We start from the raw sequence: 72,089 nt of genomic DNA on the forward strand, positions 1-72,089 counted from the left end.
GGAGGAAAAAGTTAATGGAAAAGGTAAATTGCTTGTTTTTATGTGGGGAGAAAGTAAACACACACACACACACACACACACACACACACACACACACACACACACACACAAATAGGGTGTGTTTATGTGTCTTTGTATGTGTGTGTGTGTGTGTGTGTGTGTGTGTATGAGAGAGAGAGAGAGAGAGAGTATAATTTACAAAATAAATCTCTTGAATAAATCGCTTAGGAATACGTGTTACGAACTCCACAAAGCCCCTTGGAATAAATCCCTCAATTTCGAAACAGCTTAAAAGATTATCCTACTGACCTTCCAACCTGATTCAGTATTGACGAGAGAGAGAGGGAGTATAATTTACAGAATAAATCGCTGAGAAATGCGTGTTACGAACTCCACAAAGCCCCTTGACGGTTAGCTTAGCATTTAGCAAGGGATGCAATGGAGGGATATGTGAGAGAGGGGAGGGGGAGTTGGGGGGAGGGCGGCCAAATGGTAGATAAGGTGACATGGAGGCGATTTATGTGTGGCCACCCCTTACGGAATTTAGGAGTCTGGCAATAGATAGATAAGTAGATGGATATAGATAGATAGACAGCTAGATGGGTAGGTAGATGGATATAGATAGATAGACAGCTAGATGGGTAGGTAGATGGATAGATAGATAGATATAGGCAGAACGGTAGCTAGATATGCAGATAGATAAATATAGATGGGCAGATAGATAAGCAGGGGAGATAGATAAATAGATAGACAGACAGATGGATAGGTAAATAGATAGATAGATAAATAGATAGATTCATTAGGTTTTGATACAGTATGGAGGCAGAAAAGAGAAGTAATGAGATTCCGTGTACAGAACAGCTATCGTCCCAGTTTCCTGTGAAGAATATTGACAACAGACGAAACACAGTGAAAACCCTGTCTGTACCAATGCGTATTTCAGAGGGTTCGATGTTTCTCTTTTGTTTTCGTTCAGTTTTGGGAAGATGCCTGTGTCTCTGGCCCATACTCTCGTCGTTTTAAAGGAACTCCCAAACACCTCTTCCCTAATGATTTAATTTTTGATACGGTCAGGTGTTATTAGTTTGTATGGTATTATGGTGGGTATAGTGGTATTGGAATTATCTAAATGACACAGAAGAGGTGAGTAAGGAGTATTAAGCAAAATAAATGGTACTGGAATTATCTAATTGACACAGAAGAGGTGAGTAAGGAGTATTAAGCAAAATAAATCGCCTAGGAAGAGGTGTTAGGGAGCCTGCATAACCTGCCGTAGTGGAGCAGATGCCCGGGTGGGATGTGTTCCCTTCAGGAATTGGGGTCAGTGGGGGATGCAGAACCGGTCCAGGTGTACCAGGAGGCGTTACACTCATATACCCTGCAACCACCGTCGCCCTCACACACCCACCACACCACACGCCACGCACCTGCACTTCTCATAAAGGTTTAGGTGGGAGCAAACGCCATGAGGCGCTGAGCAGCAGTGCTCATCTCCGTAACACAGGCCTTTGAGCCTGTGGCGGGTTGTTCGCCCACTATCCAGGCATACAAGGCTACTGCATCATCCAGGTTACCACAGTTACCTCCCCAGCACACCAGAACTCGAACCCTGGCGCTGATGGGTCGGCAGGTTCACAGTCAGCAAGGTTGACCACTCAGCCACCGCTGCTGTAACAGAAGTCTTCCTATAAGACCTCTGTTACATTGCGTTCATTTACGTGCTTTGTATTTTGTTCTTATCACTGGATGATTTTATTTAACTTAGGATGTAGGACCGGTCCAGTGGTACCACCAGGCGAGACACATACGATACCGGTACATATCCTACCGTGCCCGCATCATCTCTCACCCACTATACTCATCGTCAGTTCTTATACTCAAGCTGCATTATACAAACACCTTCAGCTTGATGTCTTCCATTAAATTTAATTCTGTATCCCTTTGGATGATACACATGTCTGATTAGTTAAAAAATGAGATGCCAAACTCTAGTCATATGCCACCACAGAGACATGTCATCCGCTTGTTTCGATCTCTTGCTATTTTCTGTACTTTTACTACTCATAGCGTCTATGTATGAAGCATGTGAGGCCTACGTGTTGCGTAAAAACCCATCGCGCCAGTTTTTCCACCTTGGAACCACAATGAATCAGTCTGCAGTCACTGGAATATTTATACCGTCCCATTTGTATATCATCATCTCTTAACCAGATTCATGGAGTGTGTTATTTTATCCCTCCCACTGTAGGTATAGATTAGACAGTCCGTTCTCTGATGCCCGGTAGTCCTCCTGTATGTCGCAAACCTTACATGGCACCACTTCCTCACTAACCCCATACTTCCCACATGCTAAAGCTTTCTCATGGAGGTCTGATGTGATAATATTAGCTGGAGTGATTTTATGACACGACGGTGTGGTCATGTGGGAATATCAATGAAAACTTTAAGGCTCCGTAACACCTCATCGTTAACCATTTATTTTCCAGACTACCCAATAACTTTTTCTTTTATCTTTTTTATCTCGACCTAAATTCCATGAATAACGCACAAGAGTATAGTAAACGGAGCTGAATTAGGAATAAACCGGTAAGGAACAGGTGTTAGCAAGCTTCCTAACCGCACCCGAATACCGCCCTAAGGCAATGGCTCCCAGACTGATGGCCATGGTGCATATGTCAGTGGCCCGGGAGTAATCTTAAAGATGTGGATGAATTTGAGGCAGAATTTCGTTATTTTCCCATTTGCTGCCCGTCTCATATAGAACGTACTTGGAGGCGAAGAAAATTTGGCAAGACATTTTGAGAGAGGAACTTGACTGAATTTTGGGTGAGAATGGGGTCCTACTACTGTCTATCATCAGTACACTGGCTGTCTGGGTCCTCTGTCAGTTAGGTCTGTGTGTGCAAAGAGGAGATTTCAAAGCTGATGATGGCACTGAAGAGACAAGCGTAATTAAGCTATAACCTCTGTTGTAACTCACCCTCTCATACCCCAGTTGGTCCCAAACATGCGGTTCATCCATACCACTGAGTTCTTCACTAGTCACACCACTTACACTATCCTCACCATTCTTACAATCTGCATCATCAGTATTGTGGACTGACCTACGCAAGAGAAGTTTGATCTGCTGAAACAGACTTATTTTATTATTATTATCGGCCAAGAATTTCCAAGGCCCCCGTGAATGGGTGGAGGTATTTTTTTTTCCTGGCCACTCTGATTATAGTTTTTTCTTTTTCTAATTTTGTGTTTTCGCTTTTTCCGTTTTTCAGTTCTGGCCACCCCCGTTCATAAAGGTGGGGAACAGAATGATGATATTGATCGCACAACATCTTGTGTATGTTACTCTTTTAATATTTCTGAATCAGACCCGCCCTATTTATGTTACTGAGATATATGATAATCGTGATGGTGGTGTTGGAGGTTACTTTCTATTGGTCAGGACGTGCCTAGACCGATACCCTGACCGCGTTACTGAGGGTTTGCCTTTTTTTTTTTTTTTTTTAATGCCATTTCCCTGCCCTGCTCCACCGTCTCAACCCATTTAACCCTGCAACTCACACACTTCCTCCTCAACACCCTATCCATCTGTCCTACGTATGCAAATGCCTTCCCCCTAAAAGAGCAAAAACACAGTCCCACAAAGAGCAAAAAGCACGCTACCATACAGAAAAGCACACACTTGCCATACAACAAAAACACGCTGCTACGGCAAAAACACGTCAGAAAAACAGTAGAAATGGGTTAAAAAGAAAAAAAATCTGTCCTTGCTTTTACCTGTCGCCAACCACCTTAATCCTGGAAGGGGTGGCCACAGACAGATCGCCTCCGTGTCACCCTTTCCTCCAACTCACTCCACTCATTCATTTACCTCTTCACCCATTCCTTTCACTTCATCCTCTGTCTCCCCCTCCACCTCATTCACACTCTCCTAGTTAGTCTCCACTTCACTCAACGTTTCCAAACAATTCAGGATACTTCTAACAATCGAACTTATACACACCTCCACAACGCACCTTAACCTCTACATAGTCAAAAATATATCTCTTCTTTGATCATGGAGGAGAATAAAAGGCGACCCGTATTTCCTGTGGTTGATACGGGTTATTATTAATTATGGTAGCTCTCTTGATGACTCACTTTCCGGTGTGTTTGGTCCGTATGCCTGTTATATTATAGTCAGCGACAGCCATTTCTCCTCAGCTAAGGGAAGCCTCACATAGCAAGAGGGTTACGTTCATTTGTCGCACACACAAATAATAAATGAATAAAACACACACACACACACACACACACCTTTGGAAAGGATTGAAGTAGGGTCCCGAAACTATGGAAAGAAGTGGGAAAATCCGGTTCTTTCAAAGGTTAATGGAGACATTTCAAGTTTTCTGACTGCTGGATTTCCCCTCAGCTGAACCAGATTATTCCATGGTAGCCTGCTTTGTTGCAACCCCGGGCTAATCAGGACATAAACCTGGCGGCCTGTAGAAAACTGGCCATTTCAACTGATCACTCCCAGAGGTCTTATGTTGAGGCCATGTTGAAGGCTTGTCTGTGTTGTAATAGTGTGGTGGTTGTTGTTGTTGATCACCCCCAGTCTGACCAAGCAGACCCATCAACCAACAGGTAAGCAACCACCCCTGCAGGGCCATGTGCAGTGAACCGATGTTCCACTGTGGTTGGCAGTGCCTTACCACAGCAAGGTACAAGGGAAAATGTGGAGGCTTGGTTTCTGGGTGGATGCTACATTTGCATTTCCCTGCCCAGTTAACAGAGGCACCATAGTAGGCTCGGCTTTGCCTTGTGATCTAGTTTTATGGTTACCACCAAGCATTGTAAATGGTTTCCTAGGTTACAGGAAACCAGTAGACTTGTCACTCGAGAGTAGAGTGACCTGAAGTGGAAAGAAGAGTAATAAAAAGTGACAGGAAGGAAAGGGAGAAGTAGGACGAGAGGAGTGCAGAGACAAATAGAATGATAAAAGTGAGGGAAGAGGTAGGTGGTACTATATCAAGCGAAGTGATGATGGTCACCACCACCTACATAAGTGTGTTGTAGTGTGGGGACTGCATTGCAGTGCTGACATAGTGGATTGTATTTTGTGGTGGTGATGTAACAGTGAAGGATGGTGACTGCATTACAGTCTGGCTTGGCATACTTGTCTCTCTGGGTAGGGTAGTTTCTGAGGGGTGTATATATGGTGGTGGTTTATGAACAGTGCTATTTAGCTGGAGGTTTTGGATGGCTGAGTGTTTATGTGTGCTTGTGAAGTATGGTGTTCGATGAAAGATAATGTAGAGCAGTTGTGAAGTTCTTGTTTCTTTAAGGACAGGGGTGATGCAACATGAAGTTACTAGTGCGGGATGGGTTGTGAGCTAAAGAAAGAAACTGTGCGCCTCACATATTCATGTGGTCTTTGATTGGAAGTACAGTATTTTGTTTCTTGATGGAAGTGATCTATATTTGTGGTCTAAGTGCAGCCTGTTATTCTTAAGGCTTTTTTTTTTTTTAGGGTGTAGCCCAGCTTGGGGTTGCATAATTCACTGTTGTTCTAATTGACTGTTTCTAGATGGTTTCCAGGGTCAGTGTCTGGGATGAATGTCTGGAGTGAGTTCATGACAGATTCTTGGATGCTTTGTGACTGGAGGTTTTAGATGGCCATGGTGGTTGTGTGTGTATGTTCATATGTGTGAAATGTAGTGTTGGATGGAGATAGGTAAGGAATATTTTTGAGGCAATTTAATGTGTTGGGAAGTTCCTGTTGTGTGAATGGAGGGAGGGGGGGGATGCAGCACTCAGTTACAGTTATTACATAGATCTTTTGCTGAAGGAATGACATATACAGAAAAGGTTAATTTAATAATATTGTACAGAAGTATTATTCTAGGTCATCATTTTTTTTATACATAGACCCGTGTATAAATATACAACTTATAAATCATCCAGGCATCCCCTCCCCTGGCTGGATGGGGTAATTCATAATTATCTTTCTACAACCAGACACATGAATCCCCCCCGAGTCTCTGGCCACAAGCAGATTGCCTGTCACCCTGTCCTCCTCCATCAAGCCACACTTCCTCTAACTCACACCACCTCCACCCCATCCCGCCATCTCATCCTTTGTCTCCCCCTCCCTCTTCTCCCTCCACCTCACACATTCACTCTCCTAGTCCCCATTTTCTCCACATGACAGAACTATCTCAGATTGCTTCTAACACTCGAAATTACACATTCAGTTGTACGGATAATAAAATTCAAATTTGTCTTTTAAAATTATCTTATAATATCCTGGCAATGTACTGTACATGTACTGCTGTTTTTGGCAGTGGAGGTCAAGGTTCATCACTCTAAAATAAATATCTATGTACACTGGTCTTGGTCACAGTTCATTACTTCCCCTAAACTTGCTTGTTATTAAAAAAATGTATTAAAGTTGAGTAACAAGTACATAGACTGAAATATACAATGGAAACTGCTTTTGACAATACACAATAATCCTTGCTGTATCCCTTATCATACAGCAGTTGCATGCAATTATCTACATTCTTAAGTTCACATAAAAAACAATAACAGAAGACAAGATCAGAGGAAGAACAGAAACTGCACCAAAAAATAAAAAATAAATAAAAAATAATAATAATAATAAAATAATCCATAAACCAAGAGGAACTGTTTACATTGCAGTAGTTCAACCATGCATTTAGCACTCATATCTTTCAGTCTATCAGCACAGAAGGGATATTGCAATTATTAGTACAGTATGTTACCATGTATTTACACTGATTTTGTTGTTGCAAGAGGGCAAAAATGTTGTGAGCACTGCATACATAGTAATAATTCATGGCATATAAGCAAGGATCATGGAATATACTTAAGTCACTGCTGTACAATGAGCCCCAAAGGTTTTCTTTCTTAAATTACCAGTTTGATAATGTATTAATTACCTTATTCTTCCTCTTGCCAGACTGTTCTCTTCAGCTTTGTGAAGCTTTTGAACTGGAAAAGTTAGACAGCCTTAATTAACCCCTTCAGTACTAAACGTATATCCTGAGCAGAATGAAAATATCCGGTGGCAGCACGAATAAACTAAAAAACAAAAAATGTCGTCTTAGTGATGTAGGAAACCTGCCATTCTGAAGATCCACTACCAACCAACTGGGGAATTGTTGTTGTGGCCCCAGACTCAAAGGGACACAAACCCAGTGGACTGCAGGTTGAAGTGCTGGTGAATTACTGAGGAGGCTTGTAAGCAAACTTCCTGCTCTTAAGGACACTCCACTTGTGTCTCTTGATGTAATACGTAATAGCAAAGAGGAGTGAGAACATCATTAAGGACTTGAGTGCCATCCTCTTACGGTCGTCGTGCTCCGGCTCTGCGGCCCACTTGAGGAATACGGCCACATCCTTGGCCATCTGGGAAGCAGTGGCTGGGGTGCCATCACTGTACTCCATCACCTAAGCAAAGAAAAATACAGTCATATAAATCTATATACCATTCAATCCTCTTTTTGCCTATCACTAGCACAGGAGTACAGGGCTGGGCAATTCAGTCCCCACATTTAAGGCATGGGTGACCAGGCATACTTGCTCCTGAGTACTGTAGTATTATGTGAGCAATAAACTCCGATCAACCTTCAGATGGAAACCCTATGTGGGTACTATCCAGATGGAGTGCCTTAGCCCACCAGATGTCCATTTGGTTATACGGTCATCACCCAAAGTTGTAAATAGTTTCCCGGATTGAGCCCGTGAAGGTTTATATCCAAGGGGTGGTTGGGGTTTACTGCTCATGTAATGCCACTCATGGATGAGTGAGGCTGCTCACTTTCATCTTAAATGTCAAGACCAACTTGCCTGACCCCGGGTTCCTAAACTCCTCTATGGGGCAACATAGGATTGGATGATGGACGGATGGCAGCCAATTGGCTTGTCACTCAGTGTAGCCACCTGACGGCTGTACTGTTCTGAATGTGCCAATGGTGGGCACTCCCACCAATATACCATAACTAACACTTTGGCCAGCTGATGACATTACTTAAGTCATCCAAAAAACTCCCGTAAGCTGGCCGATGACATTATTTACGTCACTGAAGTAAAATATTCACCAAAAATCCACTTATTGTATGATATTCATGGGATTAGGTTTAAAATGCACACCAATGTCTTCCCATTCTTCCTGTGCTCTGCAAACATCATTGGGCAGTAAGTATATATATATATATATATTTCCTGTATAGGTTCTTTATTTTTCGCATGCATGCACATACAGTATACTTATCTATCTGCTGTATGTGCTGTTAGTAATGGTAAGGTTGTGTTCTGTTCACTCTTGAATGCATATGTTACTGAAGAACAGACTTGTATGAACAATTAGAGACTAAAATGAATGAAGTAGCACACAAAATATCATCAGAAATAAAATAATAGTACTGTATAAATATTTACGAGACGACACGCTGATGGAGCGTGCCTGGCCTTCCTTACGGTGTTAGTAATAATGATGTTAGTTGTTTGCTTGTTATTTTATACATATATTATTGCAGAACAAACACTTGCAAACACAGAGATACTAAAATGAATAAAATAGCACAAAAAATGGCATCAAAAATAAAGAAAGAGTATAAATAATCACTCACACTGCCTACATTTTTTCAAGTCCTTTTTACGGTGTTAGTAACAGTGATGTTGGTTGTTTGTTCAATACTTTATACATATACTATTGTACAACAAACACTTCCAAACAAAGAGAGACTAAACTGAATAAAATAGCACAACATCAAAAATAAAGAGTATAAACATTTACGCAATCTGCTTACGTTTTTTCACGTTACAGTACTGGTAATGCTGGTATTCCATTCAACCTTATATGCATATATCATTATATAAAAATCAATTGGAAACAATTTGACACTAAAATGAATAATGTAACACAAAAAATAAGGTCAGAAATAAGAAAACAGAAACATTTGTGAGTAACTACTCACTGCCTGGTAACCCCCGGCCAACACTGGGGTGTAGCGAGGCAGGCATGCGGAGCTGGCCAAAGTGTTAAATGAGATCATGCTTCCTCTTAAGGAATCCCCATATTGAGGATGGGCATGATATAACTGAGGGACTGGGAGCTAAACCTACTGCCAAACCAGCTAATTACTTCCCAACAGTTGCAAATTGGTCGGTAAAATGGAATCTCAGAAAATAATAAGATACGTTCGAAGCTGCAATGTGTGTCTCAGCATAAACTTGAGTCTACGGTATTTACTTGTGGCCAAGTTTTCAGCCTGTAAGATAACTGTGTGGCTAGTTACTAGCCATATTTCACTCTCATGGTAGTACCTCCCAGGGTCAATGGTGGCCAACAATCTACCTGTATTGCTTAAAACTTCTGTCTACAAGGGAAGGAAAGTTAATTACTTAACTCCACTGCTTAACAATGGGAATGAGGCTCAATCAACAATAAAATGCTGCAAACAGTAAAATATTTCACTGTCCTGAGGATCATGGACTTTGTTCTATCTTCACTGCAACTCTGGAATGGCTTTACCATATTAGTCAATATTCATTTTCACTATCACAAAATGCTGTTGTTGTGAGGAAGAGGTAGAGTATATCCACATCATAGTACTTATGGAAATACATAATTTTTGTCTCAGAATAATCCTTTCTCAGGAAGCTCAAGGTCTCCAGTATGCTAGATCTGTAAGGTTTCATAAAACATACAAGAACAGTAGAGTATATACAATAACATGACATATATACAGTGGTTTGCATACTGTGCTGTCCAAGCTTGTGTCTTGTGGCAAAAGCTCAATCAACTCGTGCGAGGAGTGAAGACATTTTGGCTGCCTCATGATGTAACTATAACCAACCATGAAAAAAATAATAATAAATGTCAAAAAAATAATAATAATAATAATGTCAACTTAAGTACAGCATGAAAAAGGATTACGGGAAGAAGAAAATGATTTAAGATTGATTCTGGTAACACTGACTGTGCCATCGCCGCAACAAGAGAATTGGGTTACGCTCTGTATGGTCCATCCTATATATAAATGGCAGTCCATATATACTGGACCAAACTGAAACCTAACAAATTAAACACTGGTCTGGCTGGGATTTGAACTCAGGCCCTCGCGCCTCATACGCGCACATGTTACCATTGAGCCAAGGAAAGGATCCCCGCCTTGCCTCTAAGCAACGCGGGCTTTTATACACCCCATTACACATACCTCATTATAGAGAGCCTGTGCCATTCCAATAGCTCCACCAACGAAGTATGGGTTGTAGTAGAGGCCTTCCCTTACAGTCACTCCTGCTGGTGGGTCACAGTACCCAGTCAGCAGCGAGAAAATGTAGTTCTAGAGAGGGAGAAAGAAAACAATCAGTACCATTACCATTTTCAACATTATCCTGGCCTTACCTCCAATTTATGAACAGGGTGATGCAGATTCAGAAACAAGGTAAGAGAAAGTATGTAGGACGAACTATCAACAGTATACCCAGTGAAGTGGGCTAGACAGTCATTCACACATACTTCTGATCCCTGGAATCCTGGCTTAACAATGAACACTGTTTTCTTCCCTAAACAGGATAGGCTTCAATGCAACTGCCAGACAGTCATTCCATACAAAATAAAAATCACCACCTCCAAAACCCAATTTCTCATTTTCAAACTGGCTGGGGACATCTAAAACATCCCTCCGATCCAGCTCACAACATGAATCAGAGGAGAAAGCAAAATATAACTCCAATCTCTTGGTTCTTCTGTCATGGGAGGAATGATACTGCCAACACAAGCAATAAGCAATGCATTCAACACATCCCTTTGCCAATGTACAAACTCAAGGCTTCCTCACCTGAACTCTCCCCACTTTTAATCACCTCAAACTCCACAATAGCAACTCACAAATCATAGAACATGCTCATCTCACCACAGTGCTGAGCAAATGTATTAACTGAGATGCCTAGGGATGTCTTCTTTCTGACAACATTATTATTCAGTCCTGGACAGACTTTTCAAACTGGAGGGGTTATAATTATATACCCCTCCAGTAGGAATAAATAAATCCCTTCGATACGAAAGGTCTCTTTTAAACGAATAAAATCATCTTGTAACAGCACAGTAGTGAACTGTAATTCATTCATCTCAACTTGGTTCACACCCTTGTCCTTCTGCAGCTTACTTCACCTATGGGTATGGCAGAATAAAACAATAATATTGCTCTACATCCTTTCCACAGCACTTCTTGGTGACCAGCATTATAGTCTTGTGAAAATCTTGTTACAACTACTGTAGATTCAAGATGGAGAGATGATAAATGTATGCCATGCAAGTATAAAACAGATGTCACTTGGATTCAAAGGGTTAATGTGCTCACCTCGCCGCCATGCCGAGCAGATGTGATGTACGAAAGATCTGGGGGAAGGGCTCCATTGTTGGCAGCACGAGCAGCCTCATCGTTGGCGTATGGGTTGGGGAAGTAGTCAGACAGCTTGCCAGGACGCTCAAACATCTGACCTTCCTCATTAGGTCCATCCAGCACCTGAAACACAGCATTAGCTGGAACAGAGTACTAAAGTCGTTCTGAACATGAGAGGGTTAAAAGGATTGGTAAAGCATGTATAAGTTACTCTTTCAGATGTTCTTTTATGTATTCAAGTGCATACACGTACAAAATCAATAAGACAATCAATCTGTACATATACTGTATATCACCTACTAAACCCTTCCACTTTGAAAATGTTACACACACAAAATCTACCAATCAATCTATCTATCTATATATCAACTATTAAACCCTTCAGCCTTGGGAATGTTTTGTTCATCATTTTCTTGTTCCTATTGTTACGGTATCAGTGGACTACAGGCTGAGACTGCCCTTATCTGGCAGACAGAGGGATCCGAGGGAAATTTCTATAGCTGGACAGCGAAACTGCCAGGTTACTGTATATTAGCACTGCTGCTGTAAAGAGGAGAGAAAGAGAATGGATGTTCTCCTATTACAGATCTAGTAAGTTCCTCTACCTTCACCAGTTAGGCACCACAATACCGTACCTGAATGGCTTGTGCTTCCTCCTTGGCCTCTGCCTCAGTGTGGGACACGCCAATCAGGTTACGGAATGCGATGTACTTCATCGAATGACATGCCGCACACACATTCTTGTACACCTGGGGATCAAGAGATTATGCTGACTCTTTTTTTTTTATTATTATTATTACCATCACATAATTATATATACTATATTTAACTGATACCCTTTCAGAATTTGAGGGGTTTAATATGGTCTCATCAGAGGTGTGGAGTCCTGGGACTAGGCTACTATGTCCAGGCATGTGAGTGACCAGTTACTTACCCAAGCGGTACTAGCAATGTGAACAATAACCTCCAAACACCCCTCAGACACACAGCTTTACAGTTCACATTTGACTGAAGAGCCTTAACTCACCAGACATCCTTCTCCTTATATACTGGTAATTACCACATGACATCATACATTTTGTCCTGGGCTACAACATACCAGTTTATTAACAGTGAAATAATTTAAGATGCCATTTGGTTCATGAGATTAAAACAATTACTTTATGGAGCTGTATAATACAAGCAATCCTTGTTATAACTATGGGATGAGTTTAAATATAACTTTTTACATACAGCTGCTAATGAAAAATGGGATACTTTACAATATACTGTACCGGTATATACAGTACAGTAGCTTATGTAGATAAATAGATAGATAAAGATGGATATACTAATGCCTGCCCACAAATATTTTTGGGACTAACTAATAGCCCTTCCATCACAAAATGTTTGCAAATACCATTATCCATGTTTCCACAATGTTACTGAGTCCACAATGTTCAATTCTGGGGGGGAGAGGAGGAATCTATAGCCAGATGCCTTAATCCCATATAGGGTGGCCATCTGCCTCCGAGTTATAGTTGTTTTATAGGGAGGGGCACTAATCCTACACCAACCCACTTGGTGACACTTAGGGAACACATATGGGTTGGTTTTAAGGATACCACCCAGTGCTGTACATGGTTTCCTTGCTTACATGAAACCACTAGGCTTGTCACCCACTGTAAAGCTACCTGAAGAGGAGAGAAGTCATAAAAAGTAACAGGTAAGATGGGAGAAATAGGAAGGGAGGAGGGTAGACATGAGAATAGTAAAGGATGAAGTAGGCAGCTCAACAAGTGAGTGGATGATGGTCACCACCATCTACTGATTTTCACATATCGCAATTTCCAACAATTTCACGATGTCGAGTTGTGCGCAATCACCAAAATTTTTGCTTGATATTTTTCTGATATTCCCTGGGCTTACCCTGACTTAATGCAAAAAGAATTAGGTCAATATTTATTATCGTTCTTGTAAAATAAACAAACATACAGACACACAGCTTGTTAGATAAATGACAGCCAATCCCTTACTACCCCTTTTGAAAATATGAGAGAGAGAGAGAGAGAGAGAGAGAGAGAGAGAGAGAGAGCCTGTATAGTTGGAGGCAAAAGCTTGCCTAATACTTTATTTTACTTCTCACTTTCCTCTGCCGGCTACTATCCCTAAGCTGAGAGAGGCTGGGTGTGAGTCTCTGCCTACATGCTGCTCTATGATGTAATGCTTTTGTGGAGAAAAGTGACACAGATGCCCTAAAAGTGAAAAAGATGAAGGGGAAAAGTAGGCAAACCTTGTCTGACTGTATCTTACCTCATAGCCACGTCGGATGGAAGCATGATCGAGGGAAGAGAAGATACCATCATGGGACCATGGGAAGTTGGTGGTGTGCAGCTCCAGTTCAGAGGCCTTGACGGACTGGTTCAGGGCGTATGCCAAACTCGCACCACCGGCACCAATGACTCCCAGGGCTGCCGCAACCTGCAGTGGATTGGATATGTTACTTTAACTCCTTCAACCAAAACAGACCTGGGATGTTACAGAGAGTAACCTCAGGGATAAGGGACTGAACAGAGAGGCTGCTTGAGATCGTGCTGTGTGGAGAACTGCCGTTGGGTAACCATGGCTGACATATGCAAACATGTTGGAGCTTTTATAAATGAATGAATAAGTCAATCTAGTTTTGTATTTTTCATCTCATTCTTGATACGGGCAAATCAGTTTCAAAAGTTGCTGCGGAAAATGTAACAGGCACATATTCTGCCATTGACTGTAAACTTACCAAAGCAGAACATAAGAAGATCATATATAATTTTTTTTTTTTAAGATAGTTTGTATTGTGAGTACTTACTGCTTTCCTGGCAGTCGTTGCATCTCTTAGGGTGGAGAACTTAGCCCGTCCCTGAAAAGCATTAAACATCAATAAATACACAGACAGCAACACTGGTATGCATTCCATATTCAGATCACTTCAGTACAATCTTCCTTACCCTTTAACCTCCTTACTACAGTTCTGTGTTTTCTGTTATTTCTAGCCCCAGAATTTTATTCAGACAAAGAATATCGGTACTGATGGGGCCTACCACAAATTCTCTCTCTAACTCAAAAAGTCTAATAAGAATATATGGTACCATAGATCTGTCTGGCAGTACCACAAACAAATGAAAAAGATATCATCATACAGAGGGTTTAAAGGTAGTTACCATAGTTTTAGTTAGAAATATATGATACAAAAGGCATATAAGGCAGAAAAAAAAAAAAAAAAGTGGAAGAGGAAGGAGGTAAAATGTTATGATAACTGTCAATCCTAGGTAATTTCATCCAGTGCAAGAGTGAATGTCTACTGCTGCGAGAAGTGTGAAATGAAAAAAGAAACTGAGTTATATGGTCAGGAGGAAGAGAATACAGAACTAATTATCTTTTGTTGGACTGTGTTGCACTGTCAGGGAAGAGGAAATACAGGTGTTACAAATACAGTATATATCATATATTATGGCGTCTGGCAATATAGATAGAAAATATACGGTAAAAGATAATAACAAATGTGGGGAACTTCCTTTGCAGCTCACAGGGAAAGGGAAAGGGGGGAATATAGTAAAACCTCGATATAATGGACTTCGCTTATATCGGAACTGAGGAGCTACCGTGACTAAATTCTTATACTGTACCGGGTATATCAGAAAAAGTCGGATAAAGCCAAAGGCAGTCCGGCCTGCCTGATCACTTCAGCTATTTTCACCACAGACATAATATACAGATAGTATGACAATTTTACATATATGGGCATCAACTATGACACATACTCTAACTTTCGGTGTGATATGAAACATGTCTGCCTAGTAGTTCCCGAGATAAAGGTCAGGACAGAAAGACGGAGATGGATAACACAAGATATACTTTTCCTTATATGGTCATAGCTCGTAAAGTACAGATAATATGGCAATTTTATATAAAGAGACATCAACTATGACACATACTCTTTCTGTGTGATATGAGGCTAATCCACTTGGTAGTTTCTGAGATACAGGCCTGGACGGAAAGAAAGACAGACAGGGGCAATTCCTATATCCCCACTAAATGGAATAATGGTGGGGATAACAAAGCTGAGGAAGCACCATTGCCAAGATAAATCATTCGTCTAATAACTGAACTGAATTGAACTGAATTACACCAGCTAACACCAAGGGTCTTATTCTGTTAAGTTTAGAAGGTTCCCAAGTACAGTATGCCCTTACTATTTTACTTCTACATTTGACATTAATTCCCTCAATCCAATGATGTATTACAGCATATGCCTTATTCGTGTTTACACCAGACAAGTAAATTAGCCTCATGTTACTGGGGAGATCCTTCAGAGGTTAGTTACAGTAATTACAGTACAGTAATCCCTCGATTATCCTACATAATAGAGCCAAAGACATGTCCGGAAAGCAGATCTGTCCGGATAATGGACTTTTCCCCTGGCCCGCCTTCATACATAACCTAACTTTGAAAGCCACTGTAAAAGGCCACAACAGTACATCATACAACACTTGTTTCTGTTAACACTACTCTATCTAGTCAAGCTGACCTATAAATCACAGCCAAGCAATTACCATGGTCAAACAGACCCATAAACCACAAACAAGCAATCACCACTGCAAGACCATACCCTGCAGTGTTATGAAACAAAACATGAAAACTTCCACCTGGACGCAAGCATGTTGCGCGGATAAAATGGAAATACTGTATGTGTGAATAATGGTTTTGAACAGCTAGATCACAGTGCCTGGTTAATGGACGTCCAGGTAATCAAGGGATTACGGGCATACCCCGGTTTATCAATGTAATTGGTTAAGTAATAAAACCCATTGCTATGCAGGGTATCATATCTCGGGGTAGATTTATCTCTTAAAGTACAGGAATGTGTTTCTGAGCCTTGGGTTTCCCCTCCAGCCAAGTCCTAAACCCACCCAAATGAGTCCAAAAACAAGTTTCAATCTAACCTGAACCCCCAGTAGCTTTAAAACAAGCTATACTAAGCCTAGAAGCAGCATATAACTCACCTAAACCCAAAAATAAAATCTGAAAATCATAAAAAGTAAGTCTGGAAAAATCAAACTTAGCAAACTGTACCCTAAAATGACAATGTTCACCCCACCTATGACTAAGACACATTAAGTCTAAAAAGTTTATAAATCAACCAAAACACAAAAGTTGTCTAAAATATCATCAAAATTGGTAAAAAAAAAAAAAATAATTATACCCGAGTTTGGCCGTCGTTCGGTGGGGGTCGGGTGGTATTTCTACCTCCACCACTATGCCGGGGTATTGCATATAGGGGTATCGTATCTTGGGGTCTGCCTTTAGCATTTCGTAGGCTACTTGTATTATGTAAAGTAGTAACAGGGATACTTTAAATATATGCATAATAATATATGGTAAAATTATAGTTTCAGCCAAGAACAGAATTACAAGATTTTGGTCCTTTATTTTCAGTATTTCTGACAATTTTAAGGCACTTTTCTTCTATGGCATTTATTTTGCTAATAATTTTTATTTTACTCCTGAAGACAGCCTAACCTTACATAACCTTTCAGTAAAATAAAAATAATTTGCCACAGAAGTGTCTTGAAATTTTCTAAAATACTTAAAAATGTATCAAAAGCTCATAATTCTATTTTCAGCTGTAACTATAAAACCTTTATAAAGTATGTATATATATATATAAAATAAATCTTCCAAGTGAAGGCACATACATATAGGCTAGAGCTTTGATGGATTACCCTATACAAACTTCACTTTCATCAACATACACACAAGTGCCCCAGACTGTTATTGTTGTTTCAGCTTACATTAGTACTTGGACAAGATTTTTGTCTTTATTAACATTCTTTCGTTACGTGTGTTTTCCTCCACCTAGCATAGCAGACTCCACCGCCCATTGCCACCATTTGGCAATGATAGGTTAAAATCTCACCCAAAATCAGGCCTTGTTAAACTTGTTATACTGTTACTGCGTACTCTCGATTTCAAACACACTGAATCTTGTACAGCACTGACATTTATAACCCTATAATGAGGGTGAAAGTACACAGGGTGATTAGGTAAACAAACATCGGCCGGTAGGAGGACATGAATCTTCACGAGTTATCAGGGCACCGTTTTCACCGAAACAAACTTTCTCCATCAGCGGTGTGGTATATGCAAGTGACAGAGGCAAATTTCTGTAATTACCGGCGCAATGAAGCCTGGGACAGAAGCCTTTAAAATCCCAGCTCGAACGGCTCGGCTCGCAGCTCCTGCCATTCTTGCGTAAATGTAGTGGTACGTGACCCGGCCAGAGTGGGTGACCCATCTACTTGCAGCTTACATTACGTAAATCTTCTCCATATTCTTATCAATGCAGAGTAGCATATCTGGAACTTAAAAAGAGTTTTTTAGGCATTGTTCCAATTTCTAATGAAAACATCGAGTTATTTTATTCTGAATCCGACGTACAATTTCTCAATTACTTTGGCCATCTCATGCCTAAATGAATGTCAGCTGTTGGTCCTTATCATTATCTTTGTAGGTAAATAACACCTCACCAATAAAGACTGAAGCTGTTGATAAACGTTTATTAAATTAATATGTTCATGAGTAGGCGATAGTGATCATAGAATGCCAATTTTTTGTTATAGCCTAACCCGATAGCAGTATTATAAATCCTTCGTGCTTTGTTAATTGATTCAGCTAATTAGAAAGTTAGAAATAAATTTCAATATATTGGTGCGTCGCAGTTTGTGTCCCACGAAGGTACTCTTTTACTTTCCCTACATTATTGGAACATGTTAGCAAGGTTTCTTTGAAGACTTTGCAAACAATGCAAGCAAGAATAATGTCCAATTTTGCCGTTTTAGATAGCCTTAGATTAACATATGGATATCACAAAAATATCGTTCAGTTCTTCACAATAATTGTAAAACCTCTGAGAAAGCCGAAGCTATAAATTCTTCCGGTTTTTGACCCATGACGTCACAGCCCGGTAGTCTTCCTCAAACACAATGACCGAGAAAACGTTCAAATCGTAGCGAATATCGAAAGACATCGGTGTAGTAGCGAGCCATATAGTGATTAGCAGCCATGAGTGGACCGATACCCTTCCTCGGCAGCAAGATCAGCCTAATATCCAAGTCAGAAATCCGATATGAAGGCATATTATACACCATCGACGCCCAGGAGTCGATCATCGCTCTGGCCAAGGGTCAGTTGGTTTGTTGACGTTTGTTTACCTATATGATTAAAACTTTTTCCTCACGTCGTAGCCGCCATTTCTTTCTTGATAGTATATATGGGCCGTAGTTATAATGGGAGGTTCGTTTTTAAAGCCCGGACGTCATTGTTTTAAGCTTGATTTTAAGTCGTAGATTCTTGACGCATAGCCCGGAGTATATTTGGATTCATTTTGATTTTGGTTTTATACTCCTCAAGCTGAATTTCTCTTGGTATTTGCTGTGCAGGAGTGACCTGTGGCATGTAGCTGAAATGTGTGTATCGAATTAATGTTTGACAATGTTGTTTGGGACGCCACTCCCCCTCCTCGTCCACCTCTCGCTTGAAAAAGCAGTTTGTTCGACTTAAAATTAACCTTGTAATTGCATGAATATTATTGATTTTTACATTGTAAAGTCTGTCGTATTGTTATCTTGAGTGTATGCAGTATTTACTTTATTAGTGGCTTGGCAATTTGAGAGTATCCAATGGCATTTCAAATTATATATTGTATTTAATATTGTAAATGTTTTGTAGGCCTAACGACATACTTCTGTAACTAGTGATTATGCTGTACTAAGGTCTGGTCATTTAAAAGACTTGTTTGATAAATTTTGCAGCTTAACATTTTGTGCCAGTTTTATGATTTTATTGCCTCATGTATGTACATTGCAAGAGAAAACTGCTGGGAATTTTTTTTAAGGGGGAGGTAATTGAAGATTTTTTTTTTTTTTTTTTTTTTCCGTGATATGTATATTTTCTTACCGTAGTTTCAAAAGATTACAAGTAACTTGATTAACTTTGCTTTCATTGAAAATACAGTACAATGAAATTTACACCACCCTTATTTTTAATGAATGACTTGCGTGTTGGATAAAATTAGTTAAATATTGGCCCTATCATAGTACAGTATTTTCCAGCTTTATCTTAATCTAATAAAAAATTTGTATTTTCCCCCTAATTCTATTGCTGGGTGGCCTCAAGCTTTTGTTTAGTGTCATGTAGACTATTTTAACAAATATTTTTGCATTTGTCATTTAAGTGATTCCAGGAAGTAAATCATGCCAACCTCTTTTTGCATTCAGGGATGGGCATAGTGTAATTCCACCTGTTTTGTGAAAGTAGTTAATGGATAAGTGGAGTTGCCAATACACCCCCTAGGTTGTGCAGTATATTTTTCTGGACCTAATCTAACCTTACCTGCTGCAGCAGAATGCTTACTGTAGAGTTAGGTATCATACTATGCGTCTGGTGGTAATATCCCTGAACCGCGTATTGGTAGCCTGCAAAATAATACCGGAATAAGTTTCGTGTGCCATAACATTAACCACGTCATTCCCACAACCACGTTGATATCCTTAACCTGACTAAAGGTGAATGTGCAGTATTTGATATCATAACTAGTTTGCTATCAATAATGGACTAAAATACAGTAGAGGAACGTAACTCAAAATTGCATTTTTTTTTTTTTTTTTTTTCCAAATTTAAAACCTTCTCGTTGTAGCATATGCCATCTTACTGTCATTATCTTTTTACCACTTTAGTTTGTGGGATAGCCCATCTTTCATTTTATTCTTCCTGTATAGAGTTCCAACTTGGAGACCTCTGTTAGTATTTTTTGGTAGCTTTTTACATCACCAATTTGTTTTTATCCTGTGTGGGATGATTTGATGCTGGAGATTGTCAGAAAAGTGGTTTTTATATATTAAACTACCCTCGTCTGTCCTCCTGCAGTTACTTTTTTTTTTTTTTTTTTTTTTTTTTTTTTTTTAAGGGATGGGTGCCATTTGTGGTTGCACATGGTGAAGTAAGGTCATCTACATTCTGTATAGTTTTCCCTTTTTTATTTGATTAGACAATGCTACCTTTAGTTTAATATGTAAAAACTTTCTAACAGCCTTCAGCATGGAACAAAAACAAGCTTGTGAAAGAAAACCATGAAAACTTAGGAGGCCATTAAGTAAATATTGACCAAGATCCCTTCTATAGAGAGGGTGAATGAAAGCTATACAATAATTCCGGCTGTCTGTAAAACCTTTCATGTGGTAGGTAAGGATGCTCACCATCCACTCAGTGTAGTGCTGCTCTCAGATGACTGTTCTCTTCTCTTCCTTTCTTCTTTCCTTCCTTCCTTGTCAGTCTGTCTTTCCTTCATTCTTTCCTCTTCCTTCTGTCTGCAGGTGACTTTACACTAAGTAACAAGCCAAATTCTTTCCTGTACACCAGGAAACCATTTATTGCACTGGGTGGTACCTGTAACCATGTAACAAAACTATGGTGTCTGGTGGTTTAGTGGATTAATTAAGGCATTCCAGCTGGATTGAGTCTGTGTAGGTTTATATTCTAGGGGTAGTTGGGGTTTATTGCCTATGTAATGCCACTTAGGGATGAGCGAGGCTGGTCGCTAATCTTAAATGTCAAGCGGGTATCACACGGGGACCCGTCAACGTTTTGTGCAGCACAAAATGGACATCCAAACCGAGCTTGGACATCCATACCCTATCACACTGTGGACGTCGACGACCACCTTCTTCTTTATCGAGTTCATCCCACGCGACTGGGAGGTCACTTCCAACTCCCTAGCAGATGACTTGTTTATCAACAACCACAAGGGACATGAACCTAGATTGTGACATTTGTAATGGGTGCTGCAGTCCTAACCCTGCAGGAAGAGGAAGAAGCCTCTGGAAGAAGAGAAAGGAGGACATTGTGGATGAGAAAATGGCTGCCACGGAGAGAAGAAAGCATCCAGTATAGAAATCTGCACATTAGTGCTTTCTTCCCGAGTATGCCTTTCCAACGTATGTGGGCCTCTCATGTAAACAATCAATCCACATTCCATCATATTTACCACATTTTGGTATACTGTATATGAAAAGTTTCTATGACAAACAGAAATATTAAAAGTACAAAGTTTACTGACTGTTTTGAATTAACAGAAGAGGGTCACCGTGGACGTCCATGAATGGGTCAGGTGGCCTTCCACCCATGGACGTCCACGACCCTCCCGCGGGGGCAAATTTGGACGTCCAAAAGTCTCCCGTGCGATAGCCCCTTCAGGACCAACTTGCCTAGCCCTGGCCTTGTGTGCTTCTTATTGGACAACACTGGATTAGATGATGACAAATGTTTTAAGATTTGGTTAAAAATCTAGATCGGGAACAAAATAAAATATCCTCGGGCTGTAGCTACAGGTTGCAGGGTAGAAATAAAGGGATTGGATGAATTTGCGAATACCAGGGAGAGCAGGATAGTGCATAAAATATTCACTCAAGTGATTTAGTTTTGGTTATGCATGTTTATAGGAAACTTTATTCAGCTTAGACTTTGAGCTGGAAGGGTTAGATCAACTTTTCTTATCCCCTTCATTACTAGGACATTCTTGTATGCTGAATAAAGCCTTGGTCTTGAGACTTTTTTTTTTTTTTTCCAGAATTGCAATTTTCCTTCATGAGGACATTTGAAACTTCCCTGTTTGTCCAGAACCAGACACCATAATCCCTAAAGACGTGGTCATTTGTCTTTGAGTTACAGTAGTTGTTTTACGGGGAGGGGCACTAACCTGCCAACCCACTTGACACATAGGGAACATGTGTGAGTTGGTTATATGGTTACCATTCAGTATTGTAAATGGTATCCTGGCTTACAGGAAACCATTTGGCTTGTCACTCAGTGTAAAGTCGCCTGAAAAGTAAGGAGCATATATATAATAAAACATGACAGGAAACATGGGAGAAATAGGAAGATAGAGGACAAACAGAAAAAGTAATAAAAGTGAAGGAAGAAGTAGGCAGCACTACATCAAGTGAGTGGATGATGGTCACCATCACCTTCCACCACTATTCTGGATGATATTTTTGGAAAGATTTGCAGATAAGCATGACAGTTTGGAGCCGAAAGATTTTCGGCAGTAATCAGGGTCAAATCAGTGCTAATACTGTACTGTGATTAATTACAGAAATTGTCGTGCTTGTTTTTGTGCAAGTTAATCATGTAATATAAATGTTATTCTAGAAAACTCGATTTTGAAAATGCTGGTGTGGCCTAGTACAGTGTAGGCTAATGGATTAGCTGTGGTTTGACCATCTTGTGTTCACATTGAACACTGCCACTCGGTCAAGGTCATGGACTTCCTGATGTGGTAATATATATGCCCATCAGGAATATGAAAAACAGTGCTTGACAGATGGTTTGGGGATTTGCAAAGTTATATTCACTATGGTACCTTGTGGTTTTTAGTTCCTCCAAATTAAGCTCTGACCAGTTGATATCTCCTTCCTGTCAAGCCACATTAGTTAGTTTTTCTTTTTTCGGTAGTATTCCACTTCAGTACTCTGTTACAAGTGTCAGCATAGCCAGAGTAGCAGCATCCTCATTGGGATTTATCATCACAGTACTCTGGGATTTGTTAGTTAAGTATGAACCTTTGGGGTGGGGTTGCAAGAGGTGGACCAAAAAGACCTGGGTTGAGGTCATAGCGTGACCTTGGAGATAAGGGACGGAATAGAGAGGCTGCTGGAGATCAAGCAGTGTGGAGAGCAGCTAATAGGTGACCAAGCTTGACACATACAAGCATATTGGAGACATTATAAGTATAAAATGATACATACCAGCTCAGTAGATCTGTCAAAGGAAACTGATTTTCATGTCCATGAAATGTTTATAGTGAGATACTTTTGTAGGTTGTCCTCTGCTAATAATGCAAACCACATTGTTTACAGTGAGATCGTTTGGTACTGAGGATCGTCCGACTGAGATGCCAGTTCCTGCCAGAGATGAGGTGTATGAATATATAATTTTCCGAGGGACTGACATAAAGAAGATTGAAGTATGCGACACCCCCAAGCAGCCAACCCTCCCAGGTGGACTACACAATGACCCGGCAATTGTCCAGGTGGGGGAAATCTGCCAGAAAATAGTATGCAGTGAAGTATGTCTAGATGATCATTACATTACAGCATATCTTTAGGGAATTTAACATTACCATTGTAGATTCATTCATTCATTCATTGCCAGACGCCATGTATCCCAAACGGGGTGGCCAACGGCTTAGAGTTAATTGTTTTACAGGGAGGGGCACTAATCCTCCACCAACCCCACTTGACACGTAGGGATGCCAACAGCATCTGGTGTTCCCAGGCGGTCACCCATCCAAGTACTAACCAGACCCAACGTTGCTTAACTTCGCTGATCGGACGGGAAGCGGTGTACTGAACGTGGTATGGTAGATACAGAAGAGTTATCAGACACTAGGGGTTAAATATACTGTAAGATGGGGCAGCTGGGCACAATGTTGACCTCAATTTGGTCGTTATTATAGAGATTGCAGGAATTCGGAAAAAGTGAAAAAGGTTTTTAAAGGGCTTTTTTAGGACTACCTTTTGGAACCAGACACATACTTAAGGATACAAGAACCTACTTAGAAATAAAACAAGGTGGGTGCCAGTTAACCCCACTCTATGAGGCAGCCAAGCACCCAGACCTTTTCATTACTGGATGATTCTCATTACTGTTGACTGTTACTAAATAACATAATCTTAGTAAGGTATTTGGTATTATTTTACGATTTCAGTACCTAAAATAGACATTTCTAACATGTGGTGCCTAAAATGTATGGTACCACAAAAGATTTTGGTCATCACGGAACATATTGATAAAAAAAATGCAAGTTCTTTGACTGTATAAAGGGGATCATTACAGATGACTGCTACTGAAAACATATGCTTATTCAGGCAATACATGGTAAACATGGCAGTACATAAAGGCCTCAAATTGGTACACTGCAATCCTGGTTACCAGGAGTACACCTGTTTATTCTGTAGATTGATGCTTTTTCTTTCAGGTGTTTTTTACCCTATATATGGTAGGGGGGTCTGTACCTGTAGTAAAAAAAGAAAAAGTGAAGTTACCATAGAAGGTACCATGTGGTTGAAAAGATTAGGAGAAATACACTGAGGTGGTTTGGACATGTGGAGAGAATGGAGAATGAAAGACTGACTAAGAGGGTGTATGTAGGTGAGGTGGAGGGAGGGAGAGGGAGGGGTAGACCGAGGATGAGGTGGAGGGATGGAGTTGAGAGGTATATGAGGGAGGGGGGGGTAAGTTGGGGGGAGGGGAGTCAAATGGTGGGTGACAGAGTGACTTGGAGGCGTTTTGTCTGCGGCCACCCTTTGCGGGATTAGGGCGTCGGGCTATAGATAGATAGATAGACCATAGAAGGTCTTGTCTCTTGGTTTGGTTCTTAAGGATGCAGTTCTCTGATCAGCTAGAAAAATGAAGTAAATTCATGCCAAACCTCAGAAATGGCTTTAAAAAGTTATTTTGATCATAACTTAGTACCAAATTGTTGTTGGAATTTTGTGTACAAATGCTGTCGCCATATCAAACGTTTTAGAAATTGGGCAATAAAGTCCAGCAGGGCTTTTGTTTATTTTATTTTTTCCCATCTTGACTCTCTCTCTCTAATGACTAACTTTAAAATAGGAAGCTGCATTCCTGTCTTCTGATAGTTAAGCTATATAACTTGGAGGGAACAGTATTGTGGGCTCATTGTTTTTGGTTCCTTCTTCCTCACATAAAAAAAAAAAAAAAAAAATCAGTCTTGGGTTAAGGAATATAGAATCATAGTTTTAACCCAGCCCTTATTCCAGGGAAGAAAAAACAAAAAAATACTGTAGTCATGCCTAGTGATTTTGGTCACAGTAAGTGTACCGTAAATACTGTATGTGTGTGACTGTTATCTGATTGAATGAAAGGTTTATTGTTGTAAAGGTTTACGAAGCACATGTTCGGTATACTAAAAAGTGGTGAATTCTTTGCTAGACTGATAGGTTGTAATTACAGTACAGTACTACCAAAAGGTAAAACTGTGTTTGCAGGAGCTAAAATTTGTGTGGTTCATTTTTGTGTGCATGCTGTTTGTAGTTCTCCCACTTTTATACCTTCCTCCATTCTGGATGATAATGTCTTGTCTTGCCCTTAGGTAGGAAAAATATTCAGAATGATAATGACAACTACCACAAAGTATTGTTTTTGAACTTCTCTCTGTTTTCAGCACTCAGCCCCTGCAGTTCCTTCATCTTTTCAAGCGGCTCCGTTCTCTAGGCAATCCCTGGGTCCCATTGGGGGTGGCCTGGGTGGGTTGTCTTATGGTGCTTATGGCCAGTCAATGACCCAGCAAGGTATTCCGGGAACTGGGGGGTTCCCGGTGGGCTCAACATCACAGCCCAGTGAGTTGAGTAACGTGGGCGGCGGTAGTGGTGGTGGTGGTGGCGGTGGTGGTGGTAGTAGTGTTGGTAATCTGGAGGCACAGTCAGGCTCCGTGGCCGTCCCAGGTCCCATTGGTCCCCCACCCCAGTCTGGTACACATGCACTACAACAACCAGGTAGGAACAAGTGCCACTCGATAGTCATCGTGTTTGACCAGACGACACATTTCATCGTGCTAGAACTCGGACATTTTAGTTTCTATCTTAGTGAATTGGCACCAGACAATGAATATTACTGTATATTATCGTGTATAATATGGAAGAATGGAATTGTGGGAAAGTAACTCCTAGGGTGTTAGTATTGTACTGAACAGTTCAGTTTTGTCACTGGCACAAAAGTAAGGAAAATATTTCCTTCTGAGTTTAATTCCTGCTAGCAAGTTATATTAGCAGCATACGGTCTCAGTTTGTCAGCCAGTTTGAAGGAAGGAAATAAGAACTGAGACAGCTTGGTATTGAGGGGTAAGATATATGGATGGCAGAGAAATTGCTGAATGTTAGGAGGGTGGAGAAAGCTGATGATTTAACTCAGGTGAGGACTTCTGTCAGACGATTAGAATGTTTTACAAGAGCCAGAATGGAATTCCTGAAAGTGCATAAATCAGTGAAATGGTTAAAATGGATTAAAAATCCACAGTCGTTGCATATATGGTGAATAGAAACTAAATTGTGAGGATGAGTGGCAGCCCATAACTAGTTTGTTGTAGACTTCATAGCTATAGAAGTTGGTGGTTTCATTTTTATTGCTTTTCAAAACTTTATCCATTACTGAAAAAGGTGCAGATCTAAGTATGTGGCAGTGATACGTGTGTTGGATGCAGCAATTAATAAGCAATTGCATATAATTATTTTTTAAAGTACCAGTATGGTGAATGAATATGAACAGTAATATTGTCATTGGTGGTGCAGATAGCCAGTATTGTGCTCAGGGATTGTTCATACATTGACCAGTCTCCAGGCACTTGAGACAGAAAGATTTTTAGCTTTGATTAGGCTAGTGGTAAGTTGACATTGTTCATAGACTTGAAATTTGGCATTTGTTCCTAAGTGTTCCTGTAGGTGATGGTTGCACTTCAGCATTGATTGTTTTTATTGACCCCAAACTGGTATATATACAGAATGTCCCCAGAAATGTGTACCAAACTACAGGAGTAATTCCTAGGCTAATTTGAATAATAAATGCTATGTCAGCATGGATTCATTTCTCACCTATTAGGGAGCTACAATTCTGGATCACTTTATGGGCAAAGATGCTCCCGTAATTGATCTCTTAATTCACCCATAAGGTCATTCTGGAAGTGTGGCTTGGTAATGGTTTAGCATTGTCTCCATGTTTTTGAAGCATGTTTTGGCTAGTTTGCCCAGGAATATCCTGATGTTTCATATTTCCTGGGACATCCCCTGTATAATTTGGTGCTGAATGTAACCTGCACAGTAGTAATAAATGCACAGTTGTTGTTGAAAATTTAACCTAGTGCTGGAGTAGTCACTTTTGGAACATCAGTTCACCATATATAGGATATTTGTGCATGTAGTACAGTACCTGTTTAGTATGTAGAATACAGTAAACTACGTAACACTAATGGCAGTTGCAGGGTTAGATTTTTGATAGAGTTGAATCCTTAAAGGAAATTGGTAAAGACAGTTTGAAGAAATTTGAGGGGATTAATAAACATGTTATTTCACTATAGTGGAAATTTGTTAATTTCTTTAGGTTTTCAGCTGGAAATGAAAAGTAATTATTTAACAAAAATTGTTTGAAATGTATTACTTCCTGAATCACTGGATGCTAATGACTAGCTTACAATGCCATTTGAAAGTTTACTTATGACCTTCAGTAAATTTTAACTTAAGTGAGAAGAGGTTAAATGATATTTGTTGACCCCCCCTTCCCCCTTTTCTCACCCTTATTAAATGTCTAAGGAGATGAGAATAGCCTAATGGTAAAAGTAGTACATTATAACATTAGTAACTGTACTCATGGGGATAAAGTTCTAGTGATATGACCTGTGTAAAGATTGACAATACTAATGGACCATATTTAGTAAAACTTATAGTTTACTGTAATACATCCCAGTAGGTTAAGCAGAGACCTCTGGAAGTTTACCATAGTCTGAGTGGTTATATTAGATTGTAGAAGGTGGGGAGAAGTAGGTTGGCTGTACTGTATTTGGATTTTTATTTTTATTTTATTTTTTTAACCAATTTGTAAAGTTAGGTATAAGAGGAAGCACCAATGAGAAGGACAGTAAAAAAGGTTTAGTTATGGCCATCCCAGGTAAATTTATAATCAGTTCTGAAATGGGTGTATCAAACTTCCAAAAATATCAGCTTTACCATGTACACAATTTGTAATGGATAAAGTAAATTTAAATACAGTATCTGCGATATTGTACTTTTTGAGCAGTACATAATCTGATGCCATCTTTAAGCAGATCAATTTGCAGTGTTGGGATTTTCATGAAGACATCAGGAAGTTCAAAGTTGATGGTCCGTGTAATTACTGTAGTATACATTGTTATTCAGCATGTACTGTAGTACTACAGTAGCCTGTCTTCAGGTCTGTAGTCTTGACATGATACAGGGAGTCCACAGGGTCCTGTTAGGTTTAGAGAAATTTCATGCGTACAAATGGCTTAATATAATGATGCAGTTTTTTACATATCATCAGAAGGGTTAGCCTGTCTTGCTGCATCTCATTTTAAGCTGTTAACATGCAGAAATTTTGTGTGTACTCGGGAGGACTACTGATGCTGCGAAACTTCATAGCAGAGCTATTAAGGTACAGAACTTCCAGATTAGTGGTAGAGAGTATGAATGATGTGTTACTGACTTTAGTTTTATCATTGCTGGTATGCTGTCGGACATCCTAGTAGGGTCGCGGTCATCAACGCCAACGGCCCGCAAGTCGCCAGTGTCAGATGCTGGGGTGCAGGTGTCCCCTCCACCACCCCGCGAGGACAAGAAGAAGTCCCCCCAGCAGCAGCGTCAGCCACAGCAGGATAGGTGGGTGGGTCTTGGAAAACATGTAAAAAAGGGAGGTGGGTTGGTAGGAGGGAAGGGGAGGACGAACAGCATGAGAAGACAGAGTGACTTGTGTTTGTTGGTCATTCCTAGCCCTCGTTTATCCAGGCCTAGTTTCATTTCCTTCCCCATTTTCTCTATCTTGCCATTATCTTGTATTATCAGAAGCAAGCCCTCAATCTCCTCTGTACGTTTCTGTCCATCCCCCTTTCCTGCTAGTCCCCACAGGAGGATAGATGGGATGATGTGTGAGGTTTGTTCCTAGTCTTCCCATCAGTTTTTCACTAATGTTAGTCATCTCTCTCTTTTCTTCAGTCCTCTTTCTGTATTCCATATATGAATAATGCTCTCCCCATCCTAGTTTCTCTCCTTTGCTCATTTCTCCTGTTCACAGCCATTACTATTCAGTTTATTATACAGTATACTGCTGTGAAAGATTTTCCTAATTTTAGCATATTAGTACTGGTACATTGTTTGGTAATATAGACAATAGTGATGGAAGGTTTTGATGTTTTCATTATTGGGTTTCATAGAACATTTAGTATGAGTACTAATCTAGAGGACCAATTGAAATTTAAGTTGGAGCACTGGAAATATATTAGGACTATTAGAGATATTTAAATTATATTTTATTATGGAAAAACTTTCTTGACAGCTAGCTAATGGCTAATATCTGGTGGTGTGGCAGCACTGGCTCTTGGCCAGGTATTGTAGAATAACTGTAGATATTGTTGATCATATTACATGTTTTAATCATAATTTTGTCACAAGGAGGCTAAATAATTTTAATGTTAATACCTACCATAATCCCAGAGAAAGCAGGAGTTTCCCTTGAATATTGTAAGGAGGTACCATGAATACTAATATGTTGGGCAAGGAAAAAATGTGGATTGAAAGGATAAAGAATTATTCACAGAGCAACTGGTGATGGTAAAATTGATTAAGGTTTTGTACTGTATGGTATTGGTTTTAGAGGTCACAAATTGCAGAATTTGAATTCTACACAGATAGTTTGTCACAGGTTCATATTGTTGTTCACTTCGGCATTTGCAGTGCCATCTAAGAGATTTATTTTGCCTATTACAGCTTAATATCCTTGGCATATTACTGATGCAGACTGCTAAAATAGTATTTAAAGCATAGACAGTGTTCAGGTGAAATGGATAGAATAAAGCATTGTGGAAGAAGTGTAATGAAGCATCTTATGTCAACTAGAATATGGGTTTAATAGATGTGTTTACATCCCAGACAACAACGAAATGGCAACCAAGGTCAAGGTCAGGGTCGACGAAGCAGCCAACAAGGACAGCAGCCTGTAGGGCAGCAAGGTCAGCAGCCGCAACAGCAGCAGCAACAACAGCAGCAACAGCAGCAGCAGCAACCACAACAGACTCATCCACAGCAAAACCAAAACCAGCAACATTATGGCAGTAATCAGTACTACCAGTACCAGCAGTACCAAGGAAGAGGTGGAATGGGACGAGGGCGGGGAAGAGGTCGGTCTTCGGGGCAAAGGGGCCGAGGTGGAACCTTCAGCCAAGGGAACAGACAGAGGCAGTTCCAAGACAGACAACTGTTTGAGAAGGATTATGACTTTGAGCAGGCTAATGAGGAATTTGAGGAGCTAAGGAACCAGCTTGCCAAAACAAAGATCACAGAAAATGGAGAGAAAAAGGATGACTCCGGGCACGAGACTGCTGGGGGAGATGATGTGGATGATACCATCTGTTATGACAAAACTAAATCTTTCTTCGACTCTATCTCTTGTGAGGCTATAGAACGCAGTAAAGGGTAAGTAGGCATAAAAATTTTTCCAAACTTAAGACACTGTCTTGTATCAGGATGATATATGCAATTGTAAGATTGTCTGTAATTTAATGTTGATTTAATAGCTGATGTTGCAGATGTAAGGTTAAAAAGGTGACTTACAACAAAAGACTTGTATACAGCTCAAATGTATTATCTTTTGGTGATTGCTGATTCTTTACTCACATAAAAATCTCAAACCTGTGTCGTCCTTGAGCAGGTGCCATAATTTTTTTTTTCCTGGACTTTTCTTACAGGCAACTTTATATCTTGAGGCATGTCTTTCTGTTGACTACAGCTGCAAAGGCTCCTGTTAATGTATTTCATATGAAAAGTCCCTCCTCTGAAAATCAGTTGTGCTTTTTCAAGAGGCTGTGTAGTTCAGCCAACCCTCCTTTGTAAATTTAGTTCTTCCAAAAGTGGAGGTGATCTACTTGCCATTGCGGATACTGTAATATTTTTGTCATTCATTTTTCATCATGTCTGCATACTGGTAATTTTTGCTTTCCTAGTCAGTTTCACACCACAATGTGTACCTTTTTGTTCTCATTTGACACCAAAACCTTCAAGTGCTGATTTTTGCCAATTTATTTTGTATCTTTAGCCATTTGCAGGTCTTTGAGAAACTGGTCATTTCTCGGTTGCCTATTTATTATATGGCTATATACTGTATATAGTCATTGCTAAGCAAAATTTTACTAGTGTTACTGCTTCATAGGTAATCACTCTTAGCTCTTGATTAAAACTTAATAATCTTGCACTCCTCATTTGCTACTCATTCTGTATTAGATAAGTATCCTGTTGTGTGTGCAGCATCATTCCCTCGTCATTTTGACATTTCTTTGAATTTACCAAAGTTTAGTCATAAGTGATAATTGCCAGTGTCTGTTCATTGCAGCAATGGCCTCTTTCAAGGATCTGCACTCAGCCATGTTGATTGTTAAGGTGGTGTTGAGGCTAGTAAATTTAGACAGTTTTTTTTCGCCATGTCTTATCTTGTTAATTGAGTTAACTAGCATTACCAACCACAGAAAATTTGAGTACAGAAACTTTAGTGAATTTATATTACAAGAGGCAGGTATTAGATTGCTACAGTACAGCAAAATACTGTACACATGCAATTTTGCATTGGCTATCCACTCACTCGATGTAGTGCTGCTCTCAGGTGGCTTCCCTTTCCTCTCTTCTTTCCTTCCTTCCTCTTCTGTCTTTCTTTCCTTCATTCTCTCCTCTTCCTTCTGTCTGTGGATGACTCTGCACTGAGTGACAAGCCAAATGGTTTCCTGTACACCAGGAAACCATTTGCTATGCTGGGTGGTAATCTTAAAGCCAGATATGGTGCCTGGTGGTTTAGTGGTTAATTAAGGCACTCCAGTTGGATTGAGCCTGTCCAAGTTTACATCAAAGGGGTGGTTGGGATTAATTGCTCACGCAGTGCCACTCGGGGATGAGTGAGGCTGGTCACACACATCTTTGTCATGACCAACTTGCCTAACCCCAAGCACCTATGCTCCTCATGGGGCAACACAGGATTAGATGATGATGATGATGATGATGATGCAGTGGTTATGAAGGATTTAGTATTCAGGGGCAAGTTGGTAGGTTAATCACTTTCGGACTAAAGATGATACCCAGTAATTATAGTTTTTAGGTTTAATTTATGTATGCGCTTCCTAAAGTGCTATGAAATCCCCAGTTCTCATACACTGCATAAAAGCCCCATCTATTTAAGCCTTTACAAATGCCTTTACCTAAACTGTATTTTCATGTGGCAGGAAGAGCCAGAGACCAGATTGGAGGCTAGAACGAAAGATAAACGTTGAGACATTTGGAGTGAGCTCTGCCAGAAGAGGTTATTACCCAAGAGGCCGTGGGGGCTACTACAGAGGAGGTTACTATCGCAACTATAATTACAACCAAGGATACTACAGGTAATTATAACTGTGGCTGTTACAGGTTTTTAGGTCCAGCCAGGATTCTGAAGGCTCAAAGGACTGTGCAGTTTTCTTGCTTTCGTGCTGTATCTTTCCTTATCTGGTTCCTGCCTTATTCCATCCTTAGGTGGAAAGACAAAAAGGTCAGGATATTGATTAGGAAAACAGTTACATGGCCCACTTTCCTTGGCATGCTGTTTATATTTCTTCCAATTTCTGGATCCTACATTCCCCAATTTTATGTGGGAATAGGCAGACTGGTTAAGTTCTGTGAATGTGCTGTTGACTGTTCATCTACTTCTACTTCCTGTTTCGTTGTTTGTGGATCCTGTCTCTCCTTGTTTTTAAGTCATAAGTATTAATTTAAGATGAATACTGAAAGTGCCAATGGTTAAGCTTGTGAGGTGGTGCCAGGATTCTGCAGACTTGGTGTGTTAATGTATGTGGATAATCCTACTTTCTTGCTTCCCTTTTTCCTCATTTCTGAGTGAAGTCAGTAGAGCAACTGCTTCCTCTTGCCGTAGGTAGACAAGTAGCCTAGTTTCAGGGCCTTATGCTCCTCATGTGACAGTAGAAGATTGGATGAATGATTGATAAATCATTATATTTTTACACATTCTTTCCCCCCTCCCCCTCTTTTTTTATCAACTTTGTCCTTCTGGGAGGGGGATATAATGATCTAGCTTGGTTTAATGCCGTTTTGGAGAAAACGTTTTTGTGTGGTAATACCGTGGTGCAGGATTGGAAATGAGTGTCATGATTTATGACGAGTGATTATATTCATGTCAGATGTCATAAATGTCATAAACGTCATAAACGTCACAAATTTATAAATCCACTAATTTACAGAAATAAAAATCAAAAGCTGTACATTTGAAAAACTGAAAATTTACCAGTACATGAAGCTTTATTTCAAGCTGTCCCAAAATACCGTAGCTGCAATCTAAATGTCGGATAAGGAAGGATAAAACTACAGTGTATAGAGTTTTCTTATGTAAGACCAGGAATTCACTACAATCTGAGAGGAAGAAGTGAAAGAATTACTGCATTTATTAGTTCTAGCGGCTTTTCCTCAGAAGATGAAATGGGATTATTCCTGATTGATGTAGCAATAATCAAGTGAATTACAGTGCTGTCAAATTTTTCTGAATATAGTCTAGTTTCCCATTCATTATTTAAAACTAAAATTTTAAACTTGTGCAATAAAATTAGCTGCTGATATTCCTGAAGATTTTAGAAAGAAATAAACATTAAATCAATGGTACTGTATTTTTATTTATTTATTTATTTATTTACTTTGTCAAATAAATGAGTATATAAATATAACTGCTTGTAAAATCATGCATTTTTGGTATTTATGACATTTACTCTCAAAAGTTGCTGATTGAAAGTATGTTTTACATCATTTGATTTAAATCATGCCAGCCCTGTGGTGTACTGCCAGAGCAGTCATCACTGAGTCAGTATGCCATAATTATCCTCACTGTGGTTTGTGCTTTACAGTTCTTGATGACTATTCATATCTGAACTAAAGTGTTTAAAATCGAGTGAAATATGTAAACAGTTGTTGCTTAACCCCAGTCTCTGACTGAGCAGACCTGTCTAACATAGGTAAGCAACTGCTTCTATGGGGCCATCTTATGGGGATGATACAATATATACACTTGTGGTAGACAGTGCCTTGCCAGGGTCAGACCAGGGTCCTTCCCATGGCAAGGTGCAGGTTCCTGGGTGGACTCCAGAGCTGTTTCACCTAGGGTCATGGGGTCACCACGTATAGGCTCCTCTTCCATGCCAGTGGACAGTTATCCAATAATACCCATCAGCTGGTCTCCTCATTAACATTAGTTATAACTACATCAGCTTATTTCAAATTTTTAATTACTTTTGACAGTTGTTGATCGATTTTAGTTATAGAAGTAGTGAAATTTATGATAAGTGATTTAACTAGTACTGATAAGATGATGGAATTCAATCATTCCATTTGAAAGTTTTGAATACCTTTATTGATAGCCATCTTTATTAGGCCTATCTGAGCATTTTGATTGACAGATACTGCACTTGATTGTGCATAAATGGTCATAATGTGCTGATCACTAGGTATGGGATGTTCATGTGTTGACTTGTGATTTTACAATGTTTTATTGTCTTTGTGGATTGACATAAGTATATTGTGGTTTAAGTGGTTATTTACTCTAGGTAGAGTGGTTTCAAGTTAAGTATGGGTAAATAGTCACACAAGAGTAACTGGGTGGCTGCTTGATGTAACCACATTGAATTGTTGTTACAATGTGCCCAGTTCAGTTTTCTCCTCACCCTGCCCAAGGGTGGGAAAGGATATCCAAATGATCATGATGATGATGAATGATCAGTTTTCAGAAATGCTACCCAATCACAATTGGAGGGGTGTTCTGTTTTACGTGTTTTTTCCTGTATTAACATAATTTGTATTTTCAGGGGCGGTGGTGGTGGGTACAGAGGTGGGCGAGGAGGGAGCCGGGGAGGGAATATGAATGGAGTGGCTCAGAGGGGAGGAACAGCAGCAGCTGCTGGGGCAGTGGCAGCCACAGGTGGAGGGGCAGGAAGCTCATACGCATCCGCTGTCAGGAATTCCACACCGACAAAATAGTTAAACGAATGGTAAAATCCAGAGAGCTCTAATGCATCACTGTCGGAAATTCCATGCTAGGATAATAGGCAAGAAGACAGTTAAATCTTCTGAAACGATGCAAAATATACAGTGATGGAGCACCTCCATCTCTGGAGACGAGGATTTAAATTCCAGAATCGATACAAAGTACTCATATGATGGAGCAGCACTTGTTTCTCTGGGGATGGTTCTGTATATTGGAAATTCAAGCTTTAATAATGGTGGGCCTATGGTATACTTTCAGGATCTGTTAAAATGAACTGCTGTACAATTTCTGAATATTGTCTGTAAAGGTAAATGAATATATTACATGATTTGAAATACAGACAAAAGTGATGGTTCTAACATAAGTTAGAAAGTATTACATTGAGTATTTTGGTTAATGATAAAGGATGCCTACAGAGACTTGAGTAACTTGGAGAATTTAGACTGATGTATTTATCTGTTAACCAGATAGTACTCTTTATATGGTCCACTTTTGTAGAGAAGAAATAACCTGTTCAAATAATGGGAAAGATGTGACTGGATTACAATGGTTTTGGAATGATTAATGATACGTATTCAGTTGGCATGCACAATGGGATTGAGGAATGGAAGTGAAGGAACCAGGAAAGTATAAGACAAGTTTGTGACTGATGGATTGGAACAGGTTTGGTATCTAATGATAATGGATGTTGGTATTTAAGCCAGCAAATTTTGTAGTCTTCTGTAGGTTCGATATTATTTACTTAGCTTTCGGATGGAAGCACTTGTTTTTTGCTAGATTTGTATGAATTTTTTTCTGGCATATGGTATAACGTTTAAAAATGTACAAATAGGACCCTCCTACGACAATTAGACTTAATAGAAATTGGAACCTGCCAGTGATTAGTTTAGATTGGTATATGCATATACAGTATATATATAAAAAGGAGTGTTCTTTTGACAGTGTTATTTGTAATAGGACACTATTCCATCACCCAGGAAAATTGACACTGTGGCCTAGATTACAATTAATTTATTGGATTATAAAGCCTTTTTAATACAAGCTGTTAATTGGGAAGGCAAAGCTTAACCTCCCCTCATATCCGCCTTAGTCGAGTGAACAACAAGCAGTGGAGAATTTAGATTATAAGACAACAGGTCAGAGAATTAAAAAAAAAAAAAAAAAAAAAAAAAATGCAGTATAAGCTGAATGGAAAAAACTCAAGGACCAGCATTGTACTAGATTACATTAAGATAACACCATTATGTAATGCTGCCGCCCTGTCTTGTTGATTGGCAACATCAGACATCATTGGCACCATCACAGGGCAGCAGAAAGACATTTCCATCGTCTTTGTGTAAGATTTGTGGAGTTCATCACCCACAACCAAAAAAAAAAAAGTGCTTTTGAACATCTATTTTTACAATAAACAGTAAAGCACACGTTGCAAATTTTCACTTTACCCTTCATTATATGTTGGCAGGTGTTTTAGATTTTCTTTCTTCCACTGGGTGATCATCAACTTTGGAGAGACGTCACACTGGAGGCGTTATGGCCTTCATCATACTGTTAGGTCCCAGCATGCTTGCATGTGTCAGCCTTGGTCACTCGATGATGGCTGTCCATGCTGCTCAATCACTGGCACCCTTAACTCCCTTATTATTAGAGGACTCCCGGGCTGAACAAAATTCTGGTGGTAGCAAGAATTAAATGAAATTAGGTTCAAGTTGAAGGGGTTGACCCCATCAGCATTGCACACTACTGTGAAGACGTAGGTACTGTACTATAATTTTGATTGTACATTCTATGTTGACTACCTGTATGTGATATTGTTTGGTTGTACTGAAATGAAATTTGTGTTCACTGTATTGTTTATGCCAACTTTGCCTGAAACTGCAATCTCTACATCTTGAGAATGTGGATGTAACAAGAGATGAACCTTAAAATATAATGCTAAGTTATAAATTCCTGTGGAAAGGCTGTAGGACAGTGTCTTTTGTTAGAGATCAACTAATGCAAAATGACAAATGTGGGCGAAATTAAATGGTAAAACGACTACAATTTGGTTTAACTGGTAGCAGGAAAGATTGAACAATGTTAAGCAAAACTTGACCACCTCAGTTAGTATCTTTATTTCTTGCTGCCATCAGATTATTTAATTTGATGAAAGTTCCCAATTAGTGCAAAAATTTATCCCCCCCCTCCCCCCTCCATACAGTACACAAAGATACAATTTGGAAAGTCTCCCAAGCTTGACCAGGGTAGCGTATTTTCAAGGGTCTCTCCGTGCCCTGCAGGGTCAAGTGGTCCGTTGGTCATAGCTCAAGGGATTAATCCTCCTAAGCTTGGAAAAATTAGAAACAAGATAAACATGAGAGTTAAGACTGAAGGGGTAAAGGTGAAAGTTTAATAACTATGTCACTGATGAGAACTTTGTTGGCAGTTCCTTGCCAGCATTGTTTCCTGCCTGAAATTTTTCTCGCCTTGGATGTCGTTGTATCCTTCCTTCCTTATATATATATATTATTTTTTTTTTTTTTTAATACTGTATTTCTAGATCAGAACTTTAATGTAAAACCTTCCATCTCCACAGCCATCAAAGAAGTGTCTCAACATTTGTAATTATTACCTCAGGATGGGATGGAACATACAACCAGCCAGTCACTGGTGTGAGGAAATGCATTCCAGTGAGAGTATAGTGGATCATTTATTAGTTGTAGTTTGTGTTGGGACTGAGGCAGACATGGGTGATAGCCACAGGTTCAGCCATGTGAGAAAGGCATGAAGTGGAAGCTGAAAATCTCTTTAGATAGGCTAGAATACTGAAAACTCTATTACTTAAACAAAAGCTAGTGAACAAAACTCTTCAGGCAGAAAACAGGTAGAAGGAATGCAAATGTTTATTGTAAGACATTAGGAGGAATGACAATCTTTAAATTGTGTTATACCATCTCTTATAGCCTATCAACCTTATGGTAGGCTTGAACTGGGGGGCTGCATTTTGCCTTAAATTCTTTCTTTATGGGAATATTCGTAAGTAAAGGTAAAAATAAAAATTGTATCAGCAAGAATGAATAGGATATCACCAAGATTCATGGGGTTAATGAGTATGAATAATAATTACAGTATACACAAAAGAAAAGCAGATGATCAGGCCTGTGAGGTGGAGCCAGGTTTGCATGAGGCTTGAAGGATGTCTGAGTGGACTCAAAATGGGCATACTGGTGATGGTTCTCCCACTTACGTATTTTTCTTTTCCCCAAATTCTACCGCACCCCCATTCTTAGGTAGACTTGTCACAGTGACAACTTGTACATCTTACAATATCATGTACATCGTCCTTTATAATTTATGATGCCAACATTCCAAAACTAAATGTATAGTAAGCCACATTAATGCATGTTGTACGGTAACGACCTTAACCCTTCAGTAGCAGGACATCCTTTATACGGTATTCGTGCCACTCCCACCTGATTTTATTTAACTAACGTTAACTTAGAAGAGACTCATAGTCAAGGGGATTTGTTACATTTACATCTATGCAGATAGTGGAAGTATATTGGATAATGAAGGCAGTATAGTAGCCTATTTTATAAAACCGCAGTATTAAAATGTCGCTTGATGTACAGCTGACAGCCGAATGATCACACCTAGTTGGAAAAGCATAACTTAATATTAAAAATATCAATCGGTGGCTAGCACTGGCGCAGCTATAGAAGGTCTAGGGAGACCATGGTACCCCCACGTCATACTCTTGGCCCCCACCAGCCCTCCTGCTTGAAATTTCGGATTGTCAACACGTGTGTAAGTGGGCTGGGTGGGCTCCCCTAGAATATGGCTGTGCATGATCTCCCCCTCCATCCCATTTGCGGAGACCATGGCTTCGCCACTCTTGACAGGGATTGATAATCGAATACATGTTAATTATAGCAAGCTATAAACTTCACCCTAACAACAATATATTTCCAACATATATAAAGTACTGCATTGTACATGTTACTGTAGTACATACACCTCCCCGACTCCGGTTTCCATTCAGCCACATAGGATGTTGATATTCCCCCCTCCCTCTCCCTCCCCCACACACGCATTGAGGATGTGCAACATATTGCAAAAGCGCGAAAATAAGAAAGCAGCGCCCAAATCAGCAGGGTTACCAAGGCAACGGTCCCCCTCACCCCCCAACCCCGTTAAGGGTAATTGCTAATCCCTGACTTAGCTGGGAAATCACGTCACACTGAATGACAAGGAACTTTTCTAACAAGAACGGTAAGTCAGATGCACATGTGCTAGCATCGGCCCCAAGAGACTAATCGAAACACCTAAAATTACTGGATTGACAGGTTGGTGTAAGCAATTTTAAACGTACGGATTATGTATTATTTACAGAGTATTTGCTTGTCTATTTCAAGCTATATACACTCGCAATGAATCGTACTTTGATTTTTCTTTAAATTACAATATTCCTTAATCCAGAAAAATAAGCACAGTCTAGATTTACGTTAATTTGTGATGTACGGAATGCGAGATTATCCGTAGCTGCTGCGACCTTCAGTCAGCTGTGTTTACATTGGTGAGGCGGGGCGGGGCTCCTGTTTTGGCTTGTTGATCTACCCTCTCTGAATAACTAGAAGCCAATGAGATACTCACATCAAGAAATAGAAACAGTCGGGTGTATATAGCAGATATAGGTGGAACAAGAAAAGGGGTAATTCTCACCACCTGTGCTTATTTTCGTAAGGCCTCGTTGCCGCCTACATACGTATTTTGAAGACCCTTTAGATTTAACGATAGTTTTATTTCTGTGTGAAGATGTGAACAAGTAGAAGCAAGGTAGTGTCTGTGGTATGCTAATATATTACTTTAACTGTGTCCAAGTGCAGGCAAAGGAGGTTGGTGCCACCGTATTTAACCCAAGGTACGGTGCTAATGTTTTGTGTTGGTCACACCTGCGTAACGCAACAAATGAATCATTCGAGAGCTTTTTCAAAGATCAGTATGGCGAGAGACCGTCATAGTTTGGAATTATGGGTACCCAACTAATAAGGTGGTTGGCAAAGTGCAATATTGTACAGTATGCTGTACAAGCAACTCATTATAAGTAACTGTTTTGACATCTCAGTGACTTAAAGAAATATGTCTGTTGCAGCTCCATTGCTATCTATAAAGTTGATTTGTCAGTTTTGCCCAATTTACAGCAGCAGTTTCATTGAAAAGTTCTTACGGGATTTTATATTTCAGAACTTCTCACACTTAAAATGCCAGTAAGGATTGTCAGTACAGTAAATTCAGGCAGGCGGGTGGTTAATGTAAGGGGTTGAAGATAAGAGCTGTATAGGCTACCGGTAGTACCTTCATATGGGAATGTCATGTAGCAGTGGGCATCACTTAGCAAGGACGGAAAAATTTCAGGTCACTACTGGCAGGATTTGAACCCGTATCTCCACCTTTCCAGGGCTGTTTGCTAACTGTTTACACCACAACAGTGCCCAGACCACTCACTTTGCCAGTTGGAAGGGTTACAGTCCCTGTACACTGCTGCACCTTTGTCACAGTACAGTAATTTTTTCCTGTTGCACCTTAACATTCTCATTTGTTTTTAATGTAAAACTTTTTCACTGCTAAAAACATAAACAATTACATACATGAGAATATTATGAGATGATATAGCCACTGTACAAAATGACATACATGTGATTATTAAGAGATGACATAGCCACCATACAAAATGAATATTTAAGGATGAATAAAGTCTCTTATATCACAGAGTACATGGCGCAGAATGATGTCCCATTCACTCCAGTGATATACCCGTAACGTTGCAGTTTATTTTCGCTTTTACCAAATGGAGTTACTGGTATTTGGCGTAGGAGGGACTTTTAACTGGAGGGGTTGAATGTAGCCTTATTTAACCCCTTTACCAGATAATGCTGTTCCTGAGTGTAGTAAAATACCATAGAAGAAATTGGTAGTAAGAATTTAAAAAAAATCATGAGATCAAGATTTATTTTCTACCTTTATTAAGGAGCAAAGACCATTACTAGTACATAAGTACATATACAGATGGTGATTTCTTGATGAAGCTTAGGAGGGAAGAAATTAAACTACCGGTACCATAGAAAATTGAACTGACATTCTCCTGTCTTAGTTTATACTGTAGGATACTGTGATAATGATTAGATCAAGGATTGGAATATTATATATCCCTTGGTACTTTTAATTCTCCAGATATGAAAATTATTGTTTTACTGTATGTTAGTATATCTGTGTTTGTAACAGTATTGTATGTGTTACCGTATGAAGTTTGTATGATTTTACTCTATTTCTTTTACTTTGTTTATAATGTGTAGTAATTTAGATTATTATTGGAATCCATGTAAGAAGGACAGCTTTGGAGTCCACTGTGTTCATATTCAGTTGAACCTGGAGCCATGGAAACAAATGGATTGGGATTGGATATAGTACCGTATTATTGCCGACCCACCACATACCGGTACATGTAAACAAACACTGATGGCAGCCTGTTTGAGGCAGACTTTTAGCTACTGGTGGGCCTGTTTCTGTAACCTGAGGCCACATCCTGTGAGGGATGGCCTTGATCAAAGAACCTGCGAATGTTACTGTATTAATCCAATACCGGTACTTAGTACAATAACAACCCTTCCCATGATACACCACCCTTCACTATGGTACATATTGTTGAACTCTACATCTCCACATTGTCATGATCCTGCCTTTTTTGTATCTCCCAGCCATCTCACTCATACCGGTAATTCTCCTTGTCAGTCTCTTGTTCTGTGTTAGCTCCACTTGGCTGAACCACCTCGAGTGTTCCTTTTTACTTTTGCAAAACATTGACCTCTTCATCACATTCTTCATAAGTCCTTCCATTTGTCCATTTATCTCACCATGTCACCTCACAGGCACTTTTGTGGAGCAATGGCTAATGCGTTGCAACAGCTTTCTCACTAGATTTGTCCCTCTAGCATCACTTGTGCTTCACTGTACAGTAAAACCTCTGCAACTCTGCATAATACATGTGCAAGCCTTGCCGAGTTGGCCTATTTGCCGAGTTGTAGGGATGAACTTTAAGTTCCCCCCCCCAGCACACACAAAAAAAAGGAAAAAATGGAAAAAAAATAAAAGTTTTTACAACACACAGTAAAAGCTGCCTTACCATGATTCCATGCAGTTGTAGGGTGTATTCCAGGCATGGAGGAGGACTTTTGGTAGTTTTTGGAGGTGTTAGGGGAGCTCAGGATCACTTTTAGGCACACCTTTACTGTACTGTACTTGACACTGTACACTATGTAAAGCACAATTAACACTATAAAGGCCATTACTGTAACGTATTTATCACTTGTACTATACAGTACTGGGGAACTAAACACTAAACACTTAAACATTACTGTACAACTCAGCATCTTACTGAGTTGGGGGAATTTTTGCCGGCTCTCTTCCTCTCACGTGTGCATTTTTGGGAATTTTTGAATTTTGATGTTTTAAATGAATATTTTGGAGCCTTCCCGAGTTGTAGAGGTTTCCAACTTGAAGGATGACAAATTGTAGAGGTTTTACTGTAGTTGTATTTGTTCTAACTTAATCCCATCTAGCTCAGTTAAGGGCCAAGTACGGTATATTAGATTGCTGGGCCAATTTAAATGTAAGAGGGGGAAGGAGACTCTTTCCTACCTAATAAGTAGACCTAAGACATGGACTTTCATGCAGCCACAGCTTAATGCTGAAGTTGTGGGAATGGCCCTTTTTCATCAGCTGACAGTAAAGCAGTTACCAGTACAATATGTATAGCAGTTGTAGTATGTGTTAGGCCAGTTGTTGATGAGCCCCAGTCTGTTTGGTCGAGCAGACCCATCAACCACAGGCAGGTAAACCCCACCTGTAGGGCCGTGCTGTGCAGTGAATCAGTGTTCCCTAGTGATTGACAGTGCCTCACCACAGCAGTGGGGGGGGAAAAGTGTGAAGGTTTGGTTTCTGGGTCTCTCTCCACACAGTTAACAGGGGCACTGTAGTAGGCTCCATTTCACCGTGTGATCTGGTTACAGTATTTGGCTACCATGTAGCACTGTAAATGGTTTTGTGAGTTACAGGAAACCATTGACTTGTCAGTCAGTGAAGAACCAGCTTAAGTGGAAAGAAGAGTACATGTAATAAAAATGACAGGAAGGAAAGGGAGAAGTAGGAAGAGAGGAGGGCAAACACAGGAATGAATGATAAATGTGGAGGAAGAATTAGGCAGCACTACATCAAGTGAGTGAATGATTACTATTATTTTTTTTTTTTTTTTTTATTATTATTATTATTATTGTTATTATCTTACTACCCCTCAGTTGATTTTTTATATTATCTTACTACCCTGCAGATGATTTTATACCCATACTCTAGGTAAAACTTTTGACAGGGGGATTCAGATATAGCTCACTGATAGTCTCCATTTATGATATGGTACTTCTTGGTACAAGAGGCGTATCCCAAGTTGAACAGAATTTCCTGGGCAAGAATAAGCTAAAAGTGACAGCACCAGATAGAAGGAATTGGATCAGCTATGAGTAGCTAGCCTATTAGAAGTTCAGTTACAACTCGCACTTCCAAGAATACCATAACCATCATAATCTCTAGGACCAGATCTGGAGCAATGACCAGATTCAGTAACTCTAGGATCTGGAGCAAGGGCCAGATTCAGTACTGGTAATGCTAGGATCTGGAGCAAGGACCAGATTCAGTAACTCTAGGATCTGGAGCAAAGGCCAGATTCAGTACTGGTAATGCTAGGATCTGGATCAAGGGCCAGATTAAGTAACTCTAGGATCTGGAGCAAGGGCCAGATTCAGTAACTCTAGGATCTTGAGCAAGGGCAAGATTCAATAATGCTAGGATGTGGAGCAAGAAGATTCAGTAATGTTAGGATCTGGAGCAAGGGCCAGATTCAGCAACTCTAGGATCTGGAGCAAGGGCAAGATTCAGTACCGGTAACAAATTTGCAATCTGTTCCCTCACATAAATCAGGTTTTATTATGCAGGAAGACCGAGAACCTTGAGACTTTTTGCACTCTCTTTGGTCCTACAGAAGTAATGTATAGCTAGCTCATAATAATTTTCCTTTCCCATTTAAGATTTGTTTGAGATGGTTTGGGCATACTGGGAGAATGGAGAATGACAGTTGGGCGTGGAAGATGAGAATTGTGACCAGTGGGGGTAGGATTGCAAGAGGCAGACTGAAAATGATCTGGGATGAGGTCGTGGAGTGTAGCCTCGGGGATAAGGGCCTGAATAGGGAGGCTGCCAGAGATCACGCAACGTGGAGAACTGCCATTGAGTGACTAAGGCTAACATATGCAAGCATGTTTGAGCCTTTATAAACAATACAACAATGATATATCTTGTTCATCTTGCAAAAGCAACTTATTTGTTGCAAGAGTGAATCAGTGGTAATCTTTTTGAGAATCCAGCCCCAGAGCCACATAAAGAATACAACAGCAGCAATCTGTACTGTAATATGACAGTTGCTGAAGCTGCTATCCACTCTGATAAGCATGAGAAATATTTACAGTGTGGACAGTGAGCAAAGTGATAGAGGTCTGATGTTTTTTGTTATCCTATTATCTCTGGTTGTGAAAGCAGAATTATAATGCTGTATGATACTCTACCCCCTCTAACTTGGACAAAAACTGTTCTTCAGTGCTGAGATGTAACAATATATTTACAGAATAGCCTACTAAAATACAGTGCTAGTCATGAAAAGGTGCCATGGAAAGGATGTAGAGACAAAGTATTGCCTTATTCCACCAGTGTGCTATGGAAAATATGTTGCAGAAGGATGGAAATCTCCATCAAGTTAAGCTACAGTACCGGTATAGCCTAGTACCATATCCATTAAAGGGTTAGCTTCCCTGTTCATCCAAATAGTTGTCTGTTAGCACCCTAGTAAAATTGAAACACTTGTATTGCAATATGGTGATGTAATTTATATTTATGCTTGCTGCAACTGAACAGTTTTACTCAGCATAGAAAATTTCATACTGGTTAGGTTTCATATACAGTACCATATATAACATGCAGTACCCACTACAGAGTATATAAGTCTATCTATCTATCTATAGCCCGACGCCCTAATCCCGCAAAGGGTGGCCGCAGACAAAACGCCTCCAAGTCGCTCTGTCACCCATCATTTGACTACCCTCCCCCCAACTCACTCCCCCCTCCCTCATATACCTCTCAACTCCATCCCTCCACCTCATCCTTGGTCTACCCCTCCCTCTCGCTCCCTCCATGTCACCTACATACACCCTCTTAGTCAGTCGTACATTCTCCATTCTCTCCACATGCCCAAACCACCTCAGTGTATTTCTCCTAATCTTCTCAACCATATCCACATCCACCCCACAACGTTCCTTCACTTCTTCATTCATCAACCTGTCCCTCCATGTCACTCCACATGCTCCTCTCAAGTAACTCATTTCCATTGCTCTCACTCTTGACTTGTTCCCCTCTTGCAAGGTCCATGCAAGTACAGTATAATATATTTAGGCTATCATATTTAATAATTTTCCCGTTCTGTGTACCAGTGTCTTTAAGTATGGCTTGCACTACTCAACTGTTTTTTTATTAACATTCAGATTATGTTTCTATAGAGTATAATACTGTAACAGGTGTTTGTAGAGTACCATATTTAATAATTTTCCAGTTCTGTTTTTAGGTACAGTTTACATTCCTCATCTCCCGTTTATACCGGTATATATTTAGATTATCTTCTAAGTGCAACTCATTCCCCACATCCCACAGATTACAGCTTCCCAAAGATAAGATAAGGACTACTGTAGTTATGACAGCGGAGAGTGACCACAAAAGTACCCCAGATGTTTGCTGTGAGTGCAGTGGGAATGTTACTCCAGTATTGAAGTGCAGTACTGGTAGTTTTTATTTCATTTGTTTTTTATTTATTTATTGTTTTTATTGCAGAATAACTGTGCTGAGGCAGCATTCATTTGCCAAGGACTATGGAGACTCTCAAGTAAGTAAAATGCAATATGATTTTGTTCAGCCGTTGTACAATATCAGTAGTACTGTATTGTGTTGATTATAATATGGTATGCTGATTCATGCTGATATATTTGAAAAAAGAAATTATACAGTACCATATACAAACTATGTACAGTATATCTGTACTTTCATGTATGGTATGTACAGTACAGTAATAGTAAAAGTACTCGTATATAATCTGCAGTGTAACATATTTTGTAGATTAACCTCATTAGCCTATATCAAACACTGCTGTATCAAACTTGCCTTTATTAACCACCTCAAACTTGGTTTTTTTTTTTTTTTTGATATACCGGTACTACATGTACAGTAGTTGAAAAAGTCTAGAGTAAATTTGTACGTTTATGAAGTCTCATTAACAAGTCTGATTTCTGCTTATAATGTACAGTATTATTGTATCCAGCATGGGATTACTGTATTGTACTATGCACCCAGTATAGTACATCCACGATATAATGGACGACTTGGTACCAGACCCTTAGCGTTAAAGACGATAGTTCATTAAAGCCAAACATCGTTCTGTTCAGTAATTTCCCAGGTGTTGTGGCTCATATCATACAAAAATTGTTAAATGTAAAGCATCATTCGGCTGTACAGTTATACAAAGTAACATGCAGCCAGGTGTAAATGACTCTTTTTCTTGATAAATGCTATATTTATGGCTCCTCCCATGAAGCTGGTCACTTAGAAACTGATGGTGCATTCTGCGGGTTGTGGAGGAGTGTGTGTACTGTAGGGATGCCACGCTGGTTGGTGTTTCCCGTGCATCCATTCTTTTACCAAACGAAAATTCGTTAAATGAACATAACATTCGGTCAGCTCAAGGTGGTCATTAATTTGAAATTCATTAAAAGAGGATTCTGTATATCAAAGGTTTACTCAGCTATACTTTGTAATGCCCCAAGCACATGGTTGCTTTTCCCAGACCGCATTGAATCTTTGTGTATCCACAAAAAGGCTAGTGTATGGATGGCATATACAGTCAGAGAATCAGCTATCTTCCCAGTTCCGTCTGAGAAAAATTTGCAGCTGGCAGAATACAGTTAAAACCCTGTCCCTTGCTAGCATATACATGTTTCACGTTAATTGACTTTTCTGCTGTGTATTCATCAAACTTTGGGAAAATACTCATTCCTCTCTTTGTACATATGAAACTTACTTATGTCAGGTTTTCCTTGGTTATGCCAGTGTACAGGTATAGTAGTGAGGTTTTACTGTAAGTTTTATATGCTTTAGATCTTATGCAGTGTCCACAGAAGTAAGAGTATTATTAACCCCTTGATTCTGATGGTGTATTTTTTTAAAAGTTCAGTTTTGCTACTTGCTGCTGATTTTATTCAACTAAGGAATGGCCTCTTGTACAGAAGTGGTTATTGGAGGATGCATTCAACTTTCCAGTCTTTAAAGGCTTTGCCAAGCTTAATAAATTCATATAAAGGTAACAAAAATGTAAAATACATAATTGGAGTGAACAAGTTACAGTAAAACCTTGATATAACAGACTTCAGTAGACTGGAATTTGCTTTTATCGGAGTCAAGGAGCAACTGGACTAAATTCTTATACCGGGTATATCAGAAAAAGTCCGATAAAATCAGAAGCAGTTTGGACAGCCTGACCACTTCAGATATATTCACCATAATAAGGTAAATAAAAGACTTGTTTATCAGTGTACAGTACAGCATTTTTATATATATTATACCATTTGATAATTTTAGTAATGAGTAATACAGTACAGTACCGCATTGGTAATGAAAACAGTTTAAAATCTGTTGGTACGATCCTGACTAATGTCTGATGTATTGGAAAAAGTCTGGGTTAGCTGGGGGAAGTCAGGATGTCGCTTTTATTGGAATTTAACTTTTTCAGAATGGCTTGGGCCCCAATTAGTCCGTTATAGTGAGGTTTTACTGTACTTAACCTGAACAGAAGAAAGGCTCGTATTGCAGGGTCCAATGGAGACATCACAGCACCTTCCATATCAATTTATTCTGTACAGTAAGACCTCACTATAACGGACTAATTGGGGCCCAAGCCATTCCAAAAAATGCAAAATTCTGATAAAACCAACATCCGGACTTCCTCCTACTAATCCGGACTTTTTCCAATATATCAGACATTAGTCTGGATCGCACGAACATTTTTCAAACTGTTTTGACTACCATTGCGGTACTGTACTGTGTTATAACTTCACTACATTAATCAAATGGTATAATATATATAATAAATGTACTGTACACTGATAAACATGTCTTTTATTTACCTTATTGTGGTGAACATAGCTGAAGTGGTCAGGAAAGTTCAGACTGCTTCTGCCTTTGTTGGACTTTTTCCGATATATAGGAATTTAGTCTGGTAGCTCCTCGATTCCGATAAAAACGAATTCTGGCCTATTGAAGTCCATTATATCAAGGTTTTACTGTTTATTAGTCATCAGTATCCTCATGTAGATTATTGATGCAAACTAAGTTGATATTAACACAACATAAACAACGTACAAGACAATGTTAAGATGTGATGTGCAAAATAAAATGATAAGGAAGGGATACGACAAAGTTTCTAACACACCAACAGAGTGATGTGTGTGACGTGGAATGTGGAGACAACGTGGCCAGAGCAGGACCTGCACGCACTTTTGGGCATACGGAAAGATGTTGTCATCAAACGAGCCCATGATGACATCCTCCCAGATATATATTTCATTGGGTAAGTGAATAGAGGGGGATGCCTTCAAATGGTGGCACTGACATAACCAGGCAAGTTTGCTGCCTAGTTAAGCTCCTTGGTACTCTCCAAAATGGAGGTTTGTGAACTGCAGGATTATTGTTGTTGATTAACCCCAGTCTGTCTGGTGAAGCAGACCCATCAATCACAGGCAACAGCCACTCCTGGAGAGCTGTCCCATGCAGTGAACCAATGTTCCCCTGCAGTAGACAGCATCTTATCACAGTGAGGCACAGGGAACAATGTGGAGGTGTGGTTCCTTGATGGAGGCCACATTTGCTTCTCTCCAGCTAGCTAACAAGTACACCATAGTAAGCTCCATGTCATCCCATTATTTGGGTATCTGGTTACCACATAGCATAATAAAATGGTTTTGTGGGTTACAGGAAACCATTAGGCTTGTCACTTAGTGTAGAGTTACCCAAAGGCAGCATTACATTGAGTGAATGGCTGATGGCACCCCACCTACCACTGCAGGAGGAGGGCACCTTCACTTTGCAATGCACCAGGTTCATGTTCAGATAGGCATAGGGCCACAGCAACAGCAGCAAAGTGAACGGAGTGAGTGACAGGAAGGGGGAGGCTTAGGAGAAGGTGAAAGGATGATGTAAAAGAGATACTGAGTCACAGAGGTCTGAGAATCCAGTAGTGTGTAAGGCAAGTCTGTAATAGAGCTGAGTGGAATGAAGTGGTTTATAGGGGGATGACATAAGTGATCTACATCAGTGGTGCCTGATTGTGGTTAGATTAAAGTTTGCGTTGACTATTTAGACCATGATAAACAGCTGAGAGATGGCATGTGAGTTAATGAGGTTGTTTTCCACTGTTTTGGATGGCAGCTTGTGATGGTTTTAATCAGTATAGGGGAGACATTTCTAGTGATATTTGTGGTAGGCGGGGGCACTCACCATCCACTCACTCGATGTTGAGCTGCATTGGGTGTCTGTCCTTTCCTCTCTTTCTTCCCTCCTCTTCTGTCTTTCTTTCCTTCATTCTTTTCTCTTCCTTCTGCCTGTGGTTGACTTTACACTCCCTCTTCCATCTTTCTTTCCTTCATGCTTTCCTCTTCCTTCTTCCTGTGAGTGATTCTATACTGGGTGACAAGCCAAATGGTTTCCTGTACACCAGGAAACCATTTACTATGCTGGGTGGTAATCATATAACCAAATTATAGTGCCTCGTGGTTTAGTGAGTAATTATGGCGCTCCAATTGGATTGAGCCAGTGCCGGTTTAAATCCAAGGGATGGTTGGGGTTTATTGCTCACTTAATGCCACTCAGGGATGAGTGAGGCTGGTCACTTTCATCTTAACCTGCCCTATATTGACTAATTTATTACAACCCCCCCCCCTCCAAAACCTGACAAATTTTCGATTTTTTTTTTTTCCCCCCCCTCAAACCCCTGCTTTATATGAGAAACATCGAAAATTCGTAGAAATTGCTCACCTGAGATTTTAAATGCTGCTACAGCTAACAGTACCCTCACCTGGCTGTTTTCAATGGCGCCTGGCTCCAGAGAAAATGTGTTCTATGGGAGGCGTAACTATTTCAAATCACACAAATGGCATTTATTTATTTATTTGGTTGGAAATTATATGTAGTACGAGAGTATATTGGTTTTCACACAATAATATAGGCAATATAAGCAAACACATCAACAAACCACACCTTTTTTGGCGACATTACCTGATCATCATTTCTGACTGTTTCTTCCAAGAATGCTACGTAACCTTTGTCCACTTTGTCATCGATTAGGGAATCACTCTGGCCTTGAACTTTGTACCATGGTGCGACATGTCATTACTGGCCAGGTCACTGGTAACAGGTGAGTTGCTGAGACAATGGCATGCAGGGGGGGGAGAAGTCATGAGGGTTAAGACATTTCCCCACCTGGCATCAGGTGTCCCATGTATACGTACCAAAAATTACGCATAAAATTTGAAAAATGTGCAAACAACGGACCTTGCAATAGCAAAACGTTCATCGTATGTTGTGGGGACTGAGCATGAAAAAAAGTTGCAACGTGCATCGTATGTTGTAGGTACGGGGCGGGTTAAATGTCAGGACCAGCTTGCGTAGCCCCAGGCTCTTACTCTTCTTATGGGCAACACAGGATTGGATTATGGATGGATGGATGTTGTTAAAATTATGCACATATAGATGGTTTGTTTTTAATGGATTAAACTTGGCCACTCCCTACTAAATTGTGATTGCATGAAATTCTGTGAACCTTAGTAATGAATCTTCCTAGGTACCAGTTAAGTAGGTAGGCCCTCCAGTCTGATTACATTTAGCCATCATCTGAGCTGAAAGGGGTGGGGGATCTTTGTCAGGTTATCATCATCATTGTCATCATTGTCATCCGGACCTCCTTTCCCACCCTAGGGTATGGTGAGGAGAAGCAGCGTCCAGACTGCCAGAGTTTGCCCAATTTGATGGACCATTCTTCCATTCACTCATCATTCAAGCCCACGGAATCTTGGCTCCATCTGTTTGGCCAAAAAACTTCACCACATTCTGTACCTTCACATATACTTATCTGATAGAGCCAATCAGAATGCTGTCCCGTTAAAAAGGGGTGCCAAATCCCTGGTCATGCGCATCTTCGCATAAAATTCATCCAGCCAGCATGACCTCCTTTCAGGTTATAACAAAGGTAATGCTAATCATAATTTGCCCTTCACACCCAGCCTGCAGGAAGTGAAGTCACAACCACAGAATGTTGTGATGGACGCCCTGTTTGAGGAGCCATGGACCAATGCACTGCGGGAGGTGATCGGTCCTCATGATTATGTGAGGATTGCCAGTGAGCGACTCCAGGGTATTGTCACTAACATCTTCATTAAGCGCTGCCACCTGCCACACGTCAGGGACATCCACACTGCTGTTGTACGCACCGGCCTTGGTGGACTGTGGGTAAGTTGTACTATTTTAGTACATGTATTGGAAATCAGTAGGATTTTGTTTGTGACATGGAGCCTGGATTTTGAAGATGAATGGTATGTGGCACATTTCATGACATCTTTTTTATATTCTCCTCTCCCCCCCCTTTTATTTTTTTTGCTTAAAATGTGGGGGGAAATCATATTTTTTAATTTATTTATTTACTTTTTAAGCACCTGATTTCATGTAAACCTTTGTAAGGCAGAGGGCCAGAATCATGCATATCGCTAAATTGTTTCTCTTAAAGTAACGTATTGCTTGCATATATCCTAGATAATATGTGGGGAATCTGTACAGTACATCAAGGTAATTGTGGGGGAGTTGTGAATAAGGTTGCAGATCATGATGGTAATAATTATGGCAAGAATTTAAGGCACATATTATCTTTCTGCTACTATAGTACATCCACCAGTACTGAATATTGTAAGTTTCCCAGTCCTCTTTCACATTCCAGGGCAACAAGGGAGCCAGTTGTGTGCGTCTCAACCTGTATGGCTGTTCTATGTGCATGGTGAACTCCCACTTGGCCGCACATGACTCAGGCTACAAGGAGCGTGTGGACAACTTTAACACCATTGTGGATACCCTAGAATTTCCCATCACCGAAACAGCAAACATCCTTTACCATGAGTTAGTTTGTGTTATGCAGAGGGTCCTGGGAAATATCTGAAAAAGTAGATTATTCTTGGGTAAATTTGGAATAATAAGTGCTTTATCAAATCAATATCAGTCCATTTCATAACCATATGAAGCTACTGATGACCTTAAAGGATGAGAAAGTCATCCTTACAATTCACCCATAATATCATCAGTAACTGTAGCTTTGTATTTGCTAAGATTTACACCAGTGTTGAGATAGCATTTATTACTCAAAATTAACCTAAGTTAACTGCCTAGCCCTGGGCTCCTACGCTCCTCATGGGGCAGCATAGGATTGGATGATGGATGGATGGATGGATAACCACTTGAAGCTTCATATATTTATCAGGTCACCCCATGTGTTGTAAGACTGTATGTGAGCTGCGTAGTATGTTAGGTTTTTTTTTTTTTTTTTTACAGAACATTTTATTGAATTCAGGAGGGACTTTCAAAATTGGAGTGGTTAGATATAGCATTCATCTACCTTTTCTCACTGTCAAAAGTCTTTAGAATTGGCAAGAATAAGTCAATTAAACAGTAATTAAATTGAAGGAGTCGAGTGAATTTGTGTTAAATGAGAGTGTGAGAAAGTGAGAGTTAGAAGTTGAGGAAGCTATAAGTTGACAAGGGATCAAAACACATGAAGTGTGTATTGTATGAGAAGTACACACTGGTAATAAGGGTTTGGTGCCCCCTTTTAGCATGGCACTCAGTGGAATGATTATCTGATAGGAGTATGTGAAGCATATCTGTTTAATAAAACACAAAAATATGTCCAAGTGGTAGCATTTTTCAAGTGAAAAGAGGATTTTGAAGACTGCAGTGATATGTGGGATTGATAGTTTTGATAGTTTTCTTCTGTTGTGCTTTGCTTTGGACCCTCCTTCACCACATCTCTTACAGGGGCTGATCCAGGAATATTTTTAATATGTTGCCCCATGAGGAGCGTAGGAGCCCGGGGCTAGGCAAGTTGGTCCTGACATTTAAGATGAGAGTGACCAGCCTCACTCATCCCTGATTGACATAACGTGAGCAATAAATCCCACCCATCCCTTGGATATAAACCTACACAGGCTCAATCCAATTGGAACGCCTTAATTGCTCACAAAACCACTAGGTGCCATAAACAACGTAATATATAGAAAAATATTGTTCTTTCATTCTTTCATTCATCATCTAATCCTACATTGCCCCATGAGGAATGTAGGAGCTGAATGTGAAAATACATAAAATTAGCATGCAACCCCAGCTTCCCATCATCATCGTTTCGACTGTGGCCGCATTACTTGTGCCAGGTTGTGTTTCTGGGCTGCAAGTAACTTTTAACTTAATTTTGTCTGAGTAAATGATGTTTAATTATTGGATTATACAGGGTTTTCTGGAAAATGTATCAAACTTCAGAAGGTTGTTCTTGGACTTATTTATAGTAAAAAATGTTATATCAGTATCGTTCTAGTTCTTAGCCAGTTTGGAGCTACAGTTATTGATGAGACATTCTTCCTCCATAAGGTCTTCATGGTCATCAGTAATTGTAGTCCTGTAATGACTGAAAATTGGACCCATGTTTATGTACCATTTGTTACACAAAATCAGCCAAAAAATAACCAGAAATTTCTCACGTACTGTACTGGTATATCCTGGGATGCCCGTTGTTATTGTCTAATTACTGTACTGTACATTGTACCAAGATAAGTATAACACAGAATGCTCCTACTTTTCTTCCATAGTTACGTCTTCTGGGTGGGAGACATGAATTTCCGGTTTGAGCCACACATGACTTCAGACGCCATTGCGCGTCTGGTGTCGGAGGGTGACTGGGGGAAGTTGGCGGAAGCTGATGAACTGCGGAAGGCCCAGCGGACAGGAGATGCCTTCTCCATGTTCAAAGAAGGAGATCTCAACTTCCAACCTACTTACAAGTACCTAGAGGGAACATCCATGTATGATTTCTCGTGAGTACTGATGTATTACGGAAATTACTGGTGAAAGTGTATTGGGAAATGTCCATGTATGATTTCTTTTAAGTACATGTGTATTATGGAAATTAATGATGAAAGTGTGTTAGTGCTTACATTGTGCCACAGCGGCCATGGCTGTCGTTTTCATTTTACTGTATTTTTTCCATCTGGTAATTTGATTAAACTTAGAATAAAATAAATTAGCATGAGGGGTTAGATATAGCCTTACTAAATCCCCTCAGTACAAGAGGTCTTTTCATTCTGACTACTCAACCGTTTATAGCCCCTGTCAGGAGGAAGTTGCCACAGACAACTCATTTGTAGTCTTGCATGTTACCCTGTCCTAAAGATGATTAACTGTATTGCATGTGAGTTTTGCCAGTGAGGGATACTGCTGAATGGTATCTGTCCCCATATGTACAAATGTCCCTCATCCCTTCCCTGTTCACTAAAAGAAGGATAATGGTTGGCAGAAGGGCAGCTTCAGCCTGCAGTCAGTGAGTTCACATCCAGATGATCCTTGGGCCATAATGGCAAGAAGAGCTGTATGTGAGTAAGTTTGAAGGTGGTAGGCCAAGAAGAAAGTGGATGGATGTACAGCAAAAATGAGTTTGTGAGAAAACAGGGTACCATATGAAAGTTGATGATGCTTAGAACTGATGGGGGATTGAGCTGGTTGGATGAGTTATGTATGGAATATTGCAGTAGACTGATTTCTCTCTCTCTCTCTCCCCCCCCTCCCTCCCTCCCTCCCTCTAGACGTCGGCCAGCATGGACAGATAGAATCCTACACCAAGTCCATCCAAATGCATATGACAATGTGAAGTTGAGTGTGGACCAGACATCATACGCTGCACTCTCCAGTTACATCCAGTCAGACCATAAGCCAGTCACTGCTTCATATAAAATCAAGGTAAGCTGATATACCTGCATTTTAACTTTCTTTACAAATTTACTGAATCAAAGGGTAAATGCAGATAAAACAAAAGTGATGATATTTAGGGTTGGTGGCGGTACTGTGAAAGACGAGGGAGAGTGGCCATGTGCAGTTTGCCACAAGGGCGTGGGAAGTAATTCCATCTTGTGCGGTGTGTGTGATAAATGGGTGCATAAGAGATGTAGTGGTATCAGAGGTAGACTGCGAGATAATGCTGATTTTATGTGTACGGCGCGCCGGGGTGAGCAGGTGGAGATTGTCAGACATGAAAGGATTGAACTTGCTGGTGAATCTCTTGAGTGTGTGGAAGAGTTTTGTTATTTGGGAGACATGTTGTGTGCTGGAGGTGGGGCTGGAGCTAGCTCTGTGGTTAGGGTGAGAAGTGGTTGGAAGAAGTTCAGGGAGCTCTTGCCTCTCCTGACATTGAGAGGGCTCTCCCTACGTGCTAACGGGTCTTTGTATGCAGCATGTGTTAGGAGTGTAATGCTGTATGGCAGTGAAACCTGGGCAGTGCGGGAGGAAGATATTCGCTGGCTCAGATGTACAGAAATGACAATGATTAGGTGGATGTGCAGTGCGTCCCTGCGTCCAAGGCATGGAGGGGCTGGGTTTACAATGGAAGAGTTGAGAGGTAGGATGGGACTGGAGTGTATTGGTGTTGTGATGAGGAGAGGTAGATTGAGGTGGTTTGGACATGTGGAGAGGATGGGGGATGATAATTGGGTGAGGAAGGTGAGAAGTGTTAATATTGGGGGTGGGGTTATGAGGGGTAGACCGAGAAAGACATGGGACAAGGTCATTAAGTGTGACCTTAGGGTTAAGGGACTGAACAGGGAGGCTGCAATGGATTGTGCAGCGTGGAGAGCCGCCATTAGGTGACCAAGGCCGACACATGCAAGCATGTTGGAGCCTTTAAAAATGAAACGAAAGTTAGTGTGTGTCTCGTAATTTTCCCTCTAAATTTACCTCTTCTATGATACACCTGGCATGTACATCGTATTTTCGGGCAGTCCAGTCATATCGTAGCCAATTATTGTGATACTGTGTATGAAATAAAAATAAGTATATACAAGTGAAATTCACCCTCCAGATCACCTCACCACAGTATATTCTTGTATGGTATCAGTGCACAGTGTGTCTATATCAAACTTTATTCCCTCTGCTGTCATGTTAGAGGATGGTATTCAGCTGAGTGAGTGTATGTAGAAACCTGAGAGTGTTATTATTGTCACCACTAACTGTCTCTTAGTTAGGACAATTTTAGTATTTTATTTCAAGTAGTCCCTGCTACATAGAAAACAGACATAACACCAAAAATAATGATGATGATTATGATGATATTAGGTGATTTTCTTCAACTGTGCATGAGTCTTGGGAGGAGTGAGTGTTAATATAGCTGTTTACCTGTAGGTGTTTGCCAACCACGAGGAGCGCTGCGTAAGGTTCCAAGTGACGGAGAGGTGGGTGGTTGGGGAGGGAGGAAAGTTCACCCTCACCCTGGACTCAGACGTCACCACATCACCGTGGGATTATATATCTATTTACAAGGTACACTTTCACCATTCATTGGTTATCAGCACTATAATTATCAGCGTCGTCATCATCATAATCATCATTTACTGTGTCTTTGTTGACATTATCATAATATTTTCCACTAATCAGTGGAGAGACTGATGAGGAGAGTGTATGTGAGTGAGGTGGAGGGGGGGTAGAGGGAGGGGGAGGCCGAGGATGAGATGGAGGGATGGAGTGGAGAGGTATATGAGAGAGAGGGGTGTGGGTTGGGAGCAGGGCATTGAAATGGCGGGGGACAGGGCGACGTGGAGTCGATTTGTTTGTCGCCACTTCATATGGGAGTAAGGCATCTGGCAATTGATAGATAGATAGACAGTGGAGTGCATAGCATAGGATCAGAAATATGAAAGGAAAACATAATGGTAGGAGTTACATTTATAGTTTCAGTGCACTGCCTAGTTACCACTAGCCACACAGTTCTCTCTCTTAGGTAGGAAGCTGTCAACCATAAGCAGATCCACATTGTTACAAACCATATTACACATCTTATACAGTAAAAGTCCTCTCATTCGTCAAATTTGGGACCCAGCATGTACTAAAAGAGCAGAAGCTGCCGCATTACCGGTAAAACCTTCCAAAAAGTTTCTAGCAATCATGGTTGGTCATCCCAATGCAACCACAGTGTCTAGCAAGTATTATTGGTCAGCCCTAAGCTTTAAATATTTAATAAGCAACTTATGTACCATAAAATGTATATAATGATACAGTACACATGAATTTACCTTAACCGAGGTGTATTTATATATGTACACCGTAAAATAGCATGGTGAAGTTTACAAACTTTCAGAAGGTCCTGCTCACAAAGGCAGACGCTCATGAGTCATGTTGGCCAACTGGGCATGCAGTGTTGACAAGCAGAAATCTTCAAAAGTGCTAAGCTCAACTTTAAAATGCACAAAGCTGTTGGTGAAGTGTTCAAATTTTCCCACTAAATAGGACTTCAAAACATGCTAGATATAGAAGGAAATCTAATATTTATTGACGCCAAATTATTATGAAAAACACTAGATCTAGCGTCAACAGCTCCAAATTGGCAACTATAGGCGCATGGGTACAGTGGTGAGCTGGCGACCCTGTTGCAGATGCCGATCAGTTCAGCATATGTGCCAGAAGAGCAGAGAACTTTCATAATCGGACTATTTATGAAAACCACTGAAATGCCAGAAATGCTGTAAGACCAGATGCTGAAAGAGAGGTCTTTTACTGTACAGTATTTCTTTTCTTCCAGCAACTGTTGGGAAGCAAATAGTTAGTTTTGACATTGTGGTTTGGCTATCGGTCCATGGAATACATCAGCTGTACCATGGCCAGCCACAGTATAGAGAGTCCAATATGTTTAAACTGCTGCTTAGGAAATCAGTTTCTCCACTTCATGGAAACACAAAAAAATACTTATTTTTAAAGATTCTCCACATGATATTTTATCTTAGTGACTCTCAGGGAATGTGATGAAGTATTTGTCTATATTTTTAGATTGATAATGGCCATAGTTTTTCCACTACATTTTTTTTTTTTTTTCAGGATGCTGAAAAAAATATATAGGTTGTATATAACAAAAAACAATAGGTATGAGATGGAAGAGGACAGACTAAAATATGTGTATACAGAATTGCAGGTCAGTATCTACTGTACTTAGCAGTAATGAGCGCCATAAAAAAAATGTGGGAAATTCAATTTTAATTAGTTCTTTATTGAGGTGGCTGTGTCAGTAAGAGCCATGTCCTCTTTTTAGGTAAGTCACAGTTTACAGGTTAAGAAGAAGTAAGAGGTAATTTGATTTTATTTGAATTTCTATGTACAGTACAGTCTCACCATCCACTCGCTTGATGTAGTGCTGCTTTGGGTGTCTGCCCTTTCCGTTCTTTCATCCTTCCTCTTCTGTCTTTCTTTCCTTCATTCTTTCCTCTTTCTTCTACCTACAGGTGACTTTACACGCCATCTTCTGTCTTTCTTTCCTTCATTCTTTCCTCTTCCTTCTGCCTGTGGGTGACTCTACACTGAGCTACAAGCCAAATGGTTTCCTGTTCACCAGGAAATCATTTTTTATGCTGGGTGGTAACCATATAACCAGACTATGGCGCCTGGTGGTTTAGTGGGTAATTAAGGTGCTCCAATCGGATTAAGCCTGTGTAGGTTTATATCCAAGGGATGGTTGGGGTTTATTGCTCACATAATGCCACTGAGGGATGAGTGAGGCTGGTCACTCTCATCTTAAATGTCAGGACCAACTTGCCTAGCTCTGGGTTTTTATGCCTCTCATGGGGCAACATAGGATTGGATGATGGATGGATGGATTAAGTAAGACCTATAGAGTTTTAAAAAGATTAAATGTATTATATATTGAGTAAGACTGGTTCCAAAATCGCTTTTTCAGCTCTGCTTTGTGTTACAGGTTGACTTCACAGCGATGCACCAATACATCACATATATGTACCTCCCCCAGCAGCCCCCACCCTCGTCTTCTGAACGCAGTTTTCAGGTAGAGTAAAATTGGATTACATACCATATAGTTTAATGTTTTAAAGCACCGTTGGAGGAGGATGCCTTCATTTGTTGACACAGTTATAACCAGGCATCTCTGTTGTTTGGTTATATAAAATGTCCCTCAGTTTTCTCCTTATCCCTTGAAAGAAGGATGGTGGATGTCAGCAGTGCAGCCTCAGGCAGCAGTTCATTGGGTTCACTTTCGGATGACTTGTAGTTTGGTATAATTAGGGTGAAAGTGTTGTTTGTGAGTAAGCATGAATGTTTTACTATAGTTGTCTTGTTTCCCACAGCTGCAGTTCAGTGATGAGCTGCTACAACACCCTGGGATGTACCGCCTGGTGTACTACTCCGGCAAATACTCCTGTTACCTGGGTATGAGTGATCCATTCCAGGTGCTGGCCCAGTCTTAGTAACCACATCAGTGTCAGTAAAGGTGGGTCGGGGTTGAGGAGTGAGAGGCGCTTATGCTCTGGGTTTTCTTGTCAGTTTAGGAGGCTCAGCAATTCCTCTTCCATACCAGATTACTTTTGCATATTCTCTTGTGGTACTGGAGTGGGATGTTGGATGTGGTGGCACCCATATATCTGAGTGACTCCATTGCTTGGTCATATAAACACCCCTCATCTCACTCTCTATCCCCCAAAAGAAGGATGGTGACCTGCAGGAGAAGGGAAACCAGCCTGCAGTCCACTGGGTTCATGTCTAAATGAGTGTGGGGCCACAACAACATAAATAACAAAGAGAATACCACAGTGTAATGTGCAAAATAAATTGGTAGTAAAAAAGTGCTGGCAACTTCTTAAGCATGCAATGAAAAGGATGCCAGTAAAGGAGGAAAAGGGTGAGGGGGACGGATTTTCTGTGGGGTGTTTTCTCGTAGACGTAGAATGCTTTCTGGCACCACTTCCCTGCCACTTCATTCTCCATAGGACACACTAATATTCTTCTCTTGCCATTTATACAGACCGTCGATATTAACAAGTGATAAGTAACATGCATTATATTTTATAAGGCGTATAGTGGGATGCTAAAATTTTCCTGTATGTAATTCATACAGGATATGTCAGTGTTAAGAAAACATAAATAATATATGAGGGAGCACCAACAGTCCCTGTTATAAGGAGCCTTTTTTTTATATCCTGTTTTGTAGGTAAGTCTTAAGGAAGTTAAAGAAAAATATCCTGATGAAATTCCATTGCTGTGATCTGCCAGTTTCCTCTGATGTACAGTATAAATTGTATTTCAAAAGATGTGATATAACTCAACCCTTACATATAATGAGGATTGCATGTATCAAGGTGTAAAAAGTTATTCTAGTCCTTTTATGTCATTTGTACAAGCTGCGTCCCTTTGAGAAAGACATAAATCATATGCAAGGTAATATCAGTGTGTATTTTGGCTGGTTGTTATATCCTTTATGGTCTTTATGCAGAGACAAATAATATGCCGTACATGACAGTTATATGCCAGGTGGCTTAATGGGTTAAGGCACTCGAGGCTGATGTGGCCCATAATGACATAAATTTGAGGGATGGTTGGGGTTTATTGCTCTCATAGTGCTGCTTAGGAGTGAAGGACTGTATTATTTTTACTCTTACTTGGCCAGAAATTGACATCAGTTCATCTTGAATAAAAGTTATGAGTGTAAATTAATACTTGAATACCTGTATGATGTTAGTCACCCCTTACGGGATTAAGGCGTCTAGCAGTAGATAGATAGAGATGTTAGTCACAAAGAAGTGCTATGGAAAGAATGGAGGGCTGGAGCACTGTCTTTTTCTGTCACTGAGCCAAGTGAAATCATCTGCAAAGGATGAAAATCTGGGCAGTGTGTTGATATTTAAATGACATAATGAAAGTAAGATGATAGCAAGGTGTAGTTTTGCAGAATAAATTGGCAAGGAAGAGGTGTGAGAAAGTCTCCTAAGCTGACAAGACTGCAGATGATAGTCTTTGTGAAAAACTTTCATCTCAGACAGGAGGTGGAGTGTATATTATATCATGGGTTTGTAAATGAGACCCTCAAGTTGAAACAATAGATACTGCCGTGATTGTATCTAAATTATCCCAATGCACTGAGATGTATGAGGTAATTTTTCATTGAGATTGAAATAGTACAATAAATATAATTGGTTTATTTTCACCTGATGAAACTGGTCCACCCCCACAACTTGGATAATGAGTCATCATTACATGAACGTAGTTGAGCCTGATTCCTTACTCCTGAAGTAAGACTGAGTCTCCTTGGAAGCTAGTCAAATTAGTTCTTCACTCTTACTACACCTGACCATGAACTGAGCTGAAAGAACGTAGAGATCTTTATCAGGTTAGAGAAAATGTGGCAAAGTTTGATATATCCATACATTATTATCAAGACCCAGTACAGTACTGTACAGTATGGTATAACATAGTTATCCAGCTGTGTATCACAGACATTATGACATGCATGTGCACTTCTTGTGGTTGTTTTACTGACCATGTCAAGGTCCAAGCTATGTCACCTTGGAGGAGAATAGCACACTGAGAGCAGAGTATTGTATCAGTGATATCAGTCTAATTACTGACATGTCAAAATGGTAACGTTTGTGAACAATAAGTATAGGTTTCCAAAAATGTATGGTTTGTAATATTATATTTGGTTTATTTTGCACTAATAAGAAATGAAATGAAATAATTATGCAGTATTTGAATAGTAAGCTGACATGTAGAGTACAATAAACCCTTTATATAATGGACTAATTGAGAGGAGCAGTGTGACTTTAAATTCAGAATTTGTAAAATCCGGTGTTTGATAGTTACCATAATTTATGAAACATATTAATTACACAGTGTACATTATTTTCTTAGATACATTACAGTACAGCCAGCTCATCTGTTTTGTGATCTCACACTGGCCATGTATGACATGGGATGCACTTGTTCAGGTCCTCAGAGCAAGCATAATGCAACCACATCCACTGCAGCACAGACCATAGGCTCAAAATATGCCTTTATCTGTCACTATACAAATGTTTCTCCAACGCCACAAACTACAAGACTGGTGTGGGTGATGGTGTGGGTGAGGTGTAGTGTGGGTGATGGTGTGAGATACCCGGTAATGGTTTAAGCTAGGGCGTTCCCGATCATAAGCTTTGTTTCTCATAGTCATTGTGTTTCCCACAATGCTGATTCTGATGACGCGTTTGTTGTTTCTGACAAATCAACCATTTTTTAGGCGACTACTCTACAACTCAGTGTTATATACTGTTCATACATATATACAGTACTGTAACCAAAACTTTTTAAAACAGTAATAAGTTACAGTACAGTAAGACAATAAAATTAACTGGGAAGTGATGGGGTGGCAATGGAACTGTTACACAATGCTGGGCAGAGTTATCTTGACACTTGGTCAGTCATTTAGCTGCATCCACTGTTCAGTGTGTATCAAATTTTATTTGGTATATAAGAAACATTGTTTGGTTGGGTGAAAGAGTTTGTTAAAGCCAGAACTTGGTAAAATGGAGGATCATTATTAAAAGGGTTTATTGTATTTCCATCTAAGCTCTTGTGGGAACAGCACATATTATAAGAGATGCTGAAACCTGTGTCTGTGTAACCAGGTAGTAGCCTTATAGTCTGCCTGATGTAAAAGAAGTAGCATAGAAGTCCTCACTACAAGTTGCATTTTTTTTTTTTTTTAATACATTTTTTTTTGCTGTTGACCCTCTGAGCCCATGGAATCCTTTTATTTTTTATTTATGCTTCATCCAGATGACTGAACACAGAAGAACGCCACGGTAGTGAAGAGGCTAATGAGGTCATATCAAATCCCTGCAGTTTATACAGTTTCTCTGGAACTGAACAAAATAATCTGAAGGTCTTGATTGACCAGTTGCCTCAGTTTTCAGTTCCAGTTGTATGATAATGAATGTGATTATTTGTAACACATCCATGACTTGTATTGAGGACTGCCTGTATAATGAGGAAAAAAGTCTGGTAGTTACATTTGGTTGGTTTGTATATCAGACAAAAATAGACTGTGATTAGAAAAGAAGATGTATAGTCATACCACATTGTGCATTTATAGGCAATAACATGAGAGTAATATCATTGTGTGTGCTTTTAGAAAATATCGGCATGTTCTGTAGTTTGGCAGTAAGCAGAAAAATATTATACAACATTTTTGTTAGACTGTGATGTACCAGCAATTATAATTATGTAAGGTGCCCCTCATTAGGAGGGTGCAGTAATGTAGTACACTGTAATATATTAAAGATTTGTATCAGAAGTTGATACAAAAGTATAAAATACATGTTTTGAGACAATTGCTGTGAAACCTACAAAACATTGCTTTTGTATATTCTGAGGCTGTTATAAATGTGTCCACATCTGATTGTTAAACACAACAAAATACTCTACCTAACAGAGAAGTGTAGTGCAACAATGTTGTTATTTATACAGAAAATGTGAAGTATTCCAGAGAATCAGTACAGACGGCATATAAAAGTCTTCATCTGTACTGTACATTCAGATATTTACCTTCCTCTGAATTCAGATAACTGTGTATGCATATATGCATGTGTGTGTTTGTATGTGTGTGTATGCATGCCAGTAATTGCTTGTGTGAGAGGGAAGAGAGAAAGACATGTGTGCATGCATTGTGTTGTGTTGTGTTCCTCTTTCCGGTCAAAATCCATCCAAGTGTCAGACTTGAGCTATACTGTATGCTGTATTTAATATCTGTAAGGTTATAATAAGTGGATGATGATTCCTTGAGGGGCCTTATTCCTTTTATGTCATGCAGTAAGCTAGTTTGGTCTTAGCTTGCCTGTGGATGTTGACCTACGGAAATGACAGTTACCCTGGTCGGTATACATCTGATGCATCAGCATGTTGTTGATTGGAATGGATCAGCAGTAAGCAAAACATAAAAAAATAAATAAATAACAGTGAGAATGCTTGATTTTTTAGTCATGTAATGCCATCAGGGTCTTGTACCAGTCATGTACTTATCCTGTTGAGGTTCCAGGCTTATCTGGTTGTGAACCCAGTGGACTGCCAACTGAATTTCTGCTTTGAGTGCTGTCCACCCTCCTTGTCTGACATGCCAGGAAGGGAGTTTAGGGACATCAGTATAGTGCCCAGTTATATCAGTGATGTACTTTAACTGTCTTGGACTATGGTAGTCTGGCCTTAACTCTTTAGACCTCTCAAAAAGACTGATAAAGTGCTTTGATATTACATCTGCCACAGAATTTACTATTGGTATAATATTATGGTCTGAGATAGATGTATATCTTGGTGATGATGATTGACTTTTGACTTGTTATTGTCACTAAAATGGCATGGACTTAAAGTATGACCAGTTTTAAAGTTTGATATATTGTACAGTAAAAAAAAAGCAAGGCAGTGTTTTCTCATGTTGATCCATTCTTGTTTTTATGCCTGTATGTGTGAAAAGATGGTGAATGGCAGTTTACATATTGGGAAGCAGGCCTGTTACAGGTATTTAGAGCAAGATTGTAATATTTGAGAACTGTTTATTTTTCATAATTACTGGTACATTCTTTAACTTCCATTTACAGTACTCCCTACAAGCTTCAAGACTGTATTTACAACTGAGACATCCATGTACTGTATTGCGTAAAGATTTTTGATGACAATTTTGTTAGTTTTCATGAACTGTTGAAAATATTGACTGCAGTGTTAACCAAGCATTTGCTGTGTAAGGTACTGTTTGAAATATAAGACTTTTGTGTGGTGCACTTTTACTGTAACAGATTTTATTTAATGCTGTATGAATTTATGTAAAACTATGACATGAGGGACGGAGTAGAGAGATATTTGAGAGGGGGGGTGTGAGTTGGAGGGAGGGTAGAGAGAGAGAGAGAGAGAGAGAGAGAGTGTGTGTGAGTTGGAGAGAGGGGATGTGAGTAGGCAGGGCAGAGAGAGAGGATGTGTGTGAGTTGGAGGGAGGATAGAGAGAGAGAGAGGGAGTGTGAGTTGGAAGCAAAGCAGAGAGGGGGGGGGGTGAGTTGGAAGGAGGGCAGAGAGAGGGGGGGGGTGAGTTGGAGGTAGGGCAGCTAAATGGCACTTGACAGGGTGACATGGAGGCAATTTGTTTGTGGCACCGCTTATGGGATTGAGGTGTCTGGCTATGGATAGAGTTAACATACATCTATATTGAAATGTTATGAAGCACTGTGACATGACAAAACGTACTGTGAGCGCATTACTACATATTCCTTATTAAAAGTTGTTATGAAGCACTATAACTTATGAAAACTTAATACTAAGAATTATTATATATACCAAAACAAATTATGAAGAATTATGACATTAAAATTTATTATAACTATTAGTATATGTATATTAAAATTGATTGTGAAAGATTATGATATAAAAACTTGTTAGGAAAAATTATGACATATTGAAACTTAATATGATGTTGCAGTAATTGAGAAGTTTCCTGATGATAGAGGGAGGATAGAGAGCTGTAATTGTTGACAATACTTTACAGGTGGGTCCCATTATACGAGCATCCACCATACGAGAAACTGATGATACGAGAATGGTCAGTTTTATGGGAATGGGCAGTTTAGACCCAAATTCGGTGAAGCAAGCTGGATCTTGAATTTGGCTCTCTGTGGTCTTGTTTTTTATTTTTCTTCGAGGGAACAATTTGCGGGCTCCTCGCCTTTGGTTCTTTCTTTCTTACAATAAAAAGTAAATTAAAAAAAAAAAAAAAAAGCCAAACCCTATTTTTCCCATGAGTTATGTACTCTGTTATATGAGTTTTCACAACCATGTTTTACATGCTGTTGTACAAGTTTTTGCCATCTGAACAGTCCTCTGTTAACATATTCCACTGGTATAAAGGGACCCGCCTGTATAACATTCCTACCATCTTCAGGAATTTATTAATACTGTACCAAACTAGGATTAGGTGGAAGTATGTACTGTATTGTGTTTTCCTGTTGATGTTTTTAAGAGTCATTTACATGCTTTAATTCACCTGAGTCTGGGTGATGTCGTTTGTTTACTCTTGCCAATACTTTTTTCTTTTTTTTTCTTTCTTTCTTTCTCTTTCACTTAGGAAAGGCCTCTTGTATTGAAAGGGTTTAGCAGGGCTGTATCTAACCCCTGCAATTCAGAAAGTGTATCTTAAGCTGAATAAAATAATTGGGAGATGGCAAGAACAAAATGAGAAAGACATCCTCAGAGTCGGTGGCTTAACGGTATAAAACTTTTCTTTATTTCAGATAATTCAGGAATTATGATAAGATTATAGAAAATCAATACCTGTTTGTATGCATTATTAAAAATTCTGTTTGTACTTGTGTTCTTTTGTGAAATTTGATTGGTTCGTACCATTTGTTTATAAAGGCTCCAACATGCTTGCATGCATCGGCCTTGTTCACTTAATGCTGGCTCTCCATGCCACTCAATTTCTGGTTAATTCCTTTAATCTGATGACGTGTTTTTTTGCTTAATTCTTGCTACCTGCAGACAACTATTTTCATTTTGGGGAAAAACCTTGAAGGCTACATCTAAGCTCTTAGGCTCAAGTCTCTCCTAAGCTGAATAATATTGTCTGAGACAAAAATATGAAAAAATTCACATCACTGGAGTGGAGTGGTTGAGAAATATCACAGAAGTACTGGACATATGTTAGTCATAGGATGGCTTACCAGTTTTACTGCTGTCACCCTATCCTTGGGCCCTCACACTTCGGAGGGAGTAATATAGGATTGGTTATATATTACATACATACATGCATAAATTTTCTACATACATACATACATGCATATATACATACAGTACATATGTTTTTTTAAGACAGTAGGTCGTATTATAAGTGGCTTTGGAGATTTTGTATCATCTTTCCCAGCAGTTTGTTGTGGACATTACATCTTGGCATCCTTTGTGTATTACCAGTGCTGTCTGTGTTAATGTTAAAATGATGTAAGTAATAATATTATTAAGTAATCAAAGGCTGATCATAGGAAGTGTATAATGAACATCCTCTTGTATATTATACAAGAGAATGTTCATTACACACTTACTATGGTCAGCCTTTAGTTACTTAATAGCTATTTTCCAATCTTCATAGGCCTGTACACCATGTACTCATTATATTAATTGCCTTTCTGATATTCCATGTTTGCTGTTGATTCCGTTGTTGTTGTTGTAGTTGCTGCTGTTGTGGTCCTGGGGTCATCTGGATGTGAACTTGGTAGATTGCCAGCTGAAGCTGCCATATTTCTGCAGTCCACCATCCTCATTTTCAGGGATAGGGAGGAAGTTGAGGGACATTTGTGTGACCAGGGGTTACACTGGTGGCACTACTACATGAAGGTGTCCCTCTCCAGTACCTACTTCTTTAGCTGCTGTTGTTGCTTAATCTTGGTCAGTCAGGCTGAGCAACTACCGTACTTCTGTAGTCTTACAGGTACGTTAATAGAGATTATGCATCCCCTTGTGGTAGACAGTGCCTCACCAGGGTCAGACCAGGGTTCATCCCCACAGCGAGGTGCAGGGAACTATGAGGTTTGACTCCCAGATTGATGCTGCAGCTGTTTCAACCAGGGTGCACAGCACCACCACATAAAGGCTTCCCATCAGTGCCAGCTAACATCTCGGTAAATAATAGAAACATTGCAGCTTTAAGTTTTGCCAGATGACAGTAAAACTGATTTGCAAGTTCTCCCAGTTTGCAGAACCAGATGTGGGGGGAAAATTTGATATTTGGAACACAGTCCTGCAAATAATAGGCCTACTTGTATTCTCGTCAGCATATGAGAATTTTTAACACCAATTTTTAGTTGTTTATATTCCAACCTACACATTAACCCTCTCATGAAATTTTATATAAGAATTATACAAATTATTCTGGGGGAAAAGTTTTCAGGTAATTCACAATGTATTGTAATGCATCATTTTATCTTTAGGCAGGACCCTGGTCTGAATAAAATGTAACACCTGTGGGATAAAGTATAATAGAAAACAGTGTCATCATATTAAAAGTATTAAGAGGAATTTCCTGGAGTGCTTCAGCAGTACAATTAGTGAGCCATTCTGTGATTCCCAGATGAGTAATACTGTATTGTGTTTGTGTCATTAGGAGAGGCCATCAGTTGCATTTTGAGAGTGTCTTGTGTGGTATATATCAAACCCCTGTGCCGTGCGTAATGAAGGACGTGTGTACTGTGTTTACATATTTATTTATTTGTAGATATATAACAAATAGATTACTGTATCATTATTTATAATGTGCTTAGTGGCTGTATGTTATGAAATTTTAAAATAATGTTTGTTACTAAGTATCTTAATTTACTTACAGCACTTTTATTTTTGTTATTTTACTGTTTTGATGATGACCTTGCACATTACATTAATATATAAATATATATGAAGTAGAACAGTTATGATCGACTCACATTTTATTATATTTACTGTTGTATAATGGGGTGGCTGGTGGTCATGTGGTCTAATGCACCAACTGGGGGGAAGGTCAGGAGCTGTGTATCCTTTCAAATCCCTAAGAGGTAACTGGAGAAGTTTGTCATGATGGTTCATATTCTCGCCATGTAAGGAATCTCCTTAACATCTTGTCCTAATTGATTAGGTTTGGATATCATTGGTATTATCCTTTTGTATGTTATTAATCCAGAGTGTGGCAATATTGGAAGGATTTATGTAACACAGAAGAGGGCAGTAAGAAGCAATTAGCCAAATAAATCGCATAGGAAGAGGTGTAAGGGAGCTTCCTCAACCAATGAGAGTACAGATCAGTATGCCACAAGGGATGTTCGCAGGCCTGTCACTTTAGACTATGAGCCTGATATTCTTGCGAGTTGAGGAAGCTCCCTAACACCTCTTCCTAAGCAATTTGCTTTGTTAATTGCACCATGCTGTCATCTTCTGTGTTAATGAAATCATTCTGATATGACCATATGCTGCATAAATAACGTACAAAACAGTATTAGCCAGCCGCATCCAAAAGTAAATCCGTAAGGGAGAGGTGTTATAGAGCTTCCTTACCGACAAGAATACAAGCATGAAAGTCAAGCGCTGAACCCCTACATGTTCCAGGAGGTAATATAGCAATGTTATTTTGCTTTATGCTCATCACTGAAAAACATTACTGTATTAGGTGGTTTGATTGAGATTACTTCAGTGTAAGAAATTTTCTCTTATTTGGTCGGCTAATGTCTCACACCTTGGCCCATATTCTCATCGGTTAAGGAAGCTCTCTTATAGCTCTTCTTTAGCAGTTTATTTTGGATATGGCTGGTTAATATCCCTTTTTTTGTTATTATGCAGAGTATGGTGATATTAGAAGGATGCAGAAGAGGACAGTAAGGTGCAGTAAATCAAATAAATCACTTAGGAAGAGGTGTTAGGGAGCTTTCTTAATTGATGAGAATACCACACCTTATCAGCTCTGCCAGATCATTATTGGTGAAGTTGTGTTACACATGCACTGTGTATGAGCAGAGCATTGTACACCAGTTGGCTTATCTCCATTAAGTACAATGTAGCATAGTTCCGTGTAGCGTAGATAATTTTCCATACTTTCACCAGGACTGCATTTCCTTCTGTTCACATTCTTATAGGAGCACTGTAGTTTTATGTTCCCTATTCAATATTCAGTCTCACTCTGATATTTGAGTCTTTTTCTGTATCTTAGGACATAGGGTCACGTTCTAAGTGCATTGGGAGATTTTGTAACACTTCCCACACATTACTGTCCTCTTGTCTGACTTTAATGCAGACTGTTAATATGAAAGTGCTTCAAACAACATGTCATAGAATAGTAAGTATGCAAATTGCCCATAAAAAGGGGTTGCATTATCATCATAGTCACTTAAAATATGGATATGATCCATAACAACATTCTTCCTGCTTTCTCGGATAGTATCAAGAATTGTCAGAAATTGTAATGTTTCATGAGAACATTTTTTCTAGTAACTTGCCATATTTGGTAAACAATTTTCCTGTTGAATTTTTACTTACATTATGCTCTCTAGACCTCTGAAAAAATTTGGAATGGTACTTAATATATACAGTACAGTACAATTACAGTAAACTTACCCTCATTGTTGCCATATTTAGGGTTCAGTCCATTGTATTCCTTTGTACTGTATTATATATTGTTTTTAAGTGTTGATATGTACTTACAGTAAATTTTTAAACATGTACAATACACATGATTAAAAATATGAAAGGTCTTAATTTGTATTTTGTTTTTACAGTGCCATTCGTTGAACTCTACCTTTTGGGTCAGAATTAAGAGTTCAGCTTTTGAAAACAAATGTACAGTGTTTTATGATAGTCAGTTTGGTTTAGTTGCATTCTGTCCCAAGGGCCATTTGTTGACACCAGAAGGGGATCTGGTTGCAAAATGTTAAAGCCTTCACTAAGCATCCCCTGACCAAAGACAGCATCATGCCCATGAAGAGGAGAATGCAAAACATAATGACCACATCGTGCTGTTTATGCAGTACGATTAGGTCTTGGTATCTGTAGGGTTAGGTCACATTTACAGTAGGATTTTAGGTACCTGTAACTGTTTGAATATTGCTGGGGTACTGTGGGAATAGGGTTAGGTCATAGTTTCAGTACTCATCTCACAGTAAGAGTGTATCATGATTTCAGTAGGATTAGGTCATGGTTTGATGGAGTTAGGTTTTGGTTTCAGTAGGCACAAGAGTAGATGGGTTGTCATCGTTGTCGTATTGTTTATAAAGGCTTCAACATGTATGCATCGGTCATGGTCATCTAATGGCGGCTTGCCCTGATGTTTGATCTCTGGCAGCCTCCCTTTCCAGTCCCTTATCTCACTCTATGACCTCTTCGTAGGTCTTTTTTTTTTTGGTGTGCCTCTCACAACCCTACCTCTGACGTTCTTAGGTGGTTTGGTTTGGTTAGATCAGGGTAGGTTGGATGAAGTTATGTTCAGGTTGGGGCATGTTAAGTGAGTTGCATTGCTGGTAACCTCACTTGTAAACAGCTGCCATGGGTCAGTCAAAACTTGAGCCAGGGATTTTGAGCTTAAATAGGTGAGCGAGATGAATCCATTGCCAATGACAACCCATTCTCCACACTTCCACCATGCTCTTTTCACCATAACTTGGCATAAAGTAAAATTGCCATCTCTTTATCCTGGATGCTGAGATGTAACGGTAGATTAACACTGCAATGTAATGCTAGTCACAAAAAAGTGTTGTGTAAAGAATGTAGAGTTACAGCATTGTCTGTTTTTATACTTGGCTATGTGAAATATCCTTCAAAAGGACAAAAGTCTGGCCCAAATTCAGGTGAAAACTAGATTTTTTTTTTTTTCCCTCTTTCTGATTTATGACCCAAAAAATACAGTATATCAAAGATCCCTACTTCAAATTTCATATTCTGTGAGCTCCAGAGGTTACCCAGCATTACTTCATTGACAACTGGGTGCCCATAGTCTGGAAATGAATCTATCTATCTATCTATCTATTGCCAGACGCC

The 72,089-nt window shown here is 39.7% G+C and overlaps 3 protein-coding genes and 1 pseudogene across 4 annotated transcripts in view; 2 read left to right on the plus strand and 2 right to left on the minus strand.

Annotated features, from left to right (window-relative positions):
* Positions 1 to 6,169: 6,169 nt before the first annotated feature.
* On the minus strand, positions 6,170 to 17,701 carry LOC145396436 (cytochrome c1, heme protein, mitochondrial-like). The gene is made up of 7 exons (XM_080269812.1): positions 17,613 to 17,701; positions 14,248 to 14,298; positions 13,710 to 13,877; positions 12,053 to 12,166; positions 11,376 to 11,540; positions 10,227 to 10,355; positions 6,170 to 7,455 (listed from the first exon to the last, which is right to left on the minus strand). The coding sequence occupies exons 1-7, from the start codon at positions 17,682 to 17,684 to the stop codon at positions 7,231 to 7,233; spliced, it is 924 nt and encodes a 307-aa protein (XP_080125938.1). The 5' UTR covers positions 17,685 to 17,701; the 3' UTR covers positions 6,170 to 7,230.
* Positions 17,702 to 18,397: 696 nt separating this feature from the next.
* On the plus strand, positions 18,398 to 36,577 carry tral (LSM14 family protein trailer hitch). 2 transcript variants are annotated; one of them, XM_080269880.1, is made up of 7 exons: positions 18,398 to 18,621; positions 23,351 to 23,523; positions 25,684 to 25,858; positions 28,750 to 28,903; positions 30,170 to 30,712; positions 32,503 to 32,658; positions 35,119 to 36,577. In XM_080269880.1, the coding sequence occupies exons 1-7, from the start codon at positions 18,501 to 18,503 to the stop codon at positions 35,288 to 35,290; spliced, it is 1,494 nt and encodes a 497-aa protein (XP_080126006.1). In that variant the 5' UTR covers positions 18,398 to 18,500; the 3' UTR covers positions 35,291 to 36,577. The 2 variants fall into 2 exon arrangements, with proteins under 2 accessions (XP_080126006.1, XP_080126007.1); XM_080269881.1 differs by having other exon boundaries at positions 28,771 to 28,903.
* LOC145396678 (5S ribosomal RNA) lies at positions 23,744 to 23,862 on the minus strand (annotated as a pseudogene).
* Positions 36,578 to 46,291: 9,714 nt separating the features above from the next.
* The window catches only part of LOC145396513 (phosphatidylinositol 4,5-bisphosphate 5-phosphatase A-like), a 147,743-nt gene continuing 121,945 nt past the window's right edge, over positions 46,292 to 72,089 (plus strand). Inside the window, exons 1-9 of the mRNA XM_080269882.1 lie at positions 46,292 to 46,305; positions 48,907 to 49,038; positions 51,746 to 51,971; positions 52,453 to 52,628; positions 54,365 to 54,589; positions 55,355 to 55,508; positions 56,943 to 57,080; positions 59,500 to 59,586; positions 59,885 to 60,027. Coding sequence (XP_080126008.1) covers positions 46,292 to 46,305; positions 48,907 to 49,038; positions 51,746 to 51,971; positions 52,453 to 52,628; positions 54,365 to 54,589; positions 55,355 to 55,508; positions 56,943 to 57,080; positions 59,500 to 59,586; positions 59,885 to 60,004 — 1,272 coding nt within the window. The 3' untranslated portion in view covers positions 60,005 to 60,027. The remainder of the gene's footprint in view (positions 46,306 to 48,906; positions 49,039 to 51,745; positions 51,972 to 52,452; positions 52,629 to 54,364; positions 54,590 to 55,354; positions 55,509 to 56,942; positions 57,081 to 59,499; positions 59,587 to 59,884; positions 60,028 to 72,089) is intronic.

This window comes from Coenobita brevimanus, chromosome 38 (genome assembly GCF_032717465.1).
Source record: "Coenobita brevimanus isolate Jiangsu-jjx chromosome 38, ASM3271746v2, whole genome shotgun sequence".
Classification (NCBI taxonomy): domain Eukaryota; kingdom Metazoa; phylum Arthropoda; class Malacostraca; order Decapoda; family Coenobitidae; genus Coenobita; species Coenobita brevimanus.

What these genes read in the sequence shown, in the direction of transcription:
- LOC145396436 (XM_080269812.1), bottom strand. Translation starts at nt 17,684, where the DNA reads ATGGCAGGAGCTGCGAGCCGAGCCGTTCGAGCTGGGATTTTAAAGGCT. An exon ending in TCCCAGGCTTCATTGCGCCG is followed by an intron (nt 14,299 to 17,612) that starts GTAATTACAGAA and finishes AATGCTTTTCAG; the next exon opens with GGACGGGCTAAGTTCTCCAC. An exon ending in AGGAAGCACAAGCCATTCAG is followed by an intron (nt 11,541 to 12,052) that starts GTACGGTATTGT and finishes GCTGTGTTTCAG; the next exon opens with GTGCTGGATGGACCTAATGA.
- tral (XM_080269880.1), top strand. Translation starts at nt 18,501, where the DNA reads ATGAGTGGACCGATACCCTTCCTCGGCAGCAAGATCAGCCTAATATCC. An exon ending in GGGCTCAACATCACAGCCCA is followed by an intron (nt 25,859 to 28,749) that starts GTGAGTTGAGTA and finishes TTATCATTGCTG; the next exon opens with GTATGCTGTCGGACATCCTA. An exon ending in CGTCAGCCACAGCAGGATAG is followed by an intron (nt 28,904 to 30,169) that starts GTGGGTGGGTCT and finishes TTTACATCCCAG; the next exon opens with ACAACAACGAAATGGCAACC.